This window comes from Cupressus sempervirens, chromosome 11, assembly GCF_028749045.1.
Source record: "Cupressus sempervirens isolate cs-2001-9-10 chromosome 11, ASM2874904v1, whole genome shotgun sequence".
NCBI lineage: Eukaryota > Viridiplantae > Streptophyta > Pinopsida > Cupressales > Cupressaceae > Cupressus > Cupressus sempervirens.
The window spans coordinates 361991352-362063440 of record NC_143128.1 but is presented as its reverse complement, the minus strand read 5'-3'; positions in this window follow the sequence as shown (position 1 = coordinate 362063440).

Sequence of the window (72089 nt, the reverse complement as noted above, 5' to 3'; positions counted from 1 at the left end):
CATGGTATGAATACTAGAATGTTTCTCCTAAAAAATAAATTTCTTTTCATTTTATGGAAAAATATCAGTCTATTTTTTCAAGAATAAATTGTTGCATAAAATACAATGGCATCGGCTATCAAAAGAAGCAAACATAATGTTAGAAATCCCCTCTTTCGTTTGTAGCTCTCATGTCCTTCTTTCTTCTCCAAATGATGTAGCTCCAAATGATGTGAGTCCTAAAATCAAGTCTTAATGTCCTTTTGGGATATTTAGGAATTGGTGGTATCTCGTAAAACAAGGGATTAACATTGATGTGTCCAAATGTACGTTGGAGGATTTTGATGGTTGATTCTTGATGAGACCTTATAGGTGCCATTATTGCATTTGATAACTCCAAAGGTTGTGTCCTAGTGAGTGCTGGCATGATACCTTAGAATGCAAATGTAGTGGAGGAAAACCTAAATGAACTTTATGCCTCCCAAGTGCGCACCTAGACTACCAACTATGCACTTGAAGTGTGCAATTGATAAAAAAGGGTTGCAGTTGGTAAAACAGGGTTGCAGAGTGCCTAAAATGAAAATTTTGAGTGTTTTGAGTGATTTAGAATGTTTCCTAAGGTCTTGGGATGTAATGCAAGGTGTGGAAGTGCAGATTAGGGTTCTTGAACCTAGAATGAAACACCTAATTACCAAGTGTGCCCTAAAACTACCAAGTGTGCCCTGAAACTACCAACTTCGCCCTGAAACTACCAACTTCGCCCATGAAGTGTGCAGTTGGTAAAAGAGGTCAAAACTTGATAATTAAGATGTGGGTATGCAAGATATGAGTGTTTTTGGGATTTTTAAGTGTTTAGGGATGTTATGCAATGTGAGAAAATGCTAAATGACATAGGGTTTTGATATGCAAAGTGCAAATTTCCTAGGGATGTTATGCAAGTGCAAATGCAAGGTGTTGTTTTGAAGGTATGCAAGATGAAGATTATGATATGCAAAATGAAAGTTAGGGTTATGTTTTAGACTTGTTAAAGATGCTAAAGGTAGGTGTATGCAAAGTTGACTATGCAAGGGATGGTTTCCTAGGGTTGATAATGACATTTAGGCTATGCAAAATGAGGATAGGTGATCAAGAAGACAAGTTGGTTGATGGACAATTTGATAGGGTTTGATAGTGAAAATGATGCTAGGGTTTGAACAATGCAATATGAGGGGGATATACCACTAGGGTAAGTAAAAAATGACATTTAGGAATATGATTATGCTAATGATAGCTTAGTATATGTAAGGTTTTTTGAACTTAGGTGAAATCTTTACAAGGTATTAACTTAAGAGTTTAACATTATGACAATAAACTTTGGATCTTGACCAAAAAAATGACAAAAAAAGATAAGACCAAAATGAAAAAGCCAAATCTACTTTGACATAGGTAGCATTTGACCAAAGAAAATGATAAAATGACCATGATCAAGATCCATCATCTATTGACACAATGTAATACTCTAGAGTTCATACTTCTGTTTAGATTTTTGACTAAGTTCAAAGGTTTTGGGCTTCAAAATGATGTTCAGGCGACTCAAAATGGTGATGATGTTGAGAAAATATGTGATATGAAAAGGTCCTAAGGTGCAAAATGAGATTTTGGGTGCAAGATGCGATTTTGGTTCAAGTGCAGAATGAGGAGGTGCAGAGGCTTCTAGATGCAGTTTTGGGGTCCTAAAGTGCAGTATGGAGGCCCAAAATGGTCATGCAGGTGCCTAAATGTATTTTGGAAGTACCAAGTGCACTCCAAAAATACCAATTGCACCCATGGTGCAATTTGGGCTCAGAAGGGCACAGTTGGTAGTTTCTGGGCGCAGTCGGGAAGCTAGGATGAATGTCTGTTGATTCAAAATGGTATGGTTGCCAAGTTGATATGCTAGGAAGCTAAAATGTTGGGGTTGATGTTATGATGGGTTGGGAGATGCAAAAAAGAGTTTATGACCTAAGGAATGATGTCCTAATTGAAGACAATGAAGACTAGGAGGTGCATAATGCAGATCAGGGCATGTTGATGCAAGGGGACCTATCTAGGTACCTAGGACACTTCTAAAGCCTCAAAATGTTGTCTGGAAGCCCAAACTAGGTTCTCAAACTACCAAGTGTGCTCAGATAGTACCAACTGTGCCCATGGTTCAGTTGGGGCTCAGAAGGGCACAGTTCGAAAGCTGAGTTGAAACTAAGGCAATTCTAAGAGCTATGTTTTCCAGATTGATGCCACAGTGAGGTAAACAGTAGAGGACAATGCTGAGACTAGAATGATTGCTCAAAATGATGTGTAGGACATTCAAAATGATGGTTAAAGTGGTCAAGATGAGGGTTGGGTATGCAAAGATGCAAGATGAAAGATGCAAAGTGATGATTTTGGAGGTGAAATGCAAAGGATGCAAGCTTAAATGCTAATGATTGCAATGTGAATATGAGGGATACTAAAAAGGTGCAATATGAAGTCTATATGATGCAAGTATGAGGCTCAAACTATGGATAATGCAAGTGGATGCTATGCAAGAGTGAAATCTATGTTTTGCCAAGCACATTTAGGAGCACAAGTTACCATGTTTTCCAACGTTTGAATGTATTGAACCAAAGTTTGTGATGTTTTGAAAAGGTTTTGACAATGATTGATGTTTTGACAAGGTTTTGCAAGTTTCCAAGGTGTAAATTTGAATGTTGTCTTTTATCTTGATTATGTTTTACACACACACAAGACACATTAAGACAAGAATAGCTATTCTTAAAAGTGAACAGTCACACCACAACCTAGGCTTTAGGACTGTATCCACTGAATTCCTACTTGAACCAAAGTTTAGCCATGCTTATCCAGAGCAGACAACTTAGGACCTTGGCACCATAGGCTCCCCCTTACAACACACTCCCTTTTCGAGGCTACCAAGATCCGCTTCCCAAGGGGCATGACTTCCCAAGGGACTGTTGTCTCTACTAAGGACCGTGAGAATGTAGGATGTCTTCACGGGCATGGGTGACCCCTTGAGCCAGTGGATAGAAAGGATTTTGGCCACTTAAACATGGTTTTTAGTAAGGGCATTCTGTTCAGCAAGTGAGTGATAAACTTCCTCAGAAGGTCTCCTAGCCTCGAGAACCAGGGTTTGACACACCATAAGGGTACTGGAGGAGAGCTATCACTCAGCAATACTGCCGACATGACTTTCACCATAATCAAGTTTTATATAGCGGCTAGAATGTTGACCTGGCTTTTGGCCTATTACTGCTCTGAGGTCGTCCCATGGCATACCAAATATCGAGTATCTTGGTCTAAGGTAGGCCTCCTATAGAAGTTACATGGATTTCTCTTACACCTTAGATCCACGAATGGCGAGGGGAGAGGATACATCCAATGCAACTCTTAGGGATTTAAACACTGTAGACACGCCAGACAGAAAATAAAAAGTTCATTTTAAGCACCAAACAAAGTGTTATTTAATCTAATAAATCCACACACATGGTTTTGACAAACACACAATGCTCTTCAACAATGTCCTGCAAAACAAGCATTAGTAGTTTGTTATGATCATGTCTTCATCCCATAATTGCCACATGTTGCAAGGAGACCATTAGTAACACAATAAGAATATACATTTTTTAACACTATTCATGTGTTACTAATTTTTAATTTAACTTCAATGCATCTGTCAAACAACTTCACTAATAAAAGAAAGAAATAAACAATTTATATGTACAATTTTTTTTACCAAATTGATGTCTTCGATTTTGCAAACGAATGGAAAAGACAGACAATGCACTACTGGTCAGGTTGATGGCAAATAATTTTACAAATGGCAACTTTTTCGAATTTTTTAGACTGTTCGCACGAACACGATATGTTCGCCTGAACATGCGCCCAAATTTTTTCGGCGGCCACAAAATTCGAGGGGGTTTGTTCACACGAATGCCATGTTCATGTGAACATGAAAAATTACAAAAATTTCAACCTCTTTTTCATTTTTTTTTTGTTTTTGTTGTTTTAAGTTCCATAATTGCAAGGGAATGATCTCCTACTGTAAAATAAAAAATGTCAAAATGTGCTGCTCAGAGCAAGCTTTCCAACGACTATAATTTTAATACATATTTTAATCATTAAGACTTTCAAATATGAGTTTAACTCATTATAGGTTCAATACCGATTGAACATCAACCGACTTTGACACCTCGGAAAAATTAGTAAATTAGGTCAAATTTTTTTTGAAAAATATGTAGGAACTAGCTTATTGAGATACCTTTCTATTCAAAAAAAAAAAAAATTTATGATAAATTGACTTCAAATTATCTGTGTCAAACAGAACGTATGTTTGAATTATGGTTCATGTCACTTCAAAACTTCATAAACTATACAATATTCAACCAAAATAAATCAAACCAAATGCATCCTCTAGATATTGATGTTACAAATCTAACGCCAAAAACATTACTTCATTATCATTTCTAGAAAAAAAGTTATGTGTGTCAAACGGACTGTCACTCTTTAAAATATTGAATTTTATTATGTACCACTTTTCAGAGGAGATAAAAAAATTTGACATAAATATATTTTTTTTAGATTAAAAAATATGGTTACAAAGTAGGAAAAAAGTACTCAAAATCACTAGTTTATGTTATCTTGAAATTATTTATAATTTTGGAGATATAGTCACTTGAACATGACGTTTGTTGCAAAAATATTGATTTCAGTGTCAAAATTGGTCAAAAAGTGGAACCCATTATTGTGGGATCACCCAGGCCACTGAATAGACTGGTGAAGTGCAGCAGAAAAGAAGAAAATATGTAGCACAACTAGATTCTGATGAGGAGGAGAGAACAAAGTTAGAAGATAACATCCAATTCAGAGTGGTAAGTCATCCTCCCAAATCAGCCATAGATAAAATTTGTGAAAATATTAAGAATGCAAATTTTACTAATTTGAAAAGTATTGATTTGAACAAGCTAAGTAGAGAAGAGCAAAACAAAATAGAGGAATCAGTATATGCCATGATGGCTGAATTTAAGAATACACCTCTAGAGCTAGATAATACCATGCCTAGGGAATTATATGAGATAATTGAAAACAAATGGTATTATTGTCTAAAAATGGAGAAGGAGATAAGAGAATCTACGTTAGCACAAGTGATGCCTGACCTAACAAGAGGTCAAATATCAAAGGCTAATAAGAAACATAGTGGCAAGTTCACACCAAAGTATAGAGCCTTTAGCATCCTACAAAACAAGATTGAAGATGTTGTCAGTAAGTCCACAAAAATATCAAAGTTGATATATGGTTTGACTACTGTCAAGGATGGAGAAGAAGATCCCCTTGAGGGACAAAACACTGGACAAGAAGATAAGGTAGAGCCTAGTGAGAAAGAGAAGGTAGAAGAAAAGGTTACAGAAAAAAGAGAAGAAGAGAAGAAGGAAGAAGAAAAGAGAGATGAAGAGGAGAAAGAAAAAGGTGAGGAGGAGGAGACACAAAAAAAAAGATTAAATGGCAACAGCTGAGTAGGAGTAGCAATAAGACCAGAGTGTGCAAGGCACACAATTGCCACCTCCTAGCCCTCCTCATGTAACCATCACACCTGCAGACACTATAACTGTAAAGGATGTTCTTGACACTTATGCTCAGAACATCAATCCTTTAACTGCAGAGGATCTCAAAAAGATCCTTGACCAATCCACACAACAAGAAAAATTATGTACAAATCTAGTATTGGTCAGTGTGGATGAATTAAAAAAGGTAGTAGATGACATAATTAGAGATAAGGTGAATCCACAAGAACCACCTTCCATCATCTCTATAGCTACTAGTGGTCAACTTCAAATGCAAACAGTTGTTACATCAAGAACAATTGACACCATAGTGCAGGAGCCGAGTGCAGAAGGAGACAAAGATACATCAATAGAACAGATAGGATAGACTATTGCATCTGATCCTGTAGCACAAACATAAGGTGCACCTCCTCACATTTTTATAATTGACCAAGGTAGCAGACAAGAGCAGAAGGAAGCAGAGAAAACCCCTAAAGAGCAGGAGGCAATACAAACATTGAAAAATTTGCCTACCTCGGGGACTCCTCCAAAATAGCCAAGCAATGATGCAATGCCACTGCAAATGTCAGCACCAGGCTCAAGTACTACAAAAGTTGCAAGGGTGCTTCACTATGGAGAGCCTGAATTAGATGAGGAGATAGTCATACCTAGTTATGACTTAAAAACAATAAGCATTGATCAAATCACTAAGATGCAGGAAGCATTGAATAGAAGAAAGAGGCAAGAGATACTCAGGAAGAAGTATAAACAAAAGCAAGCATTACATGAGATTAAGGACATCTTTATGGATGCCTTCAGCTTGTAGTCACTAGATGAGACAGCATATAATGGAACAATTGTTAGATATTGTTGACCAGGTGACAAATGAAGACCAAGAAACTAATGTAAAACTTCTGAAATGGTCTAAAAGGAAATTCCAAGGGAAAGTAAATGAGAAAATATCTAGTGAAATTGCACTTTCCTAGGTTGAATTGGCAAAGATGATTGACAAAGTGAAAAAGGTACTTGAGAATGTATTCTCATTGTACAAAAAGTTGTGTGACTTTTCATACTTCATACAAGAGACAAGCCAAAGAATAATGAGCTTGGAGAGGAATCTAAAGATTTCAAGCATGCAACTACCAAAAGATCCAGCTCAAAGTGAGAAGCACTTTAATCAAATGCTTCACACCCAGAAGGAAGTAGCTATGTTGATAGTAGAAGAGGCCACCATCAAGGCCAGACTAATGTAGCTCCAATCTTCCATTACCCCAAATTTGGAAGTACTCCATAAAGAACAAGCCTATGCTGAAACTTTTCTCAAGAAAGATCCTAATCTTTCTACTTTAGATGGACTTGTTCACCTTGCTATAGAGGCTGCCATTCAACACAAGTCATTAGAAATTTCTTTGCATGATTGGGATGTAGCTCTCAAGATGATTATGGAGGTAAATAGTACATTTTTGGCAAAATATGGTCTTAACCCTTAGTACCTTTTGTCATAAGTGTAGAAAAAGGAGAGATATAATAAAAAAAAGGGGGAGATAAATAAAAAGGGGAGATATGATAAGGGAGATATAACAAAGGGGGAGATACATTGTATAACACAGGCATAGAGTACAAAAATAGGGCACAACCAAAGAGTATCAAATATATCAGAATTTTGGTTACAAGAATGGATGGCACAATTAGCTCAGGGGGAGTTATAAGAATTTTAAGGTATATTGTTCCTTGCAAAACTTTTCAACAAGTTTTTGAGATTTTGTGCATACGTTGAACAGAATGAATGATGTACTCATAAGGTCAGATAAATAATGACTAGTTAAGTGTTTTTGTCACTCATGTCAAAGGGGGAGATTATTAGTCTTAGAATGGTTTTAACATTTGAGTGCCAACACACTTAACCACTTTTTACATTGAAGCCAAGTACACTATGTATGTCGAGCCACAGCATGTGCCGAGTCAGAATTCCAATAGGTGCCGAGTGATCTTCAGGTGCCGAGCAATCTTCAGGTGCCGAGTGAAGATTAAGTGCCGAGTGACTTCAGGTGTCGAGCATGATACAAGTGTCGAGTAATATATAGGTGTCGAGTCATAGATGATGCCAAACAAGATAGAATAACCACAGGAGCCGAGTGAGCTAGTTTTCTTATATGTGTCGAGCATCAGGAATTAGAAAGTGTCAAGTAACATAGAATACACATATGAATTTGAGAAGGCACAAACTCAAATGTAAATCATTTTGATGGCCAACATATGATGAATCTCGAAGGATCTAAGAGATAAGATCAAATCTTTTATATTTCCTATGCAATCTGCATGCAGCCCATCAGAAAAATGGGGAAGGCATGCAACCAATAATAAAAGTGCAAGGAATGAGTGGGAAATAAGGATTCAATATGGATCATAGATCCATACCTAACCCTAAGTCTTCGAAAGTCTTTACAAGGAAGATGAAATCTCATTGTGTGCATGGATGAAGAAGTGTATAGGGAAATTATAGTGAAATTTAGAGTGAAGAGTGAAAAGACTTAGAGGAAGAGAGCAACAATTAGATATTCAATTGATCAGAACAAAGCAAGGGATATGAAAGAATATCAAATTTTAGAGGATCAAGATCAGAGAGAGCAGATCAAGTTCCTAAATTCAGCAACCTAGGATTGTAAGCTATAAGGTTTATTATAACTAATACTCTCTAGCAATTGTATTAGAAAGGAAATCCTATGTTGGTAGGTTAGCTTAACAACTAGGTTGTAGATCCTTTGAAGAGGTGATTAAATCCTTTAATAGGGTGACACTTAATGAAAAGTTTTTGTAAATCTTTTAACCAGGTCACTATTGATACAGTGTAAAGCCTTTAACAAGGTAGGCCTTTCACAGGGCAGACCATCAGAAGTGGTGAAAATAAGCATTGCTGCAATGATTTTGTGGGTATCATCCCCACCCTAGTTTTACCTTCTTATTCCTGGAGAGTTTCTGGGTTACCAAAATCTAGTGTTGTGTTGTTGATGCATGTGTTTACTTCATGTTTATTTCATATATTTACATGCATGCAATTTACTTTTAGTTAAAAGTTTTAATGGTTAAAGTGTAATACTTTTGATTCACCCTCCCTCTTAGAAGCATTCTTCCCATTTGAATATTCCAACAATTGGTATCAAAGCTTCAGTTCTCACAAGGAGAAGCCTAACAGCTTAAAGAAAAGGTCTGAAGATGAAATTCTTCAAACTTGGGAAGATAATAGAGAATCAAGTGATTGATGTTCAACTCCCTCTACACAAATTGGAGGAAGCCAGAGAAGAATTACAAAAATCCTTGAAAAGAAGGAAGGATATAGCCATAGTTGAAAATGACACACACTATAAGGAGATTTATACCACAAAAGTGTTTACCAATGGAGATACTAAAGAGTTTGATGTAGCAATAGTAGAACTGATGGAAATGAATAGATCTCAAGCAGAAGAAATCAAAACCTTGAAGATTGAACAAGAATCACAAGCCATAATGCTTTGTGAAGTGACTGAACAAAAGAAAAGAGCCATTGAAGAAAAAGCCATGATAGAAGATGACAAGAAAAATCTTACAAATAGATTGGAGGAAAAGACAATTGAGTTTGAAAGAATCTCAAACATGCAACTAGACACCTTAAGCCAAATGATGTTTGCACATCATGAGATAAATATGAAGGACATTGAGATCTCTACACTGAAAATGCAAAAATGAGCAATTGTAGAATGACTTGAAAAGAGAAAAGAAAATTTTTGAGAGATTCAACAAACCCAATGACACCATCAAGTACTTTGAGGAGTTACTAAAATCCCCAAGGTCTAGCAATGACACTCAAGGATTAGGATATATCAGCACCAAAGAAGGAGAGTCATCCAAGACTACAAAAGAAAGGAACAAAAAAGGTAAGAACACCAAACCTACCTGTCATTTCTATGGTAAGAAAGGACATACTTCTAATGTATGTACGAGCAATAATGCCCATTAGCATGATAAGCCTAAGAGTGCAAGCTAATGTCATAAGTGCAAGAAGCAAGGACATCAAGCACATGAATGCAGAACTAGAACTATGAAGACACCAAGATTTGAAGGTCACTGCTACAACTGCAAGAAGTATGGACATAGAGCCTTTGAATGTAGACCACAGCCTATGTGGACATCAAATCAACCAGCAAAGATAAAAGGCCATGGGAATCACTACTATTGGGATTACAACACCAGGTATAGCTGTCATTACTATTAGGAATATGGACATGTTCTTGAAAATTGCATAAGGACACATTTCAGAGGGAACTAAAACAGATGGTTGAGTCAAACCACATGTTTCAATTGCTTGAAGACTGGTCATATCAGTAGGAATTTCCCAACAAGGTCCAAGGCACCAAGTTCTAAGTTCAACAAAGGAAAGGCAAAGGTAGGCATTGAACACATCAGAGGAGAGATTAATAAGACATGGAAGAAGAAAGATGAGTGCAGCACATCAAGAAAATAGAGTAATTTTAAATTTTAACACATATTGACTTATATATGTATGTGATCTTCATTCATGTTTAGTTGATGACTGAGGAGGAGCTTAGACAAGTTGATAATGTCACACTCTTGGCTATTTCATTTGGCCTTGAGACATCTAGGGTACATTGTGTTGTGTTCTCATTATTTTTTCTATTTGATATTGTAGCACATATGGTTTCTAATATTTCTTTTCTCTTGCAGGTATCACCTATCAGTGGGGGGCAAAGTGTGGGGGATGAAGCACGACCCATTGACAAGGGAAAGGTAATTAGGTTCTTTCTATTTGATTTAATATCAATGCATTCTTGTAAAATATTTGTGGTAATGAAATTTAATTACATTATTTATTGTATAGGGCGTGGCTACTGGTGATGAGTCCAGGAAGATTCCACGTCATAGACACTCTGGCATTTCCATTTGCACTGATAGCCCCATCGTATGTATAAGTATCATTTTTTTTTATTTTCCTTATTTTCATAAATAAATTCAAAACTAATTTACGTGATATTAACAACTAGTATTTTGTATCTCATAGGAAACACCTAATGTATAGGAGGTTGGACACTAGAGTTTTGTATCTTTGCTGACGCAGCTATTATATCCAAAGGAGGAGTTGACACGAGTAAGTTGTAGTTTGAATTCTGATTATATGTTATAAATTTAGCATTCTATGAGTTATAATGGTATAGTTTAAGTTGTAGATTCATCTAACAAACATACTTGAACATACACAGGCCACAATCAACGAGGTTCAAGCATTGCCGAGGATATATGAGAGGACTCTTGATCAGCGTAGGAGGTTGACGAGAGAGTTATTTATGATGAAAGTTTAATATTATAAATCTTCATTAAAAAAAGGTCATTGTGTGTTTGATTAATTCAATGTTAGATACATAGAATCATATAAATTTAGTAGTCTAATTTTGAGTTTTGCTTTTTTGTTTATGTAGGAGGCATCTGATCCACCTAATGCAGCGAAGAGGCTACATTTTGATCATCCACTAGTAGCCTAGGATAGTATAGTTGTCATAGGATGTGTCATGAGACATTTTGAGATGGCATATGCCACATTGTTTACAAAAATATTGATATTATACACATTCTTATGACATGATCAGCCACATTTTGTATATGGATCTATATATTTTGATATATATTTGTGTAATTTGTCTATGGATACATGAACTTTGATATATATTTGTGTAATTTGTCTATGGATACATGTATTTTGATATATATTTTTTTCATTTATGTGCACAATGATATACATATTAATTTAGTATAGCATTATTCAATTTATTGTGGATCATGTGTATTGTTTGTGTTTATGGAATATCATTTATTTTGATCATGTTTTTTATATTCAATTAAAATGCAATAATTTGTGAATAACATTTTAACAACCTTTATTATCAAATTTTGATTCAATATTTAATTTGAAATGCTATCATACATGTTTAATTTTAAATAATCTCTGCAATCCACCTCCTTCACCCTGGTACATCAACTTTACAAAGAAAAATGAGAACAAGTGCTATTATGAGACTTTACTACACACTCAGCTTACCAAGCCCACCTAACATTTTGGCAATGCAAGAAAGATTCAAGGCTTCCATCAGCATGATGACATTGATATGTATGATTTTGGAATCAACCAACAGCTCTACAATAACTAAAAATCAATATCTCAAACAAATTTCAACTAGATGTTGTTAGCACAGTAAAATCACAGTCATAGCAGGGTCATTTCACACCTTATATAGGTGTTTCAAACCTTGTATGGTCATTCTCAAACCCCTAACTAACTCTTTGCACTCATTTTCAACTTTACAACAAAAAGTTGCAAAAATTGCAAAATTGCAATTTTGCAACTTTTGCAATTTTAAGCAATTTTTGCTATAACTTCAAATTTTTAATTAGATGAGTTCATGAAAATTGGTAAGGGGTCCTATTAAGTTTATTTAGACATTCCAAGATGTCTTTTGACCCTTGGTCAATTTTTCTACCACTTTGGTCAACCTAACCCCTATTGAGCAACTTATAGGCATAACAACAACCTAGGAGCAAAAGTTAACTTAGCAACTAAGTTAACCTTACCTAAGGACCTAATAGGTCTTATTAAACCACTATTCATGTGGCTAGCATAACTACAAACCAAAATGACAAGAAAGAAGCACTAGGTATAAACTAGACTACCTAGGTGCTCCTGCACCAGGGTGGCCGTGAACGATGGAGGCTCTCCATGACTGAAACAAGGGTGTCAGTAGGGTTCACCTACCCATCTAGAGCTAATGGCACTAATGATTCAATGCTGATATCAGTGGTTTCAAAGTTACGATGTGATGCACCTATGAACTAAGGCACACTACGAGTTTTGGCATCAAGCGAGATCATTATGCTGAATCCAAATGGAATGCGATCTCTCAAAAATGAGATAGTTTATTTTAAGCATCAGCATGACCATCCTATAGAATTTGGCATTTTATCGATAGCCCCCATGAGCTCCGAGTTACAACCCTTAGAAGATCGACCTCGACACGCACTTAGAGCACATTGGAGACTCTTCGATACGAGGTGGCCGTAAACGATGGAGGCTCTCTGTGGCCAAAACAAGGGTGTCAGTAAGGTTCACCCACCCATCTTGAGCTAATGGTGCTGGCGATTCGATGCCAAGATCAACAGTTTCAAAGTTATGTTGTGATGCACCTATGAACTGAGGCACACTGCAAGTTTTGGCATCGAGCGAGATCGTTGTGTCGAATCCAAAAAAAAATTGATCTCTCAAAAATGAGATAGATTATTTTAGGCCTCGGCATGACCGTCCTGTAGCCTTTGACATTTCATCAATATCCCCCACGAGCTCCAAGTTACGACCCTCAAAAGATTGACCTTGACACACACTTAGAGCACCTTAGAGACTCTTCAATACAGGTTGGTCGTGAACAATGTAGGCTCTCTGTAGCCAGAACAAGGGTTTCACTAGGGTTCACCCACCCATCCAGAGCTAATGGCATTGACGATTCGATGCCAAGATCAGTGGTTTCAAAGTTACGATGTGATGCACCTATGAACTAAGGCACATTGCAAGTTTTGGCATTGAGTGAGATCGTTGTGCTGAATCCAAATAGAATGTGATCTCTCAAAAATGAGATAGTTTTTTTAGGCCTCAGCATGACCATCATGTAGCATTCAATGTTTCATCGATAGGTCTCACGAGCTTCGAGTTACAACCCTCAGAAGATTGACCTCGACACGCACTTAGAGCACCTTGGAGACTCTTTGGTAGGGGGTGGCCGCAAACAATGGAGGATCTCAGTAGCTAGAAAAAGGGTGTCACTAGGCTTCACCCACCCATTCAGAGCTAATGGCACTAATGATTCGATGCCAAGATCAGCAGTTTCAAAGTTATGCTTTGATGCACCTATGAACTGAAGCACACTGCGAGTTTTGGCATTGAGCGAGATCATTGTGCCGAATCCAAACAGAATGTGATCTCTTGAAAATGAGATAGGTTATTTTAAGCCCCAACATGACCATCCTATAGCATTCAATGTTTCATCGATAGCCCCCACAAGCTCTAAGTTAAGACCCTCGAAAGATTGACCTTGACACGCACTTAGAGCACGTTGGAGACTCTTCGGTACGGGGTGGCCGCGAATGATGGAGGCTCTTTGCAACCAAAACAAGGGTGTCACTGGGGTTTAGCTACCCATCCAAAGCTAATGGCATTGATGATTCGATGCCAATATTAGTGGTTTAAAATTTACACTATGATGTACCTATGAACTGAGGTACATTGTGAGTTTTGGCATCGAGCAAGATCATTGTGCTGAATCCAAATGGAATGTGATCTCTCAAAAATGAGATAGGTTATTTTAGACCTTGGCATAGTCATCTTGTAGCATTCAACATTTCATTGATAACCCCCATGAACTCTGAGTTACGACCCTCAAAAGATCAACCTCGACATACACTCAGAGCACCTTGAAGACTCTTTAGTATGGGGTGGCTCTCTACAACTAGAAAATTGGTGTCACTAGGGTTCACCCACCCATATAGAGCTAATGACATTCACAATTCAATGCCAAGATTAGCGATTTGAAAGTTACACTATGATGCACCTATGAACTGAGGCACACTACAAGTTTTGGCATCAAGCAAGATTGTTGTGTTGAATCCAAATGGAATGTGATCTCTCAAAAATGAGATAAGTTATTTTAGGCCTTGCCATGACCGTCATGTAGCATTTGACATTTCATCAATAGCCGTCACGAGCTCTAAGTTATGACCCTTGAAAGATCAACCTCAACACGCACTTAGAGCACCTTGGAGACTCTTCGGTACAGGGTGGCTACAGACGATGGACGCTCTCTATAGCTAGAACAAGGGTGTCATTAGGGTTCACCCGCCAATCCAGAGGTAATGGCACTAATGATTCGATGCCAAGATCAAAGGTTTCAAAGTTACGTTGTGATGCACCTATGAATTGAGGCACACTATGAGTTTTGACATCGAGCGAGATCGTTGTGCCAAATCCAAACAAAATGTGATCTCTCAAAAATGAGATAGATTGTTTTAGGCCTTGGCATGACCATCATGTAGCATTCAACATTTCATCGATAGCCCTTACGAGTTCCAAGTTACGACCCTCAGAAGATCAACCTTGACACACACTTAGAGCATCTTGGAGACTCTTCGATACAGGGTGGCCACAAACGATGGAGGCTCTTTGTAGCCAAAAAAAGGGTATCACTAGGGTTTACCCACCCATTTGGAGCTAATGGCACTGACGATTCGATGCCAAGATCAACGGTTTTAAAGTTATGTTGTGATGCACCTATGAACTAAAGCATATTGCGAGTTTTGGCATTGAGCGAGATTGTTGTGTCGAATCCAAATAGAATGTGATCCCTCAAAAAAGAGATAGGTTATTTTAGGCCTTGGTATGATCATCATGTAGAATTTGATGTTTCATTAATAGCCCTCACGAGCTCTGAGTTACAACCCTTAGAAGATTGACCTCAAGATGCACTTAGAGTACTTTGGAGACTCTTCGATACAGGGTGGTCACAAAGGCTAGGAAAAGGGTGTCACTAGGGTTCACCTGCCCATCTGGGGCTAATGGCACTGATGATTTTATGCCAAGATTAGCAATTTCAAAGTTATGTTGTGATGCACCTATCAACTGAGGCATATTGCAAGTTTTGGCATCGAGCGAGATTGTTGTGCCGAATCCAAATGAAATGTGATCTCTCAAAAATAAGATAGGTTATTTTAGGCCTCGACATGACTTTCATGTAGCAATTGACATTTCATCAATATCCCTCATGAGCTTTGAGTTATGACCCTTAGAAGATCAACCTCGAGACGCACTTAAAGCACCTTGGAGACTCTTTAGTATGGGGTGGCCACAGACGATGGAGGCTCTTCGTGGCTAGAACAAGGGTTTCACTAGGGTTCACCCGCCCATCTAGAGCTAATGGTGCTGACGATTCGATGCCAAGATCAACGGTTTCAAAGTTACACTGTGATGCACCTATGAACTGAGGCACACTGCGAGTTTTGGCATCGAGCAAGATCATTGTTGAATCCAAATGGAATGTGATCTCTCAAAAATGAGATAGGGAATTGTAGGCCTTAACATGATCATCTTGTAGAATTCAACATTTCATTGATAGCCCCCATGAGCTCTGAGTTAAGACCCTTGGAAGATCAACCTTGACACACACTTAGAGCACCTTGGAGACTCTTCAGTACGGGGTGGCTGCAGACGATGGAGGCTCTCTTCGGCTGGAATAAGGGTGTCACTATGGTTAAATTTAAGTAAAAACATCATTTTTTACCTCTCTCAAGTTTTTTGCATTGGGCACAGTGCAAGTTTGGTGTTAGTATGTATTAAAATCATCATTTTTTAGATCCCTCCACATAAATTGCATTAAGTAAAATCATCTTTGTTTCTTACATTAAATCAACAAGTTTACATTTATAATATCTCAAGTGTTTCATCATTATTACATCAATACACAATACCAAAAATCGTAATGTTAAAAATAGTAGTGTCAAAAATCGTAGTGTCAAAAATAGAATAGATTTTTCTTTATTCAGCTCTGTATTTAGTTTTTTATCTTCATGCATGGCTACTCTTCATGATGTACCTACATTCCAATATCATAAAAAATATTAGTAACTTATTGTATTAAACAAGATAATCATCGGTTCACCGAATCATTATGAACAAAATAACAGAAGAAGTAGATATACCTAGTCGAGTGTTCCAGTAGGGTCCTCTCTTTGTTTTAGGGTCTCTAATAGGGCTTCATGATCAGCATTAGTAATAGTAAAATTTTATTTTACTTTTGGTCTTCCTTGATGCTTTAAAAACTTTACATTTGTTGCTATAATAAGATGTGAATATATGAGAATTTTTTTGTGCTTCTGATAGTCTTTGAATGCAAGAATTCCATTCCTTCTAAGCATGTATGTCTGTAGCCATGTTCTAGCGACAACCACTAATCTAATTTCTCACCATTCCACTGTGGTGCAACCAATGCAAAGACATGTCCTGGCTGAAGAAGATTTGATAGATGGTTATGCTCAAGTGAACTTTATATGTCATCATTTATGATAGAGGGTATGATAGAAAATGGAGTAGGATAATGTGGAGCCCATGTGTCCACCCGCTCACTTGACTCACAGTGATCCCAATCACACTGAAAATAACTAGGACAAAAGAAAGCTAGCTATCGTGTCCAAATGGTCCATGTACTAGAATCAGAGCTCCATAATGAATGCATTTTTTATGAGTCTCTCACTATAGCACAATCTGATCTATCACCTATGGACCCTTCCTCAACCAACCAAAAGAACCTACATACTACTAAATCAAGAGTCCCCCTTGTGATAATGTTGAACTACACCAATCAACAATGCTACGAGCATCAAGAAGCTTTGCTCCTGAAATCTTCAATTGCTCCTTAACTAGAGCTCTCTTCACACATGCCCCTACTCCATCATTTTTCCCTTTCCCATGGTTGGACTCAAAAAAACTCCAAATATGAGGCACCCCCCTCTCTATGTGCATCCTACACAACCAATAAAACATGCGAGCATTCTTGAATTGACCTATACAATTATCTGACTAGATGATATGTCTATCTATAACAATTGCATGCTCCTATAAGAAATCAAAATAATTCTCGAAACAATGTTGCACAAACTCGTGAGAGTGAGATCTATCATCACTCATATAAAAATGGTACTCTCTAATAATCTGTTGATTATCTTCCACACTATCAGGGGCATGTCTATATGTTATGTGGACAAAAATAGCAATCTGAATGGAGTTGTAATACTGAGACTGTGTCTCATTTTGAGGCTGCAATGTGTAGTTCTCAACAAAGTCAACAACTGAGATGATAGTGCCAATGCGAAAAGTCTCTAACCATTGTCTAAATTGTTGATCCAACCACTGAGACCTATGATTATGTCTTGCATACTTGTAGAAAAGATTTGTCTTGAAATCTGTAATAAAACTAGCCACACTAATTTCTTTTGCAACCAATTCACATCTAGAGCCCTCACCCCCACTCTTCAATGTGTATTTCACCATTTCATATACCATTTTTTTTACTATTGTCTTCCCAAGATCTTGTTCGCACCCCTCATGGAAACATGTGTCAAACTTGGATAAGCCACCACATTTTGAACACTTCTTACTTAAGCAAGAATTTCTATAAAAAAAACAACCATCAACTCTATGACATAAAAATTGATCTAGCAAGTCTCTTGATGATTTTGGAAGACCACTAGCACCACATTTCTCCAACATTTCTTTACTATGCGAAGTAGAACAGATGGAGCATACTAGTTCATGGTACATAGAAAACTCAACATGATATTTGCAACAACATGTATTTCAAATTTTAAGTGGCACACAATAAAATGGCTTCAAAGATTCAAAAGCCCTTTGTGATATATGAAATCTTGGATGACTCTCTCTAAATTGTTTGAACAACATAGTTTGACTTACCTCCAAATAATGTTTAGGATATGGTGTGCGATCTCTTATGCCAATTCTCAACTTTAACACATCTTTAGCATTGGGTGATACTCTTGAGCTAAAGTGCCAAAATTGTGTAATTTCTTCCTTCACATCATCAAATAGCTTCTTATCAAAATGTGGAAGTCTCCCACCAAAAGTCCATGTTTCATTTTGAAAAGAATCATCAATTCTCTCTTGTCTACTAAGTGCTCTTCTCAAAGTAGTACAATTTAGGTTCAAGTCAATACAAGTTTGTCTCATAAATCTACCCTTTCTCAAATGATGACTTACCAAAGAGGCTATAATAACCCTTTGAGCAGCTCTCTTATCCTTCTTCCTGCTATTTTCCCCAATGCTATTGAGAGCACTGAAAAGATTCTTCACAATAATGGTATTTCTTTTCAATTTTTTATTGACATGAATCTTCAATTTGGAAAGCATAGGTCTCATCATTTGCATCTTTAATAAGTGCATAAAAAGTTGACATTGCTCCACCATTGTCTTGTTGTCAAAAAAACATCTTATATAGTCTTGAAGCCCATAACCAAATGGTTCTTTCTTTCTTTTTCCCTTCCAAATTGGTAATAATTGTTTCATCAATTTAAATTATCCCTTTTCGTGTTCTAGAACCTTCATGTCAATTATAATTAGGAGATATGTAATGTTCCTGTGCATTGTCATTTTTGACATAGTCAATCATGCAATTTACATTATGACCTGGTAGCATTTCATTCTCCAAATTTCCATTCTCTAAATTTTCAATTTTGGCATTATCATTATCAATTGGTACATTTTCATTCCCCAACTACACATATTCATTATCTAACTCTATGATTTCACCTTCGATCAATACATCGTCAACTTGACTCATATTTAACATACCTTGTCTCTTCCTTCGGTGATTTAGTTTGTCCCTTTCCCTATATGTTGCAATGTCTTCATTCGATACCTTCCTTTTGCATTTGGCCATTCGATGCCTACTGCTCCCCATTCAGAAAATAATATCGAACACCTAATCATATATTATAGAACCTTTTTTGATCATATGGGCCCCAAAAAATTAGTTTTATCCAAATCCATGAAAATGGCCCACAAAAAATTTTATTGTTGGGTCTGCAGTGATAGGGAATATGTTGGGAAAAGCATGCTAGTATTTTAGGTACTCGATCTCATATCAGGTATCTGATCCCATATCAGATACCCGATATGAGATCGGGTACCCGAAATCGATGCCCAAATTTTGGAGGGAAGTGAACAAATTTTGTGGGCAATGTGAACAAATTTCATTATTATATATGATTAATATATATGATTATTATATAATATTATTATACTATGATTATGATATTATTTTATTATGATTTTTACTATAATTATTATATATAATATAGTAATATATATTATTATTGTTGTTATTATTATTATGACCTATAAATATTATATATATATATATATATATATATATATATATATGATTATTATATTATATTATTATGATTTTTACTATTATTATTAAATATATTATAGTAATTTCATGAAAATATATGTCCCTAGGTGCCCTAGGGGTCCTAGGACCCCTAGGGATGGATTTGGTCGGTTCTACTGTGTTGAAAGAGATCATAGGTTAACCTATGACCCCTTTCGATGCATTTCATGACAACATATGTCCCTAGTGGCCCTAGGACCCCTAGGGACCCATTTGGGTTGTTCAAATGTGTCAAAAGGGGTCATAGGTTAACTTATGACCCCTTTCGACGCATTTCATGACAACATATGTCCCTAGGGGCCCTAAGACCCCTAGGGAACCATTTGGTTGGTTCGAATGTGCCAAAAGGGGTCATAGGCCCTTTCAACACATTTCATGACAACATATGTCCCTAGCGGCCCTAGGGCCCCCAGGGACTAATTTGATTGGTACCAATGCGTTAAAAAGGAGTCATAGGTTAATCTATGACCCTTTTCAATACATTTCATGACAACATATGTCCCGAGAGGCCCTAGGGCCCCTACGGACCGATTTGGTCGGTTCGAATGCATCGAAAGGGATCATAGGTTAACCTATGACCCCTTTCAACACATTTCATGACAACATAACCTATGATCCCTTTCGACGTATTTCATGACAACATATGTCCCTAAGGGACCTAAGACCCCTAGGGATCAATTTTGTTGGTTCAAATGCGTTGAAAGGGGTCATAGGTTAACCTATGACCCCTTTTGATGCATTTCATGACAACATATGTCCCTAGGGGCCCTAGGACCCCTAGAGACCCATTTTGTTGGTTTGAAAGCGTCGAAAGGGGTTATAGGTTAACCTATGACCCCTTTCAACACATTTCATGACAACATATGTCCCTAGGGGCCCTAGGGACCGATTTGGTTGGCTCCAATGCGTCAAAAGGGGTCATAGGTTAACCTTTGACCCCTTTTGATGCATTTCATGACAACATATGTCCCTAAGGGACCTAGGAACCCTAGGGACCGATTTGGTTGGTTCCAATGCATCGAAAGGGGTCATAGGTTAACTTATGACCCCTTTTGACCAATTTCATGATAATATATGTTCCTAGGGGCCCTAGGACCCCTAGGGACCCATTTGGTTGGTTCAAATGCATCGAAAGGGGTCATAGGTTAACTTATGACCCCTTTTGACGCATTTCATGACAACATATGTCTCTAGGGGCCCTAGAACCCCAAGGGACCCATTTGGTTGCATCGAAAGCGGTCATAGGTTAACCTATGACCTTTTTCAACACATTTCATGACAACATATGTCCCTAGGGGCCCTAGGGACCAATTTGGTTGGTTTGAATGTGTCAAAAGGGGTCATATGTTAACCTATGACCCCTTTCAATGCATTTCATAACAACATAGGTCCCTAGGTGCCCTAGGGCCCCTAGGGACAGATTTGGTTGGTTCTAATGCGTCGAAAGGGGTCATAGGTTAACAAATGACCCCTATCGACATATTTCATGACAACATATGTCCCTAGGGGCCCTAGGACCCCTAGGGAGCAATTTGGTTAGTTCCAATGCGTCGAAAGGGGTCATAGGTTAACCTATGACCCCTTTCGATGCATTTCATGACAACATATGTCCCTAGGGACCCATTTGGTTGGTTCCAATGTGTCAAAAGGGGTCATAGGTTAACCTATGATGTCCCTAAGGGCCCTAGGGCCCCTAGGGACCGATTTGGTTGGTTCAAATGAATTGAAAGGGCCCATAGGTTAACCTATGACCCCTTTCGACGCATTTCATGACAACATATGTCCCTAGGGGCCCTAGGACCCCTAAGGACCGATTTGGTTGGTTCCAATGCTTCGAAAGGGGTCATAGGTTAACCTATGACCCCTTTCAATGCATTTCATGACAACATATGTCCCTAGGGGCCCTAGGACCCCTAAGGACCAATTTGGTTGGTTCCAATGCTTCGAAAGGGGTCATAGGTTAACCTATGACCCCTTTTGATGCATTTCATAACAACATATGTCCCTAGGGGCCCTAGGACCCCTAGGGACCCATTTGGTTCCTTCCAATGCATCAAAAGGGGTCATAGGTTAACCTATGACCCCTTTTAACACATTTCATGACAACATATGTCCCCAGGGGCCCTAAGGCCCATAGGGACCAGTTTGGTTGGTTCCAATGTGTCAAAAGGGGTCAACCCCTTTCGACACATTTCATGAAAACATATGTCCCTAGGGGCCCTAGGGCCCCTAGGGGCCGGTTTGGTTGGTTCCAATGCGTTGAAAGGGGTCATAGGTTAACCTATGACCTCTTTCGACACATTTCATGACAACATATGTCCCTAGGGGCCCTAGGGACAGATTTGGTTGGTTCAAATGCTTCAAAAGGTGTCATAGGTTAACCTATGACCCCTTTTAACACATTTCATGATAACATATGTCTCTAGGGACTGTAGGACCCCTAGGAACCGATTTGGTTGGTTTGAATGCATCAGAAGGGGTCATAGGTTAACTTATGACCCCTTTCGATGCATTTGAACCAACCAAATTGGTCTAGGGACATATGTTGTCATGAAATGCGTCAAAAGGGGCCATAGGGTAACCTATGACCCCTTTTGACACATTTCATGACAACATATGTTCCTAGGGGACCTAGGACCCCTACGAACGGATTTGGTTGGTTCCAATATATCAAAAGGGGTCATAGGTTAACCTATGACCCCTTTCGACGCATTTCATGACAACATATGTCCCTAGAGGCCCTAGGACCCCTAGGGACCCATTTGGTTGGTTCCAATGCATCGAACCTATGACCCCTTTCGATGCATTTCATGATAATATTATATTTAATAATAATAATAACCATATATATTACTATATATAATAATAATAATCATAGTCATAATCATAATCATATATAATAATAATAGTTAATAATAACAATCATAATCATATGTAATAATAATAATAATAATCATAATCATAATCATATATAATAATAGTTAATAAAAAATAATCATAATCGTATGTAATAATAATAATGCCCACACTTCGCAAATTTATGTTTCCCTCTAATATGGGTCGTTTCCCTCCAAAATTTCCAATGTGGCTAGTTTCCCTTTTAAATTTTGAAAATTGGAAAATTAGGAGTTTTCAGGTACCCGATTTCATATCGAATATCCAATCTATAATCAGATACCCAATTTGAAATCAAGTACCCGATTAGGCTTGGTATTTACCAAACCTGTTTGGTCAACTCAAAAAATGTGTTTGAGAAAGGTTTCACTGACATTTAGACTTCGAGTAGCCATTTGACAATATTATTTTCATCAAAATTCAATGAAATGAAAAGGGTTTTTTTATAACACTCTCAAGATTCCATCAATATAATTGCTGTCAAATTCTGAGTTTGATAAGTATTTATTAGTTAATTTTTAATGAAGATGATTGTAACATGTTGATTGACATACAGATTGAAAAATAGCTATAACTTTCAAATGGTATAACATTTTTGAAATCCATAAGTTGGTCACATTCTATGCTTTGCCTGGTATAAGGGAATTTTTTTAAAATTTGGTAAAGTTTTCAATTAGTTAAGGTGGTCAGACACGAGAGTTTTTTTATTTTGGAAAAGTTATAGTAGAATATTCATATTTAATTATTTATTTGGAATAATAATACCAAAAAATATGTGTCACATCCAAGCATGGTCTACTTTTTATATCTATAATTATATTAAAAAAATATTATCATTTGATTTTGATTAAGGTGGTCAAACATACACCTACTTTTAATTTTCACCCTGAAATTTTCGTGGTACTGCATTAAAATCCAAACTTTTGACCAATCAAATATTTTTTTCTCTAGATAAGGCCTAGTAGTTTAGAAACTACATTCAATTTCCTATAGATTATTTTCTTACAACTTTTTGATATGAAGTGCAGAACCACTTTAAAATTATGTTTCAAGTTGACATAACCTTGATTTGTTGGTTTTTCACTGCCACTTAAGGCCATAGTTTGGTTGACCATGATCCTACACATACCCATATGCATCAATAACTAATGTAGTAAAAATTTGTGCATAAGCACATAAGGTTTCTCTAATTTCTAAAGTAAGCTAAGCTTGATTCTTTAATTTTTGGTACTCTATTCTTATTATATGTCATTCTATTTTCCAATGGTGAATCCATTGTTGATTGTTTTTATCAAGATGTTAAAAAGTAATCTAACAAACCAGGTGTGTGATTGGCAGATGAAAGCTTATTTAATAGTTTGGTTGAGTTTTCTTCTTAAACTTGGCAGCCAGTTTTACCTCTGCATTAATCCCAAAAGCCATTAATAATTTAAAAATCCAAGAATAATGATGGTTAATCCCATAAGCCATGTTGGCATAACATATTGCGCCAACTCATACGAATCTTGAATTATTCTTTATCAAAATCAAATCAGCAAAAATCTTGTGATTTGTGTGCTCATTTTAAACAAAGAATTACATCAAACATGGAGATGCTTTGTGGAGGATGGATCCAACCAAATAAACATTGAATTAAACTATTAGCAACACTTTTTTCAGGCATCAAATTTGTCTTTTCAGGCATCTGACACCACTGGAGTGTCATAACATTCTGGCGGCAAGTCTAGCTAAAATAAGCCTATTGATTGAATTAATGTTAGTACTATTTTCCATTAACAAACATAAATTCAGGAGCATTGTATATTGTAATGGATGTAGACTATATTAGTTATGGTACAAATTATTATATATTTGATTAATCTTAAATTATAATTGAATGCAAAATAATATTAGTTAACTTAGGTAGGAAATTATTGTTTGGATATTGTTATCAATTTACATCTTAAATTAGTTTCTATTGGATAAAATTTGTAAAATTTATAAATCGCAAGCAACTCTTACATGAAACATGATACATATGGAGCAATGCAATTTTAATTTTGCATGTCTTTTTTTTACATATTTAAAATTGGTATATAAAGAACCTATTCAAACTAGATTTAAATTTGTATTCCTTAGATTTATCATCAAGATATCTTTAGGATGAGATTTTTAAGCTATATCTCCAATCTTAATTTTCTTTTGTAACGAGGGATGACAAAGAGTATGATCCAAAATATTGATAGAAACTAAATGTATATGATTTTTTTTTCAAAAGCTATTCACTAATTTTTATTTTTATTTTCACTAAGTCATTTATGTGATTTATAAATTGATGCAATCTAAAATTAAACATAGATTTTGCAAAAACTTCTCCTCACCGATTTTGCGTAAAAATGGTTTAACTTTGCCTTAAAAAATTATTCTATTTTATCTTGTCAAATGTGTGCCAACAAGAGTCCTAGATACTGTGAGCCATGATGAACTTGTAAGTTTCCAAATGTGTTGTCTCAATTCAGATATGCCAAAATGGGTGTACACACTAGCCTTGTTTGAGCTCCTCGAAGGCCTCTCCTTATGCAATCTCCCATGCGTATGGCTTGACGTTTCGAGTCAACTTATCCAACCAATAGAATTTTTATGCAAAGTTCTTAATAAGCTTCTGGAAGTACCCAATGTGTCCAAGAAAGAGTTAAGTCCAGTGGCATCCATAGGGGGCTCCATATCAAGGATTTAAATCTCACTTTTTCTGGAATCATCTTCAATCCAATAATCAGAGTTGGCAGCAGTCACCATGTCATCTTTCCTTATTTCCTCAAACTTAAGGCACATGCATTCAATCCATTTCCAACATTCATTTGTGTCAGGGGATAAGTATTTGTAGATTATCAGGCTTAATAATGACAAATGACTGCCCAACAGTTAACCTCTAATTCTAACTACTAACTTCATTACTAGATTATATCACTTAAGAAGATTAAGCATAATAGTTATTCCACAAAAAACAATAAAAGAAAATTATTGCTTGATTAAATGAATCTAACTGAAAGAGAATTGCATTGCCTCAAGTAGTCATTTCTTGAGGAGATGTAACCTCAAACTCACAAGTAACCTTAACACATCATCAAGTCATTCACTTTATTCCTCTAAAATAGTACATAGTAGATAGTTGTAGTAACAACTTAGTGAATAAAAAATCAAGGCATAATTTAAGTATATCACATGTGCATTGGCTGATCCACCAACTATTGGCAACTCTCTTGCGATTTCACCAAAGCACCCTAAGCTTGAAAAACACATTTATACCATGTAGAAACTATGACAATTCTTCTAAAATAAGAAAAATAAAATAAAAAAGGAAAAATATTCATCTCATCTTCCAATACATATATTGGTGAATCAACATCTCGTTCAACCTTGGTAGCCACAACATTAACCAATTTCAAAATATGCATGACAAAATGGAAATTAACCCCAAAATAATCAAAAGAAGGCAAAATTACAACCATCAAAATATGGGGTTTGTACTTTGTACATGGAATAAACTGGCAAAATGAAGAGATTGGAGATGGTGCCAATTTGACAATATCATTTGCAGGAGAGCTTCTTCAAGGAGCTAAAGAGCTCATTAGAATGGGAATGCATCTTAGTGAGAATCAGTGGCTACACAAAAGCCATAAGCAAGGCAAATATTTTTCTTGCATGCAATCAGATAACAAATAAAACCCCAAGATATTTTACTTCTTTGAATTTTCTTTTTGTCAAAAACTTTAATAATACCTATTTACTTTGTTTTTTAGTATTTTTTGTTGGTAATAAATTTTTTCGTTTGTTTAGGAAATTGAGCTTTTAGATGAATTAGTAGAACCAAGTTCAGAAAAGATGGATGTTAAGAATAAAGAGCAAGTGACCCTCAGGATGAAAGCTCGTGTTTCTAGTAAACAATTTGGACTAGAAAGCATTCTATGTTCACAATATTGGTGTTGACATCCATTTTCAGAAGATTATATTTTCTCAATACACTCAGAACAATATTAAGGATTCACAATATTTAAGCACATGTCTACAAACTCCAAAGTAGGAGCAGAAATACCATGCAAATCAAAAAACCAAGTTAAAACTTACCATGAAGGAAAGAAGTCATGTTAGAATTCTACACCCATGTGTTCATAATAAACAATAATAAGTTAATCACAGTATTGGCACATGAATGAACTATACTTGATTCCCCAAATCAAACACATACAAAATTCATGTGAACATAATCATTTAATAATATTGAATCAAAATTCATATATACCTTAAGACAGACCACATGGGATTCCACGTTTTTGGATGAACTGGACAATACACAAGTAAAGACAATAATAAAATTTCCAAATAAATTAGCAACATTCCAGAAAGCATAAGAATATAAAAAATTTGTAACAAATCAGATCATGCTGAAAACCATTATAAAAACTTACAATCACTCATAGACATGCATATCCTCTTTTGAGTTGCAAAGCACCCACTTGGTGTAATCATGTTGCAAGGGAGGTGAACAAAAACATTGTAATTAATGCATCAATTTATTGTGAATTATTGTGAATTCAAAAACCTTGAAAATAGGAATCAACTATTATTAAATTACATTCATCAAAAACTAAATTTCATGTACAAGGATGTCACATTTTATAGGAGAAGATAAGAAAGATACTTGATGCCTAGAGGCTTATATGGGTACTCAAGTAGAAATTTAAGTTTTCCATAATATACTCCTCCTGATCAAATTTAAGTGAACCATGTATGTGTTAGCATGAATGTTGATGATACTACTTTGGGGGAGTATCCTGAGCATTGGAGAGTGTTGATATGTTGCATTTGTGACTGTGTTTGTCGATGTCAACATAGCACAATTTCTATAAAGATTGGCAGAGTAGCAGACAGAGATCTTGATGGTAGAGACAACAGTTTGATTGTTTGGTCATGCGCAATTATGGATATTTTCAACACAGTGTCCTAATGATGTGGTTAAGTGCGCAGAGTCTAAGTCAATGATGTACGAAAGTTGTACCTAATTTATAGAGAGAAGTTTAGAGACAGAGTATTGGGAAAGCAATTCCAGATGATTGTTGGCTATCTTACATCTAGGATGTAATGAAGAGATGCGTAGTCATATAATGATAGAGGATAGTCAGATGATGACATAAGATCCAAGATAAGGAGGAGAGTGGACACTTCATCAAGGTCATAATGTCTAATATACAAGGGTAGAATCCCTCCAATATATTGATGTTTGCGGATTGCAATAAAAAGGAGAAACATGGAGTCTTACAATGGATTAGTGATTCATCTAGCTTCATTATTTATGAGGGAGAGAGGAAAGTAAAAAAATTATTTAGAGGACTGTGCAATGTAAAAGAGGAGGATTGGTTCATCATGAAAAACTAGTTCAAAATGAAGTACGCTTTTGATCTGCACAAAGTAGTTGGAGAAATAGATAGCTATCACCATTCAAATATAGGAATCGCAACATTCTCAAAGTTAAATTTTCTCTTCCACAATATGGATAAGTAAAATTCTAAACAAAGAAGGAACAATCTTGTATACTTAAGCTCCAGTTTTCTACACCTACCTCACATATGTTGATTTTATAGTGGTTCATACTTTGAATCTCTATAAGAAAGTGTTTAGCATGCATTATTTCACTATTGAAAATGAATTATCAAAAAAAAAAAATTGTTTTCACATTTGAACTCATTATTATACAAAATTTAAGATCTAATAAAAGCAAAAAGTAACTTGCATAAATTGTGATGATTATAAAACCATAAAAGTCTTTGATATGGGCGAGTGTTACTTAGAGGGAAATATTTGTCAACTATTAATTAAATTTAGCCAGTCTATTGACAATGCATTTTTCAACGATTAGGGATAGAACAAAAGATAATAATTTTTAAAATTTTATTTATTAATAAGTTATCTTTTTAAATAAAGGAATATTAATTTTATTTGTTTTGTTATTTTAATATTATAAAATCAATAAAATAAAATTCAACATTCATAAAGTAAGAGACTGATTTTTTTCTCATTCTAGATGTTTGGAGAATAATTATAGCATTTTAGAAATGAAATTGTTGAATCTTAATTTTGAATTGATTTTCATTTATATAATATGAATATACATTAAGATTTTTATAATTTAATAAAATAAATTTATTTCTAATCTTACTGGGTGAAATGTAGACTCGTGATACTTTTTCCTTGTTTGTTCAAGAAGATCAATAATTTAATTTTCCAAATAAAAACTTCTATCCATTTTAGCTATTTTCTAACCCTTGGAGGCGGGGATTGCAACTCAACCAAAGCTCTTGTTATAAATAATGTTATGTTAAAGACTATATTTTTTAATAATCTAAGAATCTTTATTTAATGACAAGTAAGGAATCCTTCTTAGTGTAGAAGATAAGAAAAATAGCAACCAAAGGGGGGATTATTTATATGCTTTTATCCAATGTTAATTATATTAAATATTAAAAAAATTAGAGAGTACAAATAATTATCTATAAACTTGTGTATTATGATAATGGAATATTTATTATTTTAAATAAATAAATATTTCTATTCATTGTATATCGATTGAATACAATAAGTATTATGGTGACTCTCAAAGTAGAATCATCAAGAAGAGAATTGGCTAAATCATAAAATAAAACCTTGGTAAGATTTACATTTTAGTTGAAGATTTAGACATTTCCCATCAAGAAGTTCCCAAATTATACACCAGTTTTAGAGGTTGTGTATATTGCCTACCAATTCAAAACTAATGGGAACATGTAACAATTATAAATAGAGATTTGATGCAATGTAGGGGAAACGATCTAGTAGTTTCCTAGGCTAACTTCATGCAGCTATAGTTCCTAATCTACATGTCAAAATTTGTTGATTTTTTTGACAAACCTCCATGGGCGAGTGAAGAACGTAAAGCTTACCTTCCAACTTTCCCACATTTACGAAGATCTTTGTAGAAGTCATAGAGTGTGAGGTGGTCTAAAAGTGTCATTTTAAAATGTTTGCCCAAAATTCTCTACATAGACCCCTCAATAGTCGTTCACCCAAAAATAGTACTTTTTGCACAAATGGATCAATTAGAAACTAAGAAAACTTAAAAATGAACAAAAGCGAATGACTATTAGTATTCATTGTGAATTGTTTTAGAATGTTTGTCTACATATATAAACAACATATGACTCGCTTCCACGGTACATTTCCCTATCTATTATGATTTTATGTTATATCTTTTGATCGTAACCACAAATTCTTTTTCGACTTTCCAAACTTTATAAAGTGGATACTATGAACTAAAAAATAGTACTTTTTGCACAAGTGGACCACTCAGTGACTACGAAAACTAAAAAATGAACAAAAGGAACAACTATTAGTGTTCATTGTGATTTGTTTTGGCATGTTTTTCTACAGATATAGACGACAAGTGACTTGTTTCCCTATCTATTATGATTTTATGTTATATCTTTTGATCGTAACCACAAATTCTTTTTCGGCTTTCCAAACTTTTTATAAAGTGGATATTAAGAACTAAAAAAATTTGACCACACGTTTTGACTTGTGAACATTATTCATCCATGTGAAACTTGGAATATGTTTTCCACTTCCCCAACAAATAATCCATGTGAAAGGCAGGCATATCGTCCATTTCTGCCCCACTGCGGGGAACGTCGATGAAAGTTTCTGATTACTTTTAGACACTCAATATTCCAATGACACGTTTCACTTTATCTTTGTCCTTGGCAATTATCATTTTCATTTCACAGCAGACGATGCATTGCTTTCCTCTTTCCATTCGCTTGTCCCCTGCACTCCTTGCCTCTCTTCACTTCTAATTCAAGGCTAGGGGATATTGTGTCAGTTTAGTGTTTGATTTAGTTCTTTTCCTTTGATGGAAATCCCATCCACTTCCTCGCCTCGGGAACATCCAGAAAATGCTTTCAATGGAATTGTAGGGCAACGGCTATCCAGACAGTTGTTTAGACATGGGTCGGATGTCCATTCCCATATGTCCCCATGTCTGTCATGCCTCGGTAAATTAACTTCATTGTGTCGTAATTCTATTGTGTTGTGCAAATAGAATTTTGTTTTGCATTTCTTGCTCTCTTTTCATCATGATGATGGATCACATAGTGTGATTCGAAATGTTGATGGTAAAAATCTCTACACAATCACATCTAGAAACAAATATATTATAGAATATAGCTGTCAAAATAGTACTAATTTTATATTAAATGAAAGGTGTTTTAAATGAAAAGTGTCTCTTCAAAATATATTATTGAATTCATTAATATATTTTTAAAATACAAATTATTTATATATTTCGTCAACATTGGGAGGAATATTGCAAAAAGAGGGGTAAAAATTTATTAAGATAGAAAGGAATACAAAAAGGAGAGCTCAACAAGGAGCTCGATCCTGAGCAACAAGATCCTCAAATTCTTGCACCATCTTGAAGGACAGTTGCCCCCTATCCCTAATATTCCAACCCGGATCATGACTAGAAGCCCATTTGGCTAAACAATCAGCAGGTCTATTCCATTCTCGCGGAATATACTTGAACCTAATGAACTGAAAAGAGGAAGAGAAGAAAAGAATCTGCTTAACAACAGTGGCCAGCTGCCAACTAACATCCTCAAGCTCTTGCGAAGAAAGCATGTTCACCACCACCTGGGAATCAGACTCACAAATAATCTTACTCCATCCCCACAAGCAACACTGTTCCACAGCATATAAAATAGCCTGAGCTTCCATGAGATTGTTAGTATAATCACCCTTATGAATTGAGAAGAAAAATTTAACATTCCCAGAACTACAACGAGCCACTCCACCAATACCAGCCAGACCAGGATTCCCACGAGAAGAACCATCAGTGTTAATTTTCAAAACTCCATAGGGAGGAGGAGTCCAGTGCCCATCCCAGTTAACCCGACCCTTCCTCTGATGGTGAAGCTGCCTGGACATAGAAGGAAACCTATGAGCCGCAACCCCATCCTGTAGATAAAAATTGAGGCGATTACAGATAGCAAGATCAATTGGATCCATACCCCCATCAAGCTCACACTTCATAAGAATAGTTTCTTGGAGAGAATGTGATATTTTCCACCAAAGATGCAAAACACCAAGCCGAACATCTTGGAATATGCGACGATTCCTCTCCAACCAGATATGCCAAAGCATGAAAGATGGGCCAGCAATCCAAGCAGCATGGATAGAAGAAGACTTGGAGGGAGCACTACCCAAGCGAGCCCAGAACTCAGGCAAAGAGGAAGCATACCGACAAGAGCAACCCCAAGTGCTCCACCAAAGGTGCCATATCTAAGTAGAATAGGAGCAATGGAAGAACAGATGGGAGATAGACTCCTCTCCATTACCACACAAAACACAATAAGAGGGGCCCTGAAATCCACGTTTACAAAGATTATCCCAGGTAAGACAACGGTTGTGAGCCACTAGCCACATGAAAAAATTGCACTTGGACCAAGAGACTTTATTCCAGACTTGCTTCCACCAAGGGACCTCAGCATCCCCAAATAATTGTCTAGTTATCTCCTGATACCTAGCAGAGACATGATATTTACCAGATAAGGTACCGCCCCAAGCCAATACATCTGGACCAAGCAAAGAGGAACACTCTCTAGAGGCCAAAATTTGAGAAAGCTCCTGACGATCCACGTCTGTACCTCCAGGAGGCCAATCAGAGGAATGCTTCCATCTATAACCAACAACAGGTCCCAATTGATAAGGAGTCTTGTAATGAGCCACTTTATCCCATCCAGCGGCAAGAAAAGAGTCACAAAGAGGCTGAAGATGAGGGTATATGGATAAAATGGAAGGGAATCCATCCCAAGCATCAGACCAAAACAAAGCCTGAGAACCTCCTTTACATATCCAGAACAGACCCCTCTTCACCAACATCGCACCTGTCTTCAAAGTATGCCAAACCATTGAGCCACGACCTTCAAGAGGAAGTGCAGAAATAGAGCAAGGATCAGCACCATGAAAATATTTATGAGTGATAATACGAGCCCAAAGTTGATGCTGTCCAGAGCACCATCACCAATAAAGTTTAGGAGCCAAAGCTTGTCTACTCAATAGAGAAGAACGAAGACCAAGACCACCCTCCTTTTTAGGCCTACAAATAGTTTCCCAATTAACCAAGCTTCATTTAGTACTACACAAATTACCACTCCAAAGGAATTGTCGAGAAAGAGCATCAAACTCCTTGAGAAAGTAAATAGGTGTAGCATGAACCATGCTTCTATAAGTAGGAAGAGCTTGGATAATAGCTTGAAGAAGAGTAACCCGGGCAGCAATAGAAAGCCATCTATGAGTCCAATGATTTACCTTATCCTGAAGCTTGGTAATCAAATTTTGCCAGAAGAGACGTGGTTGCTTGGAAACAGCAATAGGAATGCCAAGATAAGTCAAAGGAAGTGAACCTATCTGAAACCATAGGATACCAACAATCCTGTGCTGAATAGAATCAGGAGTGTTAAAAAAGTAAATGAAAGATTTGTGCTCATTAACTTTCTGGCCTGAAGCTGCCAAATAAAGTCCAAAGCATGTCGAAAGGCTTCAGCTTCCTTGATCCTAGCAAGACCGGCAAGAGCAGAATCATCAACAAATTGAAGATGGGAAAGAGAAGGTAAGCCATTACCCCACCGCCAGCCTTGAATAGAATTCTGGGACACCTGATGCTTAATGAATCTGCCCAAGCCTTCAGCCATGATGATGAATAGATATGGGGAGAGAGGGTCACCCTGGTGGAGGCCTCTAGAAGCACCAAATAGTTTTGAAGGTTGACCATTAATAAGAATAGAAAAAGAGGCAGAAGTAACGCAACTCATAATCCAACTCACCCAGTCAGAGCTAAATCCAAAAGAAAGAAGAATACTCCTTAGGAAGCTCCATTTAACTCTATCGTAGGCCTTAGCCATATCCAGCTTAACAAACATGGCTCTCTCCCTTGAAGTAGCCATAGAGTGAATAGCTTTAGTAGCAATAACCACCCCATCCAAAATTTGTCTTCCAGCAACAAAACCACCTTGTTCTTCTGAGATAATAATGGGAAGCCACCTTTTTAGTCTCTCAGCAATCAGCTTAGTAATAACTTTGTAGACCACATTACATAAGGCAATTGGTCTAAAAAACTCCAATTGATTAGCACCCTCTCTCTTAGGAATAAAAGTCAAGAATGTAGAGTTCAAAGCTCGAAGCATCTGCTTGCTAGCATAGGATTCTTTAACCACCTCCAACTTAATGATGTCCCAAAATTCCTGAAAGAATTCAACTAGAAAACCATCAGGACCAGGAGCCTTCCCCTTAGGCATGCCAAAGACCACCGCCTCCAGCTCTTCCAAAGAGATAGGACGCATGAGATAATCATTCATTTCCTGAGTGATAAGGGAAGGAATACAGGACAAAATAATATTTTCTTCATTATCAACAGGAGGAGAGTCCTCAGAGAAGAGGGTAGAGAAGTACGAAATAGCCTCCTGGAACAAAGCTGGCAAGGAATTCAGTTGGATACCTTGAGAATTAACCAAAGAAGAGATAGTGCTCTGATTCCGGCGAGATTGCACTGTTTTATGGAAAAAGGCAGTGTTTCGATCACCTTCCTGGAGCCAATCAACCCGAGCCTTTTGCTTCCAAAAAATTTCCTCTCGAAGTTCCCATTCTTCTAGAGCTCTAGAAGCAAGGGATTCAGCCTGGCCAAGATCCTCCGAGAAACCTCGATCTCTAATCTCCCTTGTGATGACATCAAGATTTTCTTGAGCAAGCCTCTTCATAAAGTAAAGATTCCCAAAGCATTCCCTATTCCATATCTTGAGCTGCCTTTTAACATATTGAAGCCTTTTAGAAAATGAGAACATTGCAGTACCATATGCAGGGGCACCATCTTTCCACCAACAAAAAACAAAATCATGAAGAGAGGAGTCACGAAGCCACATCAACTGGAACTTAAAAGGAGGATGCTTCGGAACATAAGCCCCTATAGTAGAAAATTTGATTGGCCAATGATCTGAACCCCTCCAATCAAGGATTTATGAAGAGATAGTAAGGGTGCCACTAAGCCAGAAGCAAGAAACAAGAAATCTATCCAGGCGTTCTGAGATAGCAGCAACAACAGTCCTGCGATTATTCCAGGTATAGAGGCCATTAGAAGGCTTAACATCAGAGAGATGCAAAAGAGATATGTGTTGCCAAAGAAGAGCAGAAGAAGGCCCCAATCTAGCCAAACCACCATGCTTCTCTTCCAGACTTAAAACTGAATTGAAGTCCCCTGCTAACACCCAAGGATGATAAGGATGACAATTTCTAACATATTGAATATGTTCCCAAAGTTTCTCCTTTCCCACAAGATCAACAGGTGCATACACATTAGTAACCATGATTACCTCTCCTGAGTCTAGAGCAGAAGCTACCATAGAGAGAGCTGAGCGAGAAGACATCCAACCAAGAGGAGAAATTTTTTGAGGATCCTAAAATATAGCTAAACCACCAGCACTACCTGTTGCCCCAACACATTGGCATTGGCCACGAGACCAAATACTAGAGGCATGTTGGACCATAGACTCCACAGAGAGCTTAGTCTCTTGGATACAAAAAACATTAGGACTATGATCAACCACCAAGTTATGAATAGCCTTTTGTCTAGGGATGCTATTCAACCCCCTTACATTCCATGAGAGAATAATCATCATTGGGTAGATTTGGGAAAATGAGAATCCAAAGGTTTCATTGAACCAGACTCAATCAATATATCTCCTGTGAGTTTAATCTTCTCTTGGTCTATTTTGCGCCCACTCCTTAGAGGGGGAGAAGAAGAAGCCCGCTTAAAGGGTCGAGGCAGCAACCCCAAGGGGAGAGGAGATCCCTTGCCCTTACCTGATGGTAGCACATCTTTAACCAAGTCAACCAAAACAACATCATCATCTTCCAACACTGCAGGAGTCACTAGAGCCGCTGTCATAGGAGCTACAGGAACCTCACAATTCTGATATACTAGAACTTGAGATGCCCCACAAGCATCATTAGGAACAGATCTCTCATCTAGGCAAGCTGGATCAGAAGAGATAGGATGAGGAATACCCTCCTCTAGAACCATACTATCCAGCACCTCAAAACGGTTAAAACCTGAATCAGATAATCTTTCTTTCAAAGGCCTCTTTTGACCACGTCCCTTAGCTCGAGGACGAACAGGGGTAAATCCATCCTTATCCTGCATTGGAGCCTTACCCTTACCTGTAGCATCTTGTGGATTCATCCCCTTGGTAGTATTCACCATTTGAGATTGTCCTTTCCCTGTAGTATCTGCCAAACCACCAGCATTTCCAGCTGTAGACCGATCCACTCCTTTGAAACTCGAGTTACGGGGGCACTGCCGCAGTAAATGACCATACTCATGACAAATCTGGCAACGGAAAGGGAGGGATTCATAATCTAACTACTGCACCCAAGAAGAATCCCCCAGACAAATTTCCAAAGAATCTGGTAATGGGTTATTCAAATTAATTTCAACACAAATTCTAGCAAAAGAAATAACCTTTTTATCGAGGGTTTGATGTGCGATCGCAGCTGGCTTCCCCAACAAAGCAGCAATTTGTCGAAGGATGTCTTCACGCCAAAATTCCAAGGGAAGACAAGGCAAGCGAACCCAAACTGGCACTGTTGAAGGGAGATCCTCAGCAGAATTAAAACCTGAATGCCAAGGTTTGACAAATAACCCCGCATTGTTGTAGAAATAAGGGCCTCCTTCAAAAACACGATCACGATCAGACATGAAAGAGAATACAACAAAAAAATAACTATTCCTTGCCAACATAATCTCCATATCGCCTTCCACCTGCCAAGAGCGACGGATCCATGCCTCAAGAGCGGATAGGGAAATCTGGATTCCAAGAAATTTGCATATCAAAGCATGCTTGGTCCAATAATCAATGTCCTCCATTACAGCCGTTGGAGGAATAACCAGAACAGGGCGATCATGGCTACGCGGAAGACAACCATTAACTTTTTTCAGCTTGGAGCTCTCCCCTGAATAAAATGATTCAGATCACATTGCATGCATAGTTGGAGAAGAACCATCTGTTCTCACCAACGGAGAAGAAATCCCAGGCCTTGCCATGCAAACAATAAAACCCCCAATCCAAAATTGACTGCAGAAGATCTCCAAAAACATCGACGCAAATTATAAAAGGGTTTGTGGTAAACCTAGTGTGACTCGAACCGGAGTTGATGCATAGCACCGGGATCATTAGCCTAACACTACGCCTCACGACTCGCCTTCACACCAACTCGGCTACTCACTCACCCTTAAAAGGGTTTGTGGTAAACCTAGTGTGACTCGAACCGGAGTTGATGCGTAGCACTGGGATCATTAGCCTAACACTATGCCTCACGACTCGCCTTCACACAAACTCGGCGAAATATTGCAGGGAGTACAATTTTTTACAATTTTTAAATTTGTTTAAAAAGAATCATTTCATCTATTTAAAAATTAAAGACTTAAAATTAATTGATTTTACATAAAAGCTTGCAATTTCATTAATGTAAATATCACTTTTATTTATATAAAACTTATTAAATATTTAATATAAAATTTTCTAAATATAATGAATATATTTATTAATGATTTTTCTTAACAAGTTAATTATTAATAATTAACAAGAAGTATACAATATTCTTAAAATAAAAAGGTTACAATTTAAATAGTATAATAAGACTAAAATTAATCTTATTATTTTCTTAAAATAAATAAATTATAAAAACATTGTATATTATAAATAGTTCATAGATTTATTTATTTAATAAAATAGAGCTATTAAACATAGTTCTAATAAGAATATTATAAGAGTTATTATTTATAAAATAAAAAATTAGTCTTATAGTTTATATTGTACAATAAAAAATTTAATGTTAAATAAATCTTAATATTTAAAAATAATAATTAATTTATAAGAATTATATATATATATATATATATATATATATATATATATATATATATATATATATATATATATATATATATATAGTTCACATTTCTTATTAATTTTAAGAAAATGGAACTATTTAAAATAGTTCTAATATTATAAGAATATATACAAGAACTATATATATGTATACACACACACATACTAAAACTAATATTATTATTGAAATTATATAATAAGATTAATTTTTATTAAAAATTAATTATATTAGTTTTTAAAAATTAAAAATAATAAGAAGAAACCAATCATACATTATATTTATTTTAAAAAATTAGAACTATTAAAAATAATTATGTTATTATAAGAATTGTTATTTGTAAAATATTAATGGAGGTATTTTATAATAGATTAAAAAATAGTTTATGTATTAATTTGGTTAGTCTATAATTTAATTTAAAAAATTTAGAAATATTAAATATTTTTAAAATAAGAAAAAACCAAAATACAATGATAATTATATTGAATGTAAAAAAATTATTCTTATAAAAAATATAAGGTATTATGTTTCTAATAAAAAATTATATGAACTCATTCTAATATATAATGTTCTTATAATTAATTTAAAATATATATATTAAATTTTATATAATGTTAAATATATAATCTTTCCATTAACAACGTTATATATTTTAATAATAAGAATAATCTTGAAAATTTATTAATATTAGGTATTATATATATATATATATAGTGTTAAGTAAAAAATTATATGAACTAAAATTATTTATGTAGAAATTATTTATGATAGATGTATTTAAATAATTATATACTTATCAGTACTAATTTTAATTTATCTATTTACAATCTTTTAATTTGAACTATTTCTAAGAAATATTTGATAAGATACGAATGTAACAATAGTTCATATAAATTATTATTAATTATTAACCTTATAATTAAAGTTGTATGATAGTAATTCTATTTAGAAATATTTCTTAAAAACTAACTTAAAAATTTAAGTGAAAAAGAATAATTAATATAATAAAATATATAAAAAGAATAGCCAATTCAGTACGCTGTCAGATTAAGCACAGATTGGATATACCCTATTAAATTTACTACAAATGTCAATATTTCCTTAAATTATGTTGCAAACAAAATAAGTGTTGTCAGAATAGGATAGAACACATACAGCAGAACATAGAAGTCAATGTTTATGGGAGTCATGTCTATGTTATGATGGAGGTGTGGCATGGTCATCGAGGCAATCGAACAAACGTCCTAGATAGCCGTTGCCATTTTGTAAGACTAGATGCTCCAGTGACTAAGTCGACAAAACTCTTCTGGCAAGCTATGTAGTATTTGTCTACTAAAAATACTCCTAGAAACTAAGGATAGTCTTTTCAAATGCTTGAGATGTCTTATTGACCTGGGAAGCCTTTGGAGCTCATGGCCATTATGAATTAGCAACTCCCTCAATTGCAGAGGAGGCTACACACAACCAATTTTCAATTATATTCTGTTAAACCTCAAAACATTCGAAAAAAGAACGTAATGATTCTCTCTAATTGAAAAAAGCTTGAGAAAATTTGTTCGACTGGCTGGATGACCATGCCACACCTCCATCATAACATCAACATGACTCCCATAAACATTGACTTCTATGTTCTTTCGTATGTCTGTCCTATTTTGACAACACTTAATTTGTTTGCAACGTAATTTAAGGAAATATTGACATTTGTAGTAAATTTAATAGGGTATATCCAATTTGTGCTTAATCTAACGGCATACTAAATTGGCTATTCTTTTTATATATTTTATTATATTAATTGTTCTTTTTCACTTAAATTTTTTAGTTGTTTTTTAAGAAATATTTCTAAATAGAATTACTATCATACAACTTTAATTATAAGGTTAATAATTAATAATAATTTATATGAACTATTGTTACATTCCTATCTTATCAAATTTTTCTTAGAAATAGTTCAAATTAAAAGATTGTAAATATAGATAAATTAAAATTAGTACTGATAAGTATATAATAATATGTGTTTTGTCCTATTTTGACAATACTTAATTTGTTTGCAATGTAATTTAAGGAAATATTGACATTTGTAGTAAATTTAATAGGGTATATCCAATTTGTGCTTAATCTAACGACATACTAAATTGGCTATTCTTTTTATATATTTTATTATATTAATTGTTCTTTTTCACTTAAATTTTTAAGTTTTTTTTTAAGAAATATTTCTAAGTAGAATTACTATCATACAACTTTAATTATAAGGTTAATAATTAATAATAATTTATATGAACTATTGTTACATTCCTATCTTATCAAATTTTTCTTAGAAATAGTTCAGATTAAAAGATTGTAAATATAGATAATTTAAAATTAGTACTGATAAGTATATAATTATTTAAATACATCTATCATAAATAATTTCTACATTAATAATTTTAGTTCATATAATTTTTTACTTTAACATTCTATATATATATATATATATAAAAGAAACATAATACCTAATATTAATAAAATTTAAAGATTATTCTTATTATTAAAATATATAACATTGTTAATGAAAAGATTATATATTTAACATTATATAAAATTTATAAAATTTAATATATATTTTTTTATTAATTATAAGAACATTATATATTAGAATGAGTTCATATAATTTTTTATTAGAAACATAATACCTTATATTTTTTATAAGAATAATCTTTTTACATTCGATATAGTTATCATTGTATTTTTATTTTTTCTTATTTTACAAATATTTAATATTTCGAAATTTTTTAATTAAATTATGGACTAAACAAATAAATACATAAACTATTTTTTAATCTATTATAAAATACCCCCATTAATATTTTACAAATAATAGTTCTTATAATAATATAATTATTTTTAATAGTTCTAATTTTTTTAAATGAATATAATGTATGATTGATTTCTTCTTATTATTTTTAATAAAAATTAATCTTATTATATAATTTCAATAATAATATTAGTTTTTGTGTGTGTGTCTATATATATATATATATATATATATATATATATATAAATTATTTTTAAAAAATATTAAGATTTATTTAAAATTAAAAAATTTATTGTATAATATAAACTATAAGACTAATTTTTTCATTTTATAAATAATAACTCTTATAATATTCTTATTAGAACTATGTTTAATAGCTCTATTTTATTAAATAAATAAATATATGAACTATTTATAATATACAATGTTTTTATAATTTATTTATTTTAAAAAAATAATAAGATTAATTTTAGTCTTATTATACTATTTAAATTGTAACTTTTTTATTTTAAGAATATTATATACTTCTTGTTAATTATTAATCATTAACTTGTTAAGAAAAATCATTAATAAATATATTCATTATATTTAGAAAATTTTAGATTGAATATTTAATAAGTTTTAAATAAATAAAAGTGATATTTACATTAATGAAATTGCAAGCTTTTATGTAAAATCAATTAATTTTAAATCTTTGATTTTTAAATAGATGAAATGATTCCTTTTAAACAAATTTAAAAATTGTAAAAAATTGTACTCCCTACAATGATTCCTCCCAATGCTAACGAAATATATAAATAATTTGTATTTTAAAAATATATTAATGAATTCAATAATATATTTTGAAGAGACACTTTTCACTTAAAATAAAATTAGTACTATTCTGATAGCTATATTCTATTTGCACAGCACAATAGAGTTACAAGACACAATGAAGTTAATTTATCGAGGCGTGAGGGACATGGGGGCATATGGGAATGGGCATCCAACTCATGTCTAAACAATTGTCTAGATAGCAGCTGTTGAATAGAATTGCTAGAAGCTATCAAGTCTACCAAATCGTTTTGGGGATTTGCTAAATCTGTGACATTTGGATTTGAGTAGGTGTAGGAATTTAAAGATGTTGCCCGAGTCTTTTAGGGCCCATTTGTTTGTTGGAATAGGAATAGGAAATTTTTTCTCTGTTTGGTACCCCAAATCGAAATAGGGAATAGGCAAACATATTCCAATTTTGCCCCTAAAATGAGGATATGTCCATTCCAAAAAATAATTTTTAAATTTTTTTTTAATCGATAAATAGCCAAGGCCTTGATTGATTTTATTAAATAAATAATTTAAGTACAAAAGCTTTACTCCGTTCAAACAAGCACTGGTAGGAAAGAACGGAGAAGAAAACCTCCAGTCTTGCCCGGGACAAATGTTCTATATTATTACAATTAAAAGGGGCATACCCCAGTCCATTAAAAGAATTACAACAATATAGGGGCATACCCCAATGAAAGTATAAGATTAGCTACACAAATATATTGTCGTTACCACAATCCAATGGAGCCAATGTTGAATCCAAATAAAACTGTCATGTACCTGCCTTAATCACTCATTCCTCCTATTAAACTTAAAACACCCACATTGTTAGAACATGTTTTATCGAAATCTTAAAATGGATGCCTGAATATAGGTCCAAACAGATCTATTTCTTGTCTTGATCAATAAGAATCCATTTTATAAAATTAAAACAGTAATAAAAATCTCCCATACGCAATCACTAATTGAAATGAGGAGGCCAATAATAAAATACCTAATCTACTCTAAAGATTAAATCATACATCCTGAAACTAAATCAATTAACTAAATCCCATGTTAAAAGACCACAGATTAAGCCAAATACATCTTGGTACCGAAAATGCTAAATCCTCAATCCCTGCATAGAACAAGCCCTACAAAGTACATAATCATAAACATACATATGCCTTCATTAGATGGAAAAAACTGCTAGATACCACGAAATAGCCCAGCTAAGGCTCTAATCACCATTGTATAAGATGAAAGACAAAAGGCAATAGCCATACTACAAACTAAGGATAGAAATAGAAGGTTTTAAATCCTAAGGAAACCAAAACAAAGGAAAGATAGACAGACCAACGATCCTAAAATATAAAGATAAACAATCAAGAGCCTGTGACAAGGACACGAAGATTAAAGGCAACACTAAGAATCAAAAGAAAAACAAATGAAAAAGAAAAAGGAAATGAAATAATACGAACTAAAGACCTAACTTAATCTAAACAAATTTGAAAATCGAAAAATGCCTTGACATACCCTCTAAAAACCAATACATCTAACTTTCCTATGATCAAGATTAAGCCTAATATATAAGATTAATATAAAGTGAAACCAAAAGGATCTACCAATTATTATAAATTAAAATCGATTCTCCATCAGCTCCTTTATTAGCTAACCGATCAGCTTTTTTATTTCCTTCTCGAAATATATGGTAAACTTGAGAATCTTCGATACGATCAAGAAACAGAAGGACTTCTTTTAATTTAGAGTTTAAAACCCAATTAGGTGTCCCACACTTCCTTACTGCATTTAGAATAATCTGAGAATCACCTTCAACGATGACCTTAGATAATCCTAGACTAGAACAAAGCTATAATCCTTTATCTAGCGCTTCTAATTCTGCCAAATTATTAGAAGTGGAAGGGATGGGCAAGGTTAGCTTTGCAACCCATTTGCTAGAGTCGTCATTAATTATACACCCAATTCCTGCCACTCCTGGATTACCTCTAGTAGCACCATCGAAATTGAGTTTAAACCAATAATATTGAGGTGGAACCCATTTGCAACTAGCCCTAGCCTCCCTACTTTTCTTCAAATAAACAACAGGTGGATTGATGAGGTTAGGCCAGTTCTTTTTCATAAGATCATCCCAGATGGAGAAGGAACCCTCTTCTTTAGTCGATTTCCTAAGATGAGAATTCAACACCTCCACAATGGATGCTTCAATTTTCAGAAGTAATCCTTCCATACTCATTCCCGTACCCCAGAAGATATGACAATTTCTTATTCCAAAAAATAGTTGTTATTGGAATGGGCCATTCCTATTCCCAATTTGATTTTTTCTTTAAAAACTTTTTTTGGTTAAATTTTTTTTAAAAAACAATTAAAATTAAAATTTAAAAAATTTAAAAAATTTTAATTCTTTTTTTTTCAATTTTTTTTTTCTGAATTTTTTTTAAATTTTCTTTTTTAACAATTTTTTATTATATCTATTTTTAAAAATACAAAACTTCACCTTATTCCTATTCCATTTTTGTACAACCAAACAAGGGAGTAACATATTCCCAATCAAATACCAGGTTAACCAAACAAGAATGGGATTGCTCTTTTCCATTCCCATTCCACATTTTCATTCCTATTCTAATTTTCCATTCTAATTTTCTATTCCTATGCTGACAAACAAATAGGCCCTTAAACAGCTGATATGCCTCGAATATTTCAATTTATTATATTGTACGAAGCTCACCTTAGAGTCAGATATTCTAGAAAACATGGCAAACATCAAGGTTTTTGATGTCAACTGGTGCTACAAGCTAAAAACATTGGCCCACAATATCACAAATCAGGCTTCTCTGTAAAGCTATATTTAAATGGCACTAGAGGGTTAAGGGAATTACCATCTAGCATCGGTCGACTAAGAAAATTAGAAGAAGTCAAAATTGATGCGTGGCCATTGTTGAAAACGCTACCAATTTCTTTTGGAAACTTGTCCAGCTTGGTCACTCTTAGACTTGAACGCTATCCACAGCTATATGAGTTGCCGAGTTTGGGAGGATTAGTTTCCTTACAAACTCTTCATGTCAATGAATGTTATAAATTAAAGAAGATAGAAGGTTTAGAGCATTTGACATCACTGGAGGATTTGAGATTGTGGAAAAACTAGATCTCACCTAGCATGCACAGTTTGTGGGGCGCGGAGAGACTATGGAGGCTGAGTCTGAGAGCAGAGAACATATCAACTTTTGAGGCTTGCATTCAAAGCATACAAATGGAGGTAATAACGATTCCTAGAGACATGAAATAGTTATTCTAAAAGTTTATAATAGATTTTCTTAACTGAAGAGTTTTCTAACTAATTTGAAGAAGTACTCGCCATGGGAAATGACATTACGTGGAAGGATCTTTCCTCGTGTTCACTCCATTCTGGACTCCTTCACTTTTCCTGGTCCTGTCATCATGGTAAACTTTAAGCAACCCTCCTTCAAAAAGAGATATAAAAATATTAGTGAATCTTACATTATTTTGAAAAAAAAATTAAAAAATCTATTATTAATTGGCGAATCTTTAACTATTTAAATATTTTTTATAACTAAATTCAATAAAAATGTGGTGATTTTAAATATTTTTAAGAACTAAATTATTAGCCAAAATTTTCTAAAATTAGCCAATTAGTGAATATTAGCCACTAAAAAATACCCTGCTTGTCATTGTGGAAGCAGTCAAGGATGAATATTTCAATGAGTACAATTATCCCTCTTTGAGATGGAGTTTAACATGGTGGGAGTTAAAACTGCACCATGCAGGTATCGTATGTTATCTTGTATGTAATGGAAGTTATGCGGCTATTAGTGGAAGAGAAAGTACTCTGATGGAGTTGAGCCAGAGAGAATGGATAGCAATAAGTGTGTTGACAGAAGTTTCCTCCCTTGTCAACGACGCAGGCCACTATCTTCAAGTAGATTCCTTACATAGCACCTCATCTGAATTGTACGATGGATGGTTAATAGTTGGAGAGATGGTGAGCATTATTGAAGGTTTTAAGAAATTCTTCCAAACTCTTTGTAAGGCGGCGATTAATGTTACTATGTTCCATTAACAAATATAAAATTCAAGGAGAATTGTATATTGTATAATAGATGTAGATAGTATTAGGTATGCTATAAATTGAATAGAATTGTATATTGTATAATGGACGTAGATAGTATTAGGTATGGTATAAATTAGGGAGAGTTGCATATTAATGTATTTGTTTCTAGATTTGATTGTGTAGAGACTTTTACCATCAACATTTTGAATCACACTACGTGATCCATCATCAAGATGAAAAGAAAGCAAGAGATACAAGAGTTGTATATTGTATAATAGATGTAGATAGTATTAAGTATGGTATAGTTTTTATAATTAATTTTATAAATTTTTAATTTTAATTGAATGTAAAGTAATATTTGGTTTATTTAGGTGTGAAATTATTGTTTATTTATTTTATTGTTATCAATCTATAAGTTTCAATAGTAATATTTTATTCTATAAATTGAAACGAGGAATGAATATAGGTATGTGTGTTTTTTTGTCTTGTGTTAAAATAATTGTCACATCGAGTGTGTAGGGGTATGGTTCAATTGGTTCAATACACACTATGTCAATTCATGTCAATTTCGTAATTAGTTGCTCCTTAACTCTGTAATAAGAAACCAAATTATTTATATCTAGAGAAAATGAACTTTCACTTTTCAATCTCTTTGCCCTTAAAATAGCAATAAATTTGACAAATAAAAATGAGTACTGATAAAAGAGTTGCATAAGTAGTCTCCTTGTTCCCATTTACTATAAGAACCCAAAATCGGCTCTACGCTGATCACTGTTTGTTTCCCTAAGTGTAATGATTGTTTTTGGTTTGTTTTTTAATGTTTTATGTTGTTTTTGGGTTTTTGAGTTGACGAAAAGAAAATACAAATATTGAAACTAATCTACCTAAAATTATAACTCAAATCTAATTATAATGCCGATCAAATTCATTTATTCAAATGGCTCCTAATGTTTGTACAATACTTATTGCTAGAAGAATACATTGAAAACATCATCATTAATAGTTGAAAAACCTGATTTTTGTCTCCAATATGCAACCACGTACTGATTGCTTCCTCCTTGGACAGCGCCTATCAAAAACTACAATATTAAATCTCTAATTTTTAATTCACTGTAGCGTTGTACTATTCATGGCACTGTAGCACACTATTTACGGTGGCACTGTAGCATGTTACTATTCACATGTACTGTAGCACACTATTCACGGCACTGTAGCGCACTGTTCACGGCACTATAGCTTCTATTATAATCCCTTCCAACCTATAAACAAATTCATCCAATTCTCTCTTACTGAAACACAATATTGACTCTAGAATGAAGCCAACCCACAAGAAAAATTCAAGTGATATTTCACACCCTAAAATTGCATCAACTCTGAAGATACTACGTCCTCCACAGTCTGAATTCTTCTCAAACTTGTAGAAACCCTTGTTGCTACAACTTCAAGAAATTTCACAAGGCAAAGTTTTAAGTAATTCTCATAACCCGCTCTTGAAGGAAGACAAGGTTTGTTTATAAGGACTCCTCAACTCTAGAATGAGTCTCCATGCTCAATGTGGGATAAAAGATATAATAATAACATTAAAAATGTTATTACATTAAAACTTAGAAAATCCCTTTTAATTTTTCCATAAGCTTGGACCCACAATTAATTGAAATAATGGCCCCCTTTTATGATATCATGACCCTCACTTAAGTTATATATTATAACTTAATAATATAGGCTCAAAACCAATAATATTTATTTTAACTAAATAAACATTAATATCTCCATTATTACTCAACATTTTTGAATGCCGTTTGAACTGGGAGCTAACATGATAGAACTGCATATGACCATACCTCTTTTCTATAAATAGCAGGGGTCTATCTTTATAACTCCAAAACTGCAAAAAATAGCCTGACCAAGCCAAACTCAAAGCAAAACTCATCATAAACAAACTCTAGCAACCTAGAAGAGTACTCTGCTCTGGTCCTTGGAAGATCTCTACACCAAGGTGACCGTCTGTCCAAACCTATTAGCCTACGAGGGTCTCTAATAGGCCAATCACATGCTAAAGTGATGTCTCTAGCTAGAAGGGGACATCACAGTCCACCCTCCCTGAAATTGCTTGTCCTCAAGCAATCTCAACTCTGGATGCTGCAAAATCTCCTTGCTCTCCCAAGTAGCATCCTCTACCGGAAAATCCTTCCACTTCACCAAATATTCTTGGATGGTACGTCTCCTCAAGTTCCTCTCTCTGAAATCAATGATAGCCTCCAGTATCAAAACAAGTTTTCCCTCATCATCCAGGGGTGGTAGTACTGTAGAAGGCACAATATGATGCCCTAGCACCTTCTTGAGGTGTGACACATGAAAAACGTTGTGCACCTTGCTCTCCGCTGACAAGTCTAACTGATAAGCCACCTCTCCCACTTTCTTGATAATCCTAAATGGACCATAGTATCATGGCTTGAGTTTCTCGGCACCACTCTTCTTGAGAGTGGATTGACGGTAAGGTTGCAACATAAGATACACCATATCTCCAACCTCAAAAGTATGCTCAGTCCTCTTCTAATCTGCATACTGCTTCTGCTAATTTTGTGCCTTAGTTAGATTATCCTTGAGATTCTTAACAAGGTCTTGACTCTCCTATAACAAATCACCTGCACTGGGCACTCTACTATCACTCATAAGTAGATCCATAAAATTGGGTGCCTCATACCCATACAGGGCCATAAAGGGTGACATATGAATAGACATGTGATAAGTGGTATTGTAGCAATACTCACAGAGATAAATCCACTTTACCCATGCCTTCTATTGCCCTACTATATAATTTATGAGATATCCCTCTACCCATTTGTTTACTATCTCTGTCTGACCATCTGTCTGAGGGTGGTAGCTAGTACTCAGAGTGAGCTCTGTCACACACAACCTGAATAGCTCCTACCAAAAGTGACTCATAAACCTACTGTCTCTGTCACTCACAATGCTTTGAGGTAATCCATGTAATTTGAATATCTCTTTGAAGAAAAACTCTGCCACCTTTGTAGCAGTGTATATAGTAGTGATCAGAAAGAAGTGTGCAAACTTCGTAAGGCAATCCACAACCACATATATGCAGTCCCTACCTTGGGCTCTAGGCAATCCTATGATGAAGTCCATAGACAAACACTCCCACTTCTTATCAAGAATCGGAAGTGGCTGAAGTAAACTAGCTGGATAAGAGTGTTCTTGCTTATTCTGTTGGCAAGTGGGACACTCCCTAACATACTGAAGTACCTTTGCTTTGATCCCTTTCCATGTGAAGTTCTCTCTAACCTATCGGTATGTCTTGTAGAAACTAGGATTTCCTACCATAGGTCAATCATGAAATGATTTCAAAACCACCCTCCTCACTGCTGATCCTAGGACCAAAAATATTCATCCTTTGTAAATGATGAGCTCATTCACAAGGGTGTATCTATTGTTCTGAATAGTCCCATCTATGAATCCAGCTGCCCAAGTGTCCTTTGCATACTCTACAAGGATAAAGTGTCTCCAATCCTCTAATATGTTTATCAATAAGCTCAAATGGAGCCTAAGTGATAAGGCATTAGCAACTACATTCTGTGTCCCCTTAAAATATGTAAAAAGTCATAGGACTGTAACTTTCTCACCCACTTCTACTGCCTATCATTGAGATCTCGCTGCCCCAAAAAGTGTCTTAGGCTATTATGGTTGGTTTTGATAAAAAAAAATCTATCTACCAAATATTGCATGAATTTGGCCAAAGCATGCATAATGGCTAACATCTCCTTATCATATATGTTGAAGCTCCGCTCTGGCCCTCTCAATTTCCTTCTCTCATAAGCAGTAGGGTGCTTCTCCTACATAAGCATCACTCCAATATCCTCTTTGGAAGCATCATAGTATAGCTCAAAAGGTTTGTCGAAATCTGGTAATGCTAACACTAGACAAGCAGTCATCAACTCCTCAAATTCCTCAAAACACTCTTGCGCCCTAAGAGTCCACAAGAAAGCTCCCTTTCTCATCAAATATGTCAAGGGTGTTGCATGCCTAGAATATCCATCCACAAACCTCCTGTAGAAACCACATAGTCCCAGAAAGCCACTCAACTATGTAAGGTTCACCGGTGAAGGCCACTCCACAATGGCACAAATCTTTTCAGGATCCATGCGTATGCCCTCTACATTGATGATGTGACCCAAGTACAACTCCTCTTGTCATGCCCAAATCACACTTTGACTCTTTTCCATACAAGGATTCTTTGCCCAATATATCCAACACTGTGTCAAGGTGAACCAAGTGCTCCTCCCAAGATCTGCTATATACCAAGATATCATCGAAGAAGACAAGTACAAATCTCCTCAACTAAGGATGGAAAACCCCATTCATTGTTGCCTAAGAAGTAGCAGGTGCATTAGTTAGCCCAAATGACATAACTACAAACTCAAAATGGCCACAATGACATCTAATAATTGTCTTATCAATGTCCTACTCTCTAACTCTGATCTGGTGATAACCTGATCTCAAATCTATCTTTGAGAAGAAGCAAGCTCCATGAAGCTCATCTATCAACTCATCGATCCTAGGAATGGGGTACCTATTTTAAATTTTCTTCCTATTAAGCACCATGTAATCAATGCACATCCTCAATGTCCCATCCTTCTTCTTTACTAACACCACTGAAGAAGCAAAAGGAGACTTACTTGGTCTAATGTGGCCCATAGCAAGTAACTCCTTTATGGTTTTCTCAATTTCATCCTTCAACCTCTTTGGATGCTTATAAGGTGTAATCATGATGGGCTTAGCCCCCTCCTCTAACTCAATGATGTGCTCAATATCTCTGTTTGGTGGTCTACCTGGTGGAATGTCACTGAACACATTAGAGTGTTTAACTCTAAGCTCTTGAATATCAGGAGGATATTTTATCTTCTGTTGTCCCTCCTGTGATGGTATCAACATGCAATCTACCGCCCACTCTACCTGATCATGTCGAATCAATCTAGCCATTCTTCAAAAAGAGACCATCCTGAGATCACTGTCCCTGGTTGCCTTAAGAATATGTGTCTTCCCATTCACTTTAAACCTCATCTCCATCTCCTTGAGATTAAGAGTGAACTCACCAATATCGTGCAACCAACTCATCCCAAGAACTATATCTGTATCTCCCATAGGTACAACATAAAAATCTGTCTTAAAGTCATAATTATTAACTTTCAATGGGAGTCTAGTGATCCTACGATCACATTTGAGGACATAGACATCCACTACCCTCACTCTAACTCCCCCAAACTTCTCTGTTTGTATGCCACGCTTCTCCACCATCCTAGCATCAATGAAATAATGAGTGGCACCTGTATCAACCAAAGTTATAACTCATTGTCTAGCAAGTACTCCTCTAATCTGGAATGACCCTTCTTGCTTAATACTAGTGAGACAAGCTTTCCTAAGTTGCCCATCTCCTTCCCCATCCTTGGACTCCATTTTAGACAAGTTTTCAGCCTTGTCTTCCTCTTGTTCACTATCTATTTCCTCTATATCAGACTGCTGATCTGAATTATTTGATTCTGAATTCCTCATAGTATGCCCACATAACTTTGTTAGCTTTTCCCCTTGGCCTAAGAGGACAATCATGGTTTGCATCATAGGGTCCCTTACAATAGAAACATATTTTTTTCTTCCTCAAATCATTTAATGTTTCCCTATCAAAAGGTGCTAGAGTTTTATCTTTAGAATCATTTTAAAAATCAGTCCTCTCTAGTTTTTTATAAAATGGTTTGTTATCCTTACTAGAAGATGCTCCTTTGGACTGAAATTTGTTTGTTGGGACTGTATGTTTCATACTTCTTGCTTTTTTCATCATATCCTCTAAAGAAATAGGATCAAATGCCTTTATCCAACCTCTCAGTGGTTCGGATAGTCCCTCAATGAAAAGAACTATCAATCTATGCTCTAAAATGTTTGGCACCATGACTACCAACCACTGAAATTCACCAATGAAATACTCCAAGTTGCCTATTTGTTTTAGTTGTGCTAAGTCCCAAAAGTAAATCTCTGGATCTTTCTTGTCAAATCTTTCAACCAACCTATCCACGAAGTCCTGGTATTATATCACCTGGTTATGCTGAAGTGTTACCATACCATGGTACCACCAATCATGTGCTACTCCCTCCAAATGCAAGGTGGCATATTTGATAGCTTCAATCTCTATCATTGGCCTCAATGCCAAAAATGTGTCAAGCTTATGAATCCAAGCTCGAGTTGTCATCTTACCACTCCCATCAAATGTAGGCATAGTAAGCTTGCCTGTAGCCCTCTTCAGCTCACTATTTTGACCTCTAGGCCTCCTATCCTATCCGAGTGACCTGTAATGCTCTCTCCTTTTATTTACAAAGTGTTCAAAGCTCATTCTCTCCCGAACCTGTGGAGCTTAAAATTCACATTCATCATTTGCAGCCATGAGTGCATCTATGAATATGGGGTCTCATGTTGCCTCCTCTACCGGAGCTTCTTCTGGCTCCTCCGAAATAAATGTAGGGCATGTAGGCCTATCAATTTTTCTATAATGGGTCCGTTGTGGTCTCTAATTACCTATAGCACTCTTGTTATCTCCCTTTTCTCCCTGTTCCCTATTCTATCTAACAGGTGGGTTCTTCCTTTCTACCAGAGTAGTGAGTGCTTGTAATGCCTGTGCCATCTATTGTTGCCCTGTAACCATAGCATGGAAGAATTCTTTGGTATCCTGATCATCATTATTCCTCCTATTTCTAGGTGGACTACCATCATGCCTCTCTTCCATATTTCCTATTTCCTATAGCTATTCTCTATCAATCAGAGCTCTCCTATGAGTATAGTACCTGTGTGGTCCAATTTCCAGTGGCTGCATATGACTCCCAAACCCTTAGGATGGCAGGAATGAGACTCTAATACCAATGTAAGAACCCCAAATCAGCTCTATGCTCATCACTATTTTTTTTCCTAAGTGTAATGATTGTTTTTGGTTTGTTTTTTAATGTTTTATGTTGTTTTTGGGTTTGTGAGTTGACGAAAAGAAAATACAAATATTGAAACTAATCTACCTAAAATTATAACTCAAATCTTATTATAATGTTGATCAAATTCATTTATTTAGAAGGCTCCTAATGTTTGTACAATACTTATTGCTGGAAGAATACATTAAAAACATCATCATTAATAGTTGAAAAACCTGATTTTTGTCTCCAATATGCAACCACACTGCTGATTGCTTCCTCCTTGGGCGGGGCTTATCAAAAATTGCAATATTAAATCTCTAATTTTTAATTCACTATAGTGTTGTATTGTTCACGACACTGTAGCACACTGTTCACGGTGACACTGTAGCATGTTACTATTCACATGTACTGTAGCGCACTATTCACAACACTGTAGCACACTGTTCACGACACTGTAGCTATTGTTATAATCCCTTCCAACCTGTAAACAGATTCATCCAATTCTCTCTTACTAAAACACAATATTGACTCTAGAATGAAGCCAACTCACAGGCAAAATTCAAGTGATATTTCACACCCTCAAATTGCATCAACTCTGAAGATACTACGTCCTCCACAGTCTGAATTCTTCTCAAACTTGTAGAAACCCTTGTTGCTACAACTTCAAGAAATTTCACAAGGCATATGAAATCTTTGCACGTGAGACTATTTGTAATCCTACAAAGAGAAGATATAATATTATCAAATTGTTTTTTGGTTTGAATAGAGGAAACAATAGTTTCCTACATCATTATTATATTAGCCTTTAAATTTATCATAAAAGTGGGGGTAAATATCCTTATTAGTTGAAGGATTTAATGAAGTGGAGACCTCACTTATAATTTTTTCCTTGTTAAAATAGGGGAAGTACAAGCCATGTCCATAAAATCATCCAAATTTTCAATAATATCCAAGGGTATCTATTTGTCTTCCTTGCCAAATTCATTGCCTTTACCTACTTAATTCTCATCATCAAAAATAGAGTATCATTTTTCAGGTTCATATACAAAGTTGTTTTTTTTTATAATTTTATTGATGGCTATCTTACCTTTTGGATCCTTATTCAAAATAGAATGCATATCGCCTTTCCCCTAAGCTCTCCTCATGAATAGGCTCTATTAGCTCTCAACATCTCTCATTTCCTCTTCAAAATACCCAATGTCAATCATACAAGTTTTTGATTTAGACCCTCTACCAATTTCCTAGTTTTAATAGGTGAGGTTTGGCTTGCAACAAGTAGCTCTATTATTTTATAGGGTAGTTTCCAAAAGGAAAATTTGAAGAAGATTTAACTTTTTTATTGTTGCATTAGGGTTTATATTTTATGGGAGGATTACTTTCAAAATATCTGTTAGAGTAATAAGATATTTCTCTATTAATTAAATCATTTTGATTTAATTATTAAGTCACTTATTATCTTTAGTTTACTTAAGCTAAACTTTAGGCATATAATAATTTATTTTTTTATTAATTATAATCATACAACCTAGGTTTTACCCTATTAGGGTTTTGATCTCCTTTTATAAGGATTGATCTCTTTGTAATTTATTCATTCACTTTTGATAATAGCAATGTCATTTTTCCTCATCAAGAATGTCTCATCTATGGATCTAGCAATTCCATCCTCCATAGCTTTTTGCTTCTCTCTTCTATGACGGGTGTTTGCATGCAAGTGATTCTTGGGAGCTGTGGGGTTGATCTTTCATCAACTTGAACAATATCAACACAAATGGAACTACATAGAGGATCATTTTGTAGGTTTATTTAGAATAGGGGTAGAAAATAAAATGGCTTCCAAACAAGGACTTATCAAACTTAAACTCATATAACAAAAATACTAACCCTTACTATAACAAGGGTAGGCCCCTTTAGCAATCTTATTACACGTGAATATGTACATTAAGAAAGAAATGTCAATCTTCTCACCATTCCTAATATGGATCAAAATAGAAAATTGATAGACATATAAAGCAATATGCCTACCTTATAAGGGAAAATACTCCATGAAATGATTGCAATTAATCAAAGCATAAATGGGAGGGAGTAAGGACCTCTCATACCTTTTACATTAGATTTAACTACCATATTTTCTCCCTTTTTGAAAATTTTCTTAATATACACCTTGTAGTCTCTTGATCTCCTTTTTGGACTCTTTATTCTTTTCATTTAAGTACAATAGCATTAAAAATCAACTATAGAGTGACTTAAAATTTTATATTGCCAATAGAAACAAAGAACTTCAACTAAGGGTTACAATAGTAGAAAGGGTTTTATTATACCCCTGCATTACTAAGAAATATGGATTAAGTTCTACATTGGTGAAAAACTTCCAAAAATCTTCATATTGCATCAACTCTTTGTAAACTTTAAGCATTGATCTTTTGAGAGGGGTTCCTATCACTTTCAATTCTGTGGGATTGAATTGAAGGTGGTGGTCACTCATTTGGAAAGGCCCACAATAAATAACAACATCATAAACCTAAACCATTTTTTCATGCCTTTTCCCAAAAAACTCTTGATTATTCTTAAAAGGAATTTTAAAATGATTTGTATTAATATCCATCCCACACAATTATCATTTCTTGACATGCTTTGAATATCTCACTTTACAAAAAAGATTTTTATTTGATTTCCCAAGTTTATATGTATTATCACTATTTTTTAAAACAAAATCATATTCTCTAATTGTAGTATGAAAGAGGTAGTGTCATTATTGGGGAGCTAATGGCATGGTAGGGTATTGGAGATACTTAAGTGTGATGAGATCTTGATGAACTAAGAGTAATAGGAAAAACTTTGTAGGATATGTCGTGGACATCTCGTGGTGGCTAGAAGAATTTGGAGATCAAATTAATCTTTTATGGTGTAATGCCTACCCCTAGTTGACTTTTATGTAGTATTGCCAGATTCTTTTAGGCTAGTTTTCTGATTGTGTTTTATGATTATTGGTACTTGGTTACCAAATTTGATTATATGTCACTTCATACTTAGTTGATTAATGTGATTAGTTACTTAGTTATTTCGTGTGTTTATGATTATTTCGATGATGATACATGTATGTTCATTTAGTGATTTATGTATCTCATGATGATTAGTTAGATGAATGATTTATATGCAGTTCTATGGTTACTTACCCCATACTTGCATGTGTATGGCATACTTGTCTGTTTACTTTATGATTGATGTTCTTGATGTGGTTGAGGGAGGGAGTTGTAGTCACCTGCTAGTCAGGATCTACACGATGCACCACTTTTCGACATTGCCTATTTAGTTTAGAATATATGAGTATGTACATGCGTGGATTTTATGTAGATTGTAGGTACCAAGTATCAACTTCCCTAAATTGCTAGGATGAGTGTATCCTATCACAGTATCTCATGGTATAAGTGGGGAGATAATTCTTGAGTCCAAATCCTAACCTAAGCTAATTGTCCTAGAAAGTAGGACAAGTATTTGAGTTGTTTACCCATCTAAATTCGTCAAGTGACGTGAATTCATGATTTTGACCCTAGAGTTTGTTTTTATTTTTTGTCTTCAATTGAGTTGTCATATTTAGTCTTGTGGGTCTAATGTGATTTTCAATTGTAATTAAATTAAATTAAAAGATAATTTATTGATTTAATTTAATACAAATTTTATATTTAATTAATTGAGAAATTAATTAAATAAAAGAATTAAATTTAAAAGATATGATTAAAGTTCTAATTTTGGCATATTTATATTTATTTAATTTAATAATAAATTATTTAGGAGTTTTAATATTAATAATAAACTCTAAATAATATTATTAGTTAAATTAATAAATATTATATTAAAAGTGTCCCATGATTTAATAAGAGAGAGAAATTATTAATTAAATAAAATTTATTTTAATTAAATTGCAAAAAGTTGTGCATGAAATTAAAATATAATAAAATAATAAAAAGAAAAAGGGTTTTCGTGTGATTGCACAATCGAAGCCCTAATTTGGGGAAAAGCTCTTTATTAGGAAATCAAAGCTCATTTTTCCACACACCGGTTTGGAGGAGCCAATTTCTGGGAAGAGGATTTTCGAAGGACATGGAATTACTTGTGTGTTTTGTGCATTTAGTTGTTTACCATCATATCCAAGTAGGATCTCATGAATTTTGCACAGTAGTTTCTTCTGTGAAATCATCTTGTCTTCTCTGTACTTGTTTGAAACTATTTTCAGATTATATTCAGGTTGAAACCCTTGTTTGTGTATTTACCCTTCTTCATTTGAGAAAAAACTATAAATGAAATTTAGTTTTGAAAACCCTTGTCTTGTTTATTTATTGTTCTTCGTTTCGAAAATCATCTATAAATAAATTTAATATCTGAAACCCTTGTTTGTAAATCAATCATTCTTTGTTTTCGAAGACAACTATGAATGAATTTTAGCTTTTGAAACCCATGGTTGTTAATTTTGTGAACTCATATTTAGTTGTTTGAATTCGGGTTGGAGTTTGAATAAAAGGAATATCAGAGATTTAAAAAATTTACAAATTTGATTGGTTGTTTGTATTTCTCCTTTTAGATCTAATATGTGAATTGATAAAAGAAAATATATATTATATTAAAAACAAAATGTTGATGAAAATAAGCATTTTAAGTATGGATTGCAAATTTTTTTATTGAGAAAGGGATTCTGTCTTATTTTATGTTTTTTTTAATAAATCATATTTTTAAAAAATATATAAAGTTGGAGGGGGTCGGCTACCATTTTGTCCAAAGGAAAAGAGCATTGCCAAGGCAGCATGTAGCTGTCTAAGTACAATCTGTTGCTACCAAGGCAACGTACACTACCTTGGCCAACACGGCTTTGGCTGCATCCCAATTTTTGGGGTGTGCGACATGAGAAATCACATTTTTTTAAAAGTTTTTTTTATATATATTTAAAATTATTAAATATTTAATAAATATTTTATAATATATTGAAGTTAATTTAAATAATAAATGATATTATTATTATTATTTATATATAGTTATATATATATAATCATTATATTATGTAGTTTTAATATTTATTATTATTATTAATATAATATTAATATATTAATTAATTAATAAGATAATAAATATTTTAATTAGTAATTAATAGTTATTATTAAATGATGATGATAATATTTAATTTCATGAATGGTTTAATATTAGTTTTCTTCATTAATAATATTATTATTTTCTTTATTAATAATATTTTAATGCAGTAAAATTGATAATTGTAAATTGGGAAAAATGGTTATCTTTAGTAAACTTGGGTTGTGCTTGATGGTTCAATTTAGTTATGAAAATGATTTCTACTATTAAAGGAAATTTATTACATCTTTTGATAACTCAGAAAACCTTAGCTATTGTGACACTTAGTATATGAGAAAACTTGAATCTGTTTGTGAAGGTCAAACATGTGTGTTTTCAAACTAAACAAAATTACGAATCTATACTTGTTATGATGTATGATTTCTTTGGTGTTGAATTTGGGGTTCTAACTGAAACCTTATCAAACTATAATACTTGAAAATGAAATGGAAGCTTGAAAACCTATAGTGAAAATTGAACTTTTGTGTTTTCAAAACCTAATGAATTATGAAATTTACTTTTGTATGTACATTACGTGACGTGTGGGTTACTATTGTTGGGTTTGGGTTAACTTAGTGTTTGACCAATCAGGATGTTTTACCAGAGGCTTGGGGAGTTTGTTTTATGATGATATTATATATTTGATCTTTTATACCTGACCATTGTGATGTAGTCTCATGTCTTCTTTGATGAGTTTGATCTATTGGTTGTTATTGCTTTCCAATTTCTCTTGTGTAGAAATGAGGTAAATGATATGACTTTTTTGGTATAACCTTTGAGTCTTTGATCAGTTATCTTTGGATTGCTTTCCATTTTCTCGTTTAGGACTGAGGTGATTATTATGAATTTTTTTTAGTGATGTCATGGGTTGGTATATGTGTACTTGATTTTGGATTAGTCCTGTTAGGATGATTGTATTGGTGAAATTTGTGATTTTGATCAATGATATTTTAGTACTTTCTAGTTGCTTGTTTAAGAACTGATCTATGGTTTATGGTTGTACGAGACCTTTTTTTTTTATTGAGCTTAGATAGGTTATATGTATGTCATTTTGGGAAGTGGCTTGCAATGGAGGTCAGAACCCTAAGTGGCTACCTAGGTAACCCATTGTAGGTTGTTTTAATAAGTGATAACATTTCATTAAATGGGTTTAAAATGAATTAATAAGATATCAGTGCCACATAAAGTCACTAGGGGGCCGGAGTCCTATGAGACTGCTAGGGTAACCTTAGAGTTGTCACATGTGATGACACTTGCCCACTTACATAGTAGATTTACTACATGTCTTTATTGCCTCTGGGATTAGTTGATACTTGTGTCTTGGTACCCTCTGAGATAGTTTTCTTTCAGGTGTTTCCTTGACCTAGATGTTGGTTATGACTTGTGTTTTGATATTCATATGGGACTTGAGTTTATCTCCTCAACACGGTGGGAGTGGGCCATTTAGGTTCCACGAGGTCCGGTGGTAGTGCATTTTTCTTATACCATTGATATCTGACTGTTTGATGTCATTCTTGGATGTACTTGTGCAGTTGATCCTTTCTTTCCTATCTTGTGTTTTCGGTGGTGGTTATATTCTACTATATTGTATTTGATTTCATAGATCTTACGAGATGATGTAATCTATTTATGACATATATTCTTTCAGCCTTTCATACCCTGTGATTTGCACAGTAGATGATTGTGCATTCTGATTATTGCCAAGTGGCATCCTATAATTGTATATTATTTAAATAGATTTGTACTTATGTTAATTCCATGATGTGATTTTGGTTAATGTGTTAGATTTAGTATTTAATTAAACTTAAATGTGATTCAACATCATGGGATGCTTAGGAGATGTAATTTGTTTATGATGGTTGTATGTATGTGAGTTATTGCTTTTGCTATTTTATCTCTTGTTATTATTGCTTTTGCTATATTATATTTGTTGTTGTTAAGTTGTTATCTTCTTTTTTTTTAAATGTTTGACAAAATTAGTGAAACTCTTGTTTAATTTCTTTGGGGTTCCCTGGCAGGGCGTTACATATGGATAAGTTTAATTATTATCAAATACATATTTAAAATAATATTTATGAAAATGTCTATTGAACAAGACGAATAACTGAGAAAAGGGCAAAGGGTAAGTGCACCAAGATGGTGAACAAAAAGGGGGTATAAGTGGACATCTTTTTTCTAAATCGGGGTAACCTGAATGTGGAAGGGAAATTTGAGGGTCATGCACTCAAAATGAGAAGATGTATAAAACATAAACAATGTAGTACTTTGAATCCACTTTCTAGATTACTAAAAGATTTTTCTTAAATGGATAAGATTAAGAGGGTCAAAGCCCATGTGTGTGAAATTTTGTTCTTGATTTTTAGAGAAAATATAACATGGTTATTTATGTGCATTGCACAAAAGAAATATATATTTATATTTATATTTATATTTGTGTGTGTGTGTGTATTTATGTATGTATATGTATATGTATATATGTGTATATATATGTATATAAATATATATACACATATATACATATGTATGTATATACATATGTATATATATATATATGTATATGTATATATATGTGTGTATATATATATATGTATATATGTATATATATATATGTATGTATATATATATATATATATGTATGTATATATATATGTATGTATATATATATGTATGTATATATATATATATATATACATATATATATACATACATATATATACTTATATATACACACATATACATTTACACACACACACACACACACACACACACACACACACACACACACACACATATATATATATATATATATACATATATATATATATGTATGTATATATATATGTATGTATATATATATGTATATACATATATATATACATATATATATATATATGTATGTATATATATATATGTATATATATATATATATACATACATATATATATACATACATATATATATATACATACATATATATATATATATATATGTATATATATATATGTATATATATATATATATATGTATATATATGTGTGTGTGTGTGTGTGTGTGTGTGTGTGTGTAAATGTATATGTGTGTATATATAAGTATTTTTTTAAAGACCTTTAGTAGTGTGATAGGTAAGAGTGAGATATAGAAGTTGTGTACTTTTTTGTAATTTTCTAATGAGTAATTTTTTTGATATTTTTTTAGTGACAACATCTTGAAATTTTGGCACATGTTCGTGTGTTGGGCATAACTTGCATCAAAATAATATAATAAATAATTATTTTTTTAAAAATATATCGAATCGAGTGTGGAACATAAATATGTAATTTATTTTGAATTTTGTTAAGTAGATCAAAAGTTATTAAAAATAAGGTTAGACACATGTTTGTGAGGAATGTCAAGACATTGGCAAAGAAAATTAAAATTTACTATGCCAATGTTATCCAAAAATAGAAATATTTATATGGTTAGAATGCTAAGATGTATGAGATTATGGTATTACTTTTAGAGATACCCACTTCAACATTTGCAAACCTGGCGAAGACAAAGAAGAGATTTCATGTTAGAATATGAAAAAGCATGTAAATGAACAAACATGGAGGGAAAATGAGCTTTTAGGGGGAGCCCCCCCCCCCCTCCCCACCCAACCCCCACCAATGATTCTAACTCATGTTCTTTTAGGGAAAAAATTATTCTAAATTTCCAAGATATAAATTTTGATGCTCCTTCAAGTAGATCTTCAAATCTAACATCATTCACCATTTTGTAAATTTAGAAAATTTAATAAATACTAAGTGCAGTTTTAGATGATCTTTTAGTAAATCTAATATAAGTCTTATTTACCTCGACTCTAATACCATGTTAAATTTATCTTAGATATGGATGGAATGAATTTTAAATTTATTTCAAGTTATTTCCTTGATTGTAATATATCTAATATTGCCAACAACATTGTGTTTGCAAAATTAGAAAGAAGGATCAAATCAGACTTGAGTAAGTATATTTATTTTATTTACTTAAGTATTTATGTTGTACCTTGTATTCACACTATTGTTTTTTATGTATTATTTGACATGTGTGTGAGTGTATTTAAATATATCTACAAACACACACACACACACACACACACACACACACATGTATATATATTGTTGAAAATAATTATTCAATTATATATTGTCATTGATATTACACAAATGTTACATTCTAACCGAGCATTGCCAGTAGTAACCGAGTTCAGAAGACTTCGTTAGCAGTTGAGAAAAAGTTCAGAACAAGCCAAGTTCAGTGATCAAGTGTTAACTAAGCTAGGTCAGTCATTGAAGAATTCTTTTATAAACTGAGTAAGGTTAGTTACCAAAGGGGTTCAGTGTAAACCGAGTCAAGTTAGTTACCAAGGAACTCAGTGGTAACCGAGTGACCTAGTTTCAGTGTTAGCCAACCCTCAATAGAAAATGTTTGTTTATTATTTTGTTTATGCAATCCAAATTAGTGGATGTAAATTTTTTATTTGTAAGGGTATTCAAGCCGACTTGACATTGGGTTTCATATATATGAAAGGTCAAGTTGTGGATTAAAACATGGAAGTTGTGGAAGAAGATAAGATGCAAATAAATAAAGATATTTGAATAAGGGAAAAGCATCCAATGAGCTGCAAAGAATATTCTAATTAGGAAGGATTTAAAGGATAAACTAGAACAACGATCTAAATCTACAAATCATTTACTTAAAAAATTAGGTCAATCATTGTTACTCTCTAACAATTGTAGTAGTGAAGAAATCTCTTAACAAAGTTGACTTAAGAGTCATTTTGTAAATCTTCTAACAAGGTGGCATTTCTAGATTGAAGTGTCTTAAGACCTCCACCAAGGCCACTCCTAACAGGGTGATTCAAATCCTTTAACAGGGTCACACCTAATAGTGTGTTTTGTAACCTTTAACAAGGTTGGCTCTTAACAGGGCTCACTTTAGAAGAGTGAAAAGTTGCAACTAGTTGCATTGGTGGTTTTCCCAAATTGGGTTTCTGTGTTAAATCTTGGTGTCTCATGTGTTCATGTTATTTTCTTACTATTTTATCTTTGTGTAACTAAGTTACTAAAGGTTAATACACATTAATATCTCAAGATTTCTTTGTTAACCAAGTTATAGTGAATATCTAGTTCTAACTGAGTTGTGCAAGGATTTGAGTTAATAAGAAGTTTGTATTGACATCTAAGGGATTTGGAATTGTTTTAGTGGTAATTGATTCACCTCTCCCCTCTCAATTACTCCTCTTATATTTCCAACAACTGGCATGAGAGTTGTTGGTGCTTACAGAAAAGGTTTCAAGGACCTAAGCTAAAGATTAAGATGTCTTGCAAAAGAGAGATTCCTAAGTTGAATAAAGATAACTTCAAAGCATGGCAAGAATTCATGAAGATACATTTGGGAACCATTGGAGATACAAGCCTAACCGTCTTAGAGAACTAGTATGTGACAATTGTTACAGAAAAAAGATAATTTAATTTCATTTATTAAATTACCTTTTCTCCCTTCTTAAGATTTCACTTTATACGCTTTATGCATCTCTATTTAATAATTAATTAGTAATTATTAAATAGCTTTTACCTATTAGGTTACCCTTTTCAGGTTTCAATCTCCTTTATAAGGATGATCTCTCTTTGTAATTAATTAATCCATTGAATAATATTTTCTTCATCTAAATACAATTTGCTTATTTTTCAGATCAAACCCTTGCCTCTTCTTGTCTTTTTCTTCTTCGTGATAGGTTTTCTACTTGCAGGTATTCGGGGGTTTCATGGATTTGATTTGCATATTTTCTCAAATCCTTCATGGTATCAAATCCAAATTTATTGTATCTTGCTCAGTATTTGGAGAAAAAGGGAGAACAAGGGTTTGGCGGATCAAATCTGGTGTTTTTTAGATATTTTTTGAGAAAATTGGGGGGTCACTAATTTTTGGAGCAGTTTGAGGCTAAACGGACATCACAAATGGATTCAAAAGGTATTAAAACCCTTGTTTCCATATAAAGTTTGTCCGATTTGGACAACATTGATATGGGAGGCAAAAAAAATTTCCCAGCAAGGCCGTACGGCCTCTACATGCAGTCTAAGGCAAAAAAAAAATTAAAAATTGCAATTTAAAAAAAAAAAGGTGCAGCACTAAGCGGCCACCACCGTACCACCCCGGCGCTACCCCCATGCCACTCCATGACCTCCTCTATCACTGCGGCACTGCGGAGCCGCTGCGGTGCAACTCGCTTGCAGCCACTGCTCCATAGCCACCCCAGCGCTGTCTGCCATCTGCCTCCGCCGTGGTGACACCGGAAGCAACCACCCCTGTGGCTACCACCATTGATGGGCTCCTCTGCCACCGCCACCCCTATGGCCCACTACCACCTATTACAGCCTAGTTGGCATTTCCAGCACACGTAACACATTTTTTGAGTGTCATGTAGCATGGGTGCCACATTGGCATCTGCCATGTCACTCGGACACATCAGCATGTTGCCATGTGGCATTCTTTTTTGTTGTGATGGCTCCAAGGCCATCAATTTTTTTTGCAGTAAAATGTTGATGTCAGCACTACATCATTAACACTCCAGCACCTCTCCAAGGTCCTTTTTGACCTACTTACAATTTTTTGGCCATATCTTGAGCATACAGAGGTATTTTTCCAATCTGAAAGAAGCCCCGCAAAGGTGGTTCCGAGATAAAGATATTGGTGCAAGTATTTTGAGGTTTTGATGTAGTTTTATAGCTCATTTTTGAAGTCAAAGTCCAAAGTTCTATTTTTCACTCCGGCAAGCATATATTTTGCGTCCCATCTCTATTTTTTGAAAACGTTATATTTTTGGAAAGTTGGTTCTGTCTACTTTTCAAAAATGTTTTCATTTCTTTTTGATTTTGTGCCATGTTCTTTCTATCATATTTTTGGTGTTTTTGCTCTATGGTGGATATCTTGGGTGTTCTAGGTCCGAGGATCATTTTCATCGCATGGGATCTTTTTTTTTGGGTTGTACTATCTTTTGTATTAGTCTTACGTCTCTTCTGATCATTTTTTATATCATTTGTATGCATGCTTGCAAATGCACTGAGATAAAGTGTCATATTGCATCTGTATTTTCGTTTCAATTGTTTGCCTTTGTTTGCCTTCTGATTTGAGTAGTGTCATTTGAGGACACTCATGAAGATTATTGTATTCTTGGGATTCATTATGTCTTGTTCCCTATTGTACATGCACTACTCTTATAAAGTGCCATGGGGGGGTTGATGTTTGCCTTAGTTTGCCATCTTCCTTTGTCCAGTGAGTGTCCCTTCCGTGACATTAGCCTCATGACATGTTTGAGATTGATCACCTCAGTTCACACTTATGTACTCTTTCGTACATCTTGATCATGGTTCCTCAACATGCAATTCTTTTGGCCCATTTTTTCAATTGCCTGTCACCTCACCCTTGTCTGTATTAGGAGGGGATTCCTGTTGTTTCTCATGCTTCCTTGGTTTGATTGATCAGCTCTTCAGGCTATGGTGTTTTCATGTCATCTATATTTTTGAGTTCAGTTGTTTGCCTTTGTTTGCCTCCTGATTTGATGTAGATTACAGTCTTCTCTACCTGGTCAAGTTCTATTTTAGAGGAGGTTCTATAGATCGACAGTTTCTTTTTGATAGAGTTTGCAGCTTCTACATGCTTTAGTGGTTTTCTTCATGATCACTCTTGTTCCTATCTTCTGGAAGAATTCCTCTTGTTGGATGCTTCTTCAGTCCTTCACTAGGTTTTCTAATATCTCTTTTTGGAGTAGAGTTTTTCTCACTGGGTTTTCTCTATTTCTCCATTTGATAGAGATTTTGTTGTGATTGGGTACCTCATCAGGCCTTGTTGCCAGGACCCAAGTTTGCTTTCAGCATTGCATTGTAGTTTCCTTGCTCTTTCAGCATTGTTCGTAGCTGCATTGTTGCTCATCTTAAGGGGGGGTGTTAGAGAAAAAAGATAATTTCATTTCATTTATTAAATTACCTTTTCTCTGTTCTTAAGATTTCTCTTTATGCATCTCTATTTAATAATTAATTTGTAATTATTAAATAGCTTTTACCTATTAGGTTACCCTTTTTGGGTTTCGATCTCCTTTATAAGGATGATCTCTCTTTGTAATTAATTAATCCATTGAATAATGTTTTCTTCATTTGAATACAATTTTCTTGTTTTTCAGGTCAAACCCTTGCCTCTTCTTGTCTTTTTCTTCTCCGTGACAAGTTTTCTACTTGTAGGTATTCGAGGACTTCGTGGATTTGATTTGCATATTTTCTCATATTCTTCAACACCTTCTAATCCTTTGAATGTGGATCATATGGTAGATAAAAAGAATCACAACACAATGATGACTGGCATTGCTTCTACTCTCAATTATTCTAAATTTGATAAAGTGAAAGATTGTCCTACTGCTCATGGAATGTGGAACAAGCTAGAAAAGATCTGTGGAGGATATGACAATATCAGGATAGCCAAAGAAACAAGTCTAAGAAGCCAATTCAATCAGATGAAAGAATCAAAGTAAGTGTGAGTGCAATTAGAACTACAGGAGGAAAAATAGATGATGTGGTAGTAGTCAGCAAGGTATTAAGAACTCTTCTTCATATTTAAATGCAATTAGAGTTTTAGCTATTCAAGAGATGAGATGTGATCCCAAAAATGATAGAACTTTGGATGCACTAGTGGGAAGGTTAATAGCTTTTGAGTTGGATAACTTTGATAACTATCTTCCTGGATCTTAGAACATAGAATCAACATTCAAAGCCTAACTAACTCTTGGTAGAAAGGGAGGAAACTCAAAAGGAAAATAGTCTAATAGTGAAGAAGAAGAAGAATCAGATGATGACCTTGAAGCTATTGAAGCCTTTATTGCAAGAATATTACCAAAAGGCGAAGGTAAATATAAAGCCAAAATGCCATTGATTTGTTTCTCTTGTGAAGAAGTTGGTCACATTGTTGCAAGGTGTCCAAATAAAGAAAACAAAGATGACAGAAAATTCAACAAATTCAAAGAAAAGAAAGATTTCAAAAGCTACAAAGACTACAAAGATAAAGGTAAGAAATCTTGTTATATTGCTAAAGATCCTGACAGTGGTGATGAAGATGAAATGATATATATTTCTATTAAAGATGAGTTAGATGATGAGGATAATGAAAATATGACACTTATTTCTCATGTTAGAAAAAATGATACATGGATAATAGATAATGGTTGTTCTCATCATATGACTGGTGATAAAACAAAGTTTGAATACTTGGAGCACTATGATGGTGGAAGTGTTAAATTTGGAAATAATGAACCATGTTATGTGAAGGGAAAAGGATGCATTGCATTGACTGATGAATGTATATGACAATACTTATTGGGTTGAAGGACTAAGACACAATCTTCTAAGTGTGGCACAACTAAACAACATTGGATACAAGGTAGAATTCATAAATGGGAAGGCCATGCTTTTGGATTGTAAAGGAAACCTAGTTGCAACTAGCAATCAAACTAAAGGTAATCTATTCTATCTAGATCTCACTGAAAGTTCATACTTTTTTGCACAAGTAGAGGAAAGTTGGATATGGCATAAAAGAATGTGTCATGTAAACTTTGACAATCTGGTTACTATAAGTAAGAATAGAAGAGTAAGAGGAATTCCAAATCTGAAGAAACATGAAATGGCTATATGCAAACAATGTCAGATTGGAAAGATGGGTAGAACTAGCTTCAAAAGTAAGAATTACAATACTGAAGAAGTCTTGGAACTAGTTCATAGAGATCTTCATGGACAATAGTCATAGAAAGATATAGTGGTGATAAATATTTCATTTTGTTTGTTGATGATAATTCTAGGATGATGATAGTAATGCACTTGAAGGATAAATCAGAAGCTTTTCAAAAGTTCAAGTGGTATCTGGCTAGAGTTGAAAAAGAAATAGGAAATAATTTAAAATGTCTACAGCTAGATAGAGGAGGAGAATTCATCTCTAATGAATTTAATGAATTATGTAATGAAAGAGGAATCAAATGACAAGTATCTGCACCTGGTACACCTCATCAGAATGGCATAGCAAAAAGAAGGAATGGATCCATCATGGATTGTGCAAGAACACTGATGATAGAGAAAAATGTTGCATCCAAATACTAGAAAGAAGCAATCATCAAGCAATTTATACCTTGAATCAAGTTCAAGTGAAGAAAGGTACAAATCATACACCTTATGAATTATGGTATGGATATAAACCTAATGTTTGTTATTTCAAATTATTTGGAAGTAAGTTTTATATCTTGAAAGAGACAAGGAAAGGAAATTTGGATGCAAAAAGTGATGAAGGTGTATTTCTAGGCTATTCCAACAAGAGCAAAGCATATAAATATTTGAATCTTGCTACTCACAAGGTTATAGAAAGTGTACATGTAAAAATTGATGGGTTTATAGAAAAGAGTGAAAAACAAAGCAGTAAGGAACCTAAAGACTACATAAATTTTGTTTATTTTGAACCTGATACTTTACCAAAGGTACAAACAAATTTGATTAGGCAATAGAAAATAGCATCACTCCAGTAGTCAACACCACTTGAGTCACCTAAGTCTACAGTTCAATTCGAGTTGGAGATAATTTGAACCGAATCCCAGAAAGAGGAACCCGAGTCATAGATTGTGGGAACCAAGTCTTGGATAGAGGAAACAAAGAAGAGTTCCAAAATTCATAGAAGCTTTGAGCATGGTGAACCAAGTGAAATAAGTCTAGAATCTAGAAGAAAGGAACATGTACTTGCTAGATATGTCAGAAGGCATCATGCACCTGAACAAATAATTGGAGATTAGACAAAAAGCACAATGACAAGGAACAAACTAAAAGGTACATTTATGCTTCCTAAATTTGAACCTAGAACTCTTAAAGATGCATTGAATAATGAAAGTTGGATAGAGGAAATGAATGAAGAGACTGAGAAAATTTTAGAAAAACAATACCTGGACTCTTGTTCTTAGACCCAAGGACAAAAATGTAATTGGTACAAAGTGGGTATTTAGAAACAAATTGAATGAAAATGGAAAAGTATCAAGGAATAAGGAAAGGCTAGTATGCAAAGGATATGCTCAAGAAGAAGGTATAGACTATGGAGAAACATTTTCTCCTGTTGCTAGACTTGAAGGGGTTAGAACACTGCTTGCATATGTTGCATTTAAAAGATTCAAAGTGTATCAAATGGATGTAAAATCAGCTTTCTTGAATGGAATTCTAGAGGAAGAAGTTTACATTGATCAGCCTAAAGGTTTCATTGATCCAAATAAAAGAGACATGGTTTGTAAGTTACACAAATATCTATATGGTTTAAAACAAGCTCCTAGAGCATGGTATGAGAGGCTACATGGATACCTAGTAAAGATTGGTTTTCAGAGAACCAATGATAACAATAGTTTTTATATTAAAGAAGGACCACAAAATAAGATATTGCTAGCAGAAATATCTATGGATGATATACTATTTACAGGTCATGATGACTTATGTAAATCATTCTTTGAAGAAATGACGAAAGAATTTGAAATGACAATGTTTGGAGAGATAAAATTATTTGTTGGTTTGCAAGTTCATCAAATGAAGGATGGCACTGACCTTACTCAGTCAAAATATATCAAGGAGATATTGAAGACCTTTGGAATAGAAGATTCCAAACTAGTTGGAACACCTATGTCTACTAGACATAAACTATCCAAGAATGATTATTCAAAAGATGTAAATAGGACTACCTACAGATCTATGATTGGGAAACTTCAATATGTTGTTCACACAAGACCTGATATTGCATTAGCAGTTGGTATAGTTGCAAGGTTTTCTACAAATCCCAGAGAAAATCATATGACGATAGTCAAAAGAATTATGAGATATCTAAAAGGTACTCAAGACTATGGTCTATGGTACAAGAAAGGAGAAAACCTTGAGTTAAAAGTCTTCATTGATGTAGATTGGGCTGAAAGAATTGATGACACAAAAAGAACTAGTGGAGGAGCATTCTTTCTTGGAAAGAGGATAGTGTCATGGACCAGTAAGAAGCAAAATTGCATCTCTTGGTCTACAACAGGGGCAGAATATCTTGTTGTAACAGTTAATTATTCCAACATAGTCTAGATCAAGAAACTATTGTCAAGACTAAAGGAAGAAATCAAGGACCCAATGGTTATCTATTGTGATAACACAAGTGAAATCAACATGTCCAAAAATCCAGTGATGCACTCTAAGAAAAAACACATTGCAATCAAGTATCATTTAATAAGAGAATTAGTTCAAGATAAAGAGGTTAGATTGGAATATGTGAACACAAAGGAATAGGTTGCTAACATATTTACCAAACTATTACCTAAGGATGCATTTTTGTATCTCAAAGAAAAGTTAGGGGTCATTCCTCTGTCTGATGCTCACTAGAGTACAAATTAGTGATGCATCAACCTAACTACATTAAAGATCTATCAAGTGTTGGAATATTCAAATATGGAAAGAGTACTTATCAGAGGGGGGGTGAATTAGAAGTATCACACTTTAGCCAATAAAACTTTTAGATGGAATTAAATTGCATACATGTAAATACATCAAGTAAACATGAAACTAAACACATGCATCAACAACTCATAACACTAGAATTTGGTAACCCAGAAACCTTCCAAGAATAAGAAGGTAAAACTGGGGTGGGGATGATACCCACAAAAATTACTGCAGCAATATTGTTCAACCACTTCTGATGGTCTACCCTATTAAAGGCCTACCCTGTTAAAGGCTTTACACTGTATTAATAGTGACCTGGTTAGAGGCTTTACAAACACTTTACATGAAGTGTCACCCTGTTAAAGGATTTAATCACCTAATTAAAGGATCTACGAAGTAGCTGTTAAAGTAACCTATCACCATGAGATTTTCATTCTAATACAATTGCTAGAAAGTATTAGGTATAATGAACCTGATAGATTACAATCCTTGATTGCTGAATGCGGGCACCTATTCCGCTTTCTCTAATCTTGATCCTTTTGTGATCTGATAACCCTCACTTCTGAAAATAGATTTCCTTGCGCACCCTTGTATGTCCACTCTTCTTTTTACAATGAAATTTTGTCTTCCTTATAAAGACATTTGAGAATTTAGGGTTAGGTATGGATCTACAATTCATATTCAATCTTCATTTTCTGCTTATTATTTGCATTTCTTCTATTGGTTGCATGCCTTCATCATTTTTATTATTGGCTGCATGTAGATTGCATAGGAAAAATAAAAGATTTGATCTCATTATTAAATCCTTCGAGATTTACCTTATGTCAGCTGCAAAAACTGTTTGCATCATAGTTTGTGCAATTACAACTCTTATGTTGATATTCTGAGTTACTCGGCTCCTGAATTATTGCTAATACTCGGCACATGCTATTTCCTAGATAGCTTGGCACCTAAACAAAATTGTATCACTCGGCACCTTATGTTGCTTGGTACTTGTTAACACTCGGCACCTTATGTTGCTCGATTACTTGTTAACACTCAACACCTTATGTTGCTCGGCACTTGTTAACACTTGGCACCTTATGTTGCTCAGCACTTGTTAACACTCGACATCTGATCTTCACTTGACATCTGAAAACTACTCGGCACATGAAGTCTTTCCTAACTCGACATGCATGGTGTACTCAGCACCAATATAGAGTTGGTAAGTGTATTAGCACTCAAGTGTCAAAAACCATTATGAGGTTAACAATCTCCCCCTTTGACATGAGTGACAAAAACACTTAACTAACCTTATGCGTACATTTACTAATCTGATTGGTATATACAGAGTTTAAAGAAAACTTGATCAAAATTTGTAACTTACAATATATACCTCAAAAATTTTGTAACTCCCCCTGAGTTGATTGCGCCTTATCTGTATATCAAGCTCCTCCTTTGTATCTTTTCTCCCCATTAATTCCTCTCATAATATCTGTATGTCCCCCTATTATGTCTCTTTTCTCCCCCTTTTTGACACTTATGTCAAAGAATTTTTAAGGGTTAAGACCATATTTAGCCAAAAATGTGTTGTTTACTTCCATAATCATCCTAAGAGCTGCATCCCAATTTTTCAAAGCAATTTCCAGTGACTTATACTGGATGGCAGTCTCGGTAGCAAAATGAATAAGTCCTTCTGAAGTAGAAATATTTGGGTCTTTCTTGAGAACAGTTTCAGCATATACTTGCTCTTTATGGAGTACTTCTAAATGTGGGGTAATGGAGGACTGGAGCTATATTAGTTTGGCCTTGATATTAGCATCATCTACTGTTAATACGGCTATTTCTTTGTGAGTGTGAAGCGATTGAGAAAAATGCTTCTCACTTTGCGTTGGATCATTTGGTAGTTGCATGCTTGAAATGTTTAAATTTCTTTCCAGGCTTAGTATCTTTTGGCTTGTCTATTGTGTGAAGTATGAAAAATCACACAGCTTTTTGTACAATGAGAATATATTCTCAACTACCTTTTTCACTTTGTCAATGAGCTTTGCTAATTCAACTTATGAAAGTGCAATTTGACTTGATATTTGTTCATTTACTTTTCCTTAGAATTTTCTCTCTGACCATTCCATAAGTTTTGCATTTGTTTCTAGGTCTTCATTTGTCACCTCGTCAATAATATCTGATAATTGCTCTGTGATATGCTTTGACTCGTCTAGTGATTGCAAACTAAAGGCATCCATAAAGATGTCCTTAATTTCATATAGTGTTTGCTTTTGTTTATACTCCTTCCTGAGTATCTCCTGTCTTTTCCTCCTATTCAGTGCTTCCTGCACCTCATTGATTTGATCAATGGTTATTGCTTTTGAGTCATAGCCTGGTATGACTATCTCCTCATCTAATTCAGGGT